This window comes from Eleutherodactylus coqui, chromosome 6, assembly GCF_035609145.1.
Source record: "Eleutherodactylus coqui strain aEleCoq1 chromosome 6, aEleCoq1.hap1, whole genome shotgun sequence".
Taxonomy (NCBI): Eukaryota; Metazoa; Chordata; class Amphibia; order Anura; family Eleutherodactylidae; genus Eleutherodactylus; species Eleutherodactylus coqui.
Genome location: NC_089842.1, coordinates 176,651,979 through 176,718,925, shown reverse-complemented (window position 1 = coordinate 176,718,925; position 66,947 = coordinate 176,651,979). Strand labels below are relative to the sequence as shown.

General features: G+C 44.6%; 2 protein-coding genes across 2 annotated transcripts in view; both read left to right on the top strand.

Annotated features, from left to right (window-relative positions):
* Positions 1-5,113, top strand: part of RACK1 (receptor for activated C kinase 1) — a 7,917-nt gene extending 2,804 nt beyond the window's left edge. The window contains exons 5-8 of the mRNA XM_066608298.1: positions 1,655-1,765; positions 2,979-3,119; positions 3,727-3,837; positions 4,921-5,113. Coding sequence (XP_066464395.1) covers positions 1,655-1,765; positions 2,979-3,119; positions 3,727-3,837; positions 4,921-4,986 — 429 coding nt within the window. The 3' untranslated portion in view covers positions 4,987-5,113. The remainder of the gene's footprint in view (positions 1-1,654; positions 1,766-2,978; positions 3,120-3,726; positions 3,838-4,920) is intronic.
* Positions 5,114-33,992: 28,879 nt separating this feature from the next.
* SNAP23 (synaptosome associated protein 23) lies at positions 33,993-64,749 on the top strand. Its single transcript, XM_066608297.1, has 8 exons — positions 33,993-34,121; positions 46,172-46,261; positions 46,671-46,712; positions 51,544-51,592; positions 53,652-53,769; positions 58,076-58,222; positions 61,135-61,279; positions 63,368-64,749. Exons 2-8 carry the CDS (start codon positions 46,202-46,204, stop codon positions 63,428-63,430), a joined length of 624 nt encoding a protein of 207 aa, XP_066464394.1. The 5' UTR covers positions 33,993-34,121; positions 46,172-46,201; the 3' UTR covers positions 63,431-64,749.
* The last annotated feature ends 2,198 nt before the right edge of the window (positions 64,750-66,947 follow it).

The following is a 66,947-nucleotide window of genomic DNA, read 5'->3' as shown; positions in this document are numbered from 1 at the left end:
GGCTCTGCCGTGGAATTCCACGGCGAAGCCCGTAACGGCGCCCCCCAGAGACCCCCCAAACTTACCTGCGAAGCTGGTGTCCTCTCTCCCGCATGACACTTCGACGTGATGCGGCCGGCCGCATCATGTGACGCGGTAGGCGTGGAAGCGGTTTCACGCTACCTTCTGCTGTGCTACAGCGGAAGATAGCGTGACGGACAGCTTCCATTGACTGCAATGGAAGCCATCCGCGCGTACACCCGCGGCAAATAGAGCATGCCGCGGGTGAAGTCGGGTGATTTCACGGTGCGGAATTCCGCAGTGGAATTCCACACCGTGAGCCCTGAGCTATTAGGTTCAATAGATCCATGAGCTATTAGGTTCATCAGGTCCATGGGAAGGAGGCCTAAATGGGTTGTGGAGAGAATCTTTTTCCTTTTTTTAATTTTGCATCGCTGCATTCAAAGACCCATAACACATTTTTTTGTTGATGAAGCTGTAGTTTTTATTGGCACCATTTTTTTTTTTTCAAATCCCTTTTGTGTTTTTCTTTGGAAGGCAAAATGAACAAATAAGTATTGTCTTTTTTATCTTGCATTTGCTGTGTGGTATAATTCACTACTATGGTATTGCATTATACTGCACCCCTTCTCATTTTCTTTTCCTCCTCACTTTCTCAAAAAAAAACAAAACTTTAACATGGCAACATGAGGGCTTGTTGTTTTTTTTTTGGCATGACTTAAAGGGGTTGTCCCGCGAAAGCAAGTGGGGTTATACACTTCTGTATGGCCATATTAATGCACTTTGTAATATACATCGTGCATTAAATATGAGCCATACAGAAGTTATTCACTTACCTGTTCCGTTGCTAGCGTCCCCGTCGCCATGGTGCCGTCTAGTTTCAGCGTCTGATCTCCCGATTAGACGCGCTTGCGCAGAAGGGTCTTCTCTTCGGTCTCGGCACGAGCGGCGTTCTGGCTCCGCCCCTCTTCTACGCATCATCGCGTAGCTCCACCCCGTCACGTGTGCCGATTCCAGCCACTCAGGAGGCTGGAATCGGCAATGGACCGCACAGAGCCCACAGTGCACCATGGGAGAAGACCCGCGGTGCATCGTGGGTGAAGATCCCGGCGGCCATCTTGGCTGCAAAGAAGAAATAAGCTGCAGAGACGGGATTCAGGTAAGTAAAATTATATATATATTTTTTTATCACGTCCCTTGGGTTTGTCCCGCGCCGAACGGGGGGTCTATGGGGGGGGAAAAAACACGTTTCGGCGCGGGACAACCCCTTTAAGATAAGTTTTCCAATACATTACATGGTATCATACTTTTTTTTTCTAATGATAAAACTTATTACATTTTTCTTTTTCTTTCATCCCCCATTGGGAAATTAAACTTGTTCCTACTATGGAAATGCATCATACCACTTTCTGGCAGGCATTTTATCAAGATGTGCCACAGGCACACCTTCATAGGCAGCCATTTATGGCAGTCCAGGAGTCCTTTAGAAGGCCCCAGACTGCTATGTCAATGGTGCACATTGGGAAGGGGGTAAAATACTGTACAATGTGTTAGTGAATAGTCCAAAGTCCTTGCATGTCTTCTAGATGCTCTCTGCCGTTATATCCGGCTGTGATAGCTTGCTGTATTCTAACTTTGCTTATCTTAATTTCAGGTTTGGAATTTGGCTAACTGCAAATTGAAGACCAACCATATTGGCCATAGTGGCTACCTGAATACTGTCACTGTGTCTCCTGATGGATCACTGTGCGCCTCTGGAGGCAAGGTGAGGGGAAATAGTAGAATGTGTGGATTCTCGTGATTTATGCCAATGCCCATGTCCAATTGACATGTCTGAAACATCTGATGGGACTCTACCACATGATCTGTGACTGGCATCAGATTTATACTGTGGATTTGCATTGGTAGTTGCCATAGATGTGGGCCGATATCCCAATATAGATTTATTCTGTTTATATGCAATACAGTGCAAAGTCCCATTTGTATGAATAAAAGGTAGATTTTGTATATATTCCACAGCAAACATCGAATACTCATCTGAATTCAACTTTAGCAGTTAGGATAAATTGGTCATTCAACATTCCTGTGCTTACATGTGTCTGGAGTTTGTTGATGCTCTTCATGTATGTTGGGTTTGTTCTGGATTATAACTACTGGTAACCTGTGGATATAAATGGTTAAAGGTAACTTCATGCAGAGTTAGTTGATCGGTCAGCACTTCAAAGGCTTACTGTTGCTAAAAAAAATTGTATCTGCTGTGGGCATTGCTGATGCAGTCTTACATAAATCATACACTAGACTTCTGAGTGACGAGACAGTTGGATAAAGTCGGACATACACACTAGGTAGCCAAAAATGTTAAACTACCGTGTCCTGTATACTCCATGTGTATTGCCAGAGTTGTCAGCTGATTATCTAATGTGTTACCAGTCTGACACGGACCAGCACGGTTTATAAAATTGAATACATATAGTAAATTTTTGATTGACCCAAGTCCTCTCCTAGCATGTTGGGGATATCGAATGCATTCAGACGCTGACCGTGCCTTAATTTTCTTACAATAGTACTTGATGCTAGTTTGGTAAAATCAATGACCTGCAGCTCTGACATGTCATTTTCTTCATGGATTGTGATATGTCGCACTTGTAAAACAATGCAGTGAAGCCATGCTTATCAGTAGTTTTTGGAGCGTTGGTGCTTTTGCTTACTGATGCAGAACTGCAGCTCCTGTCCACTGATGGCCAAGCCTGCGGTTAGGTCCTTATGTGTACTTGCAGGAGGGCGGACACGAGATCTCCCTGTTTGCATGGGATTTATTAAGTTAATTGTGTTCTAGTGGGATAATGGATAATATAGTCCCATTGAAAACTGAAAATGAGCGATCTCTGCAGTGCTGTGGAATATGTTGGCGCTCTATAATGTACAAAATACATATATGCTCTTCCCTTCATTTACCTTTTTGCCTTTTCTGTTTCCAGGATGGACAAGCCATGTTGTGGGATTTGAACGAGGGGAAACACTTGTACACCCTGGACAGTGGAGACATCATCAATGCCCTCTGCTTCAGTCCCAACCGCTACTGGCTGTGTGCTGCCACAGGGCCAAGCATCAAGATCTGGGTATGGGGTACAACTCATTGACTAACTTTTGTCTAGTATAAATCTCAACCCTCACGTAGCTCTCCCACCACTCCTTACAATTTAGGTGGGACATACAATCGCATTACTGACTTTATAAGGCCTCGAAGAAAATCAGATCCGCTGCGGATTTGTAACGCTGATTTGGGCTGCGGATGCACTGTAATTGTCTTTTATTTTTCATGCGGGAGATCAATTGAGCTATGTGCTCTGAGCTCCCGCACACGTGATCCGCACCTAAATGGAGCATGTCCATTTTTTTTTATGATCCAGATATTTTTAAATTCACTTTTATTGACCATCCGTGGGTATTTATCTACCCGCGGGTGGTCAATGCATTTCTATGGGGTGCGGATCTGCGTGTGGGAAAAACGATCCAGATTTTAATTCTTAATTTGCCTGTGGACATGAGGCCTAAGAGGGTGCTTTCTCCTTGCCATGATGATTTCTTATGCCAACTGATGCTCCTTGCTGAAAATCAGAGGCTGTTTCTGAGCAATACATGAATTCTCAATGTAACTTCCCCCCCCCCCCCCCCCCCCAAGCACTTCAGATTTTTGCTAACACTTCTGCACTTTTTGTTTTTAAGGATTTGGAGGGCAAGATCATTGTGGATGAACTGAAGCAGGAGGTGATCAGTACAAGCAGTAAAGCAGAGCCCCCACAGTGTACTTCTCTGGCCTGGTCAGCAGATGGACAGGTAATGGCCTTAAATATAATTTACAACCTAGTCTAGCACTGCATATAGCTTTCCTCTGGGGAAATGCTGGACTACATAACGGCAGCCGGACAGAACCATCATGGTCAGTGGATTCTGTCAGCACCATTCAGGGCTAGAAAAGGTCGAGTCTGTTCAGTTCTAAAAACGCTACGAAACAGACCGCACAGTTCAGCACTAGTGATCAAGCACCAAGCTGTAGATATTGACCCATTAAGGACCAAACTCCTTACAATTTAGGTGGGACATGCAAACACATTACTGACTTTATAAGAGGGTGGTTTCTCCTTGCCATGATGATTTCTTATGCCAACTGATGCTCCTTGCTGAAAATCAGAGGCTGTTTCTGAGCAATACATGAATTCTCAATGTAACTTTTTTCCCTCTAAACCCTTCAGATTTTTGCTAACACTCAGCGCTATGTAGCGAATAGAGGAAGCGGATGTACAATTTCCTGTGGGATCGCTGGGAACCCCTGCTTGGCAGAGCTTGCAGGGTCTTGGCCATCCTCAGTCCAGCTCTGCCGGTGACTTATCGCTATATAGGAATGTTTTTTCCCTGTAACGTTGGCTTATATGGATGGTCCAGTTACAGTGGAAATTACCCACCGCCTACACCAACCTAAACTATCACCATCTGTCTTGTAATCAGAAACTATACAGATTATCAAAACGTCCAAAAAAAATTACCCCTTACTGACTTTATAGTGTAGCAATATTTTCCTAGGTATTTTTATAAACTTTTTGTACACATTAATGATTCACAAAATTCTGTGAAAAAAGGTATTAAAAAGCCTTATGTATCACAGGGGGAAAAACTCTCAAAAAATTGGCAGCCTAAGAAAAAATAAAGCCATAAAACCAACACATGCAAAAATTACTTGTGTCTGGTCCTTTTAAAAAAAATGTTCAAAAATTCATGCTTTTCGATTAGCAGCTGGTTGAATGGTACAATAACTTGAGATACAAGTGTCTCTCTCCACCCTCCCAATATAAATGCCTATTTCTTAATAAACCAGTATTGCCATCAGTTTTGTTCCTCACTTCATTTTCTTGCTCTTTGCAGACACTCTTTGCTGGATACACAGACAACTTGATCAGAGTCTGGCAAGTGACCATCGGCACCCGTTAAGATGTTTTCTGGAAACAGGAAAATGGAGACCTTTTGTTTGTAAAGTTGCCACCTAATGCTGCTTGTGCAGTACGGAGTCGTCTTAGAGAACCAGCCTATGACTCTAATAAAAATTGCTATAAAACTATACAGCCCGTGTGCCTGTATTATGTGGCTCTATCGGAGTGATATTAATCTAACGATACTGGAGTAACAGGCCAATCTTCCAAAGGCATGGTGTCTTAGATATGCCATATTTTGCTTTCTGGGGTCTGAAATCTACTGAAACACAGAACAAAGAAGTTTCAACCATTGCTCTGGCTGTGCAGGAAGCTGCAGCGCAGCCCCATTTAAAGGGAACCTGTCATCTTGGAACAGCACCATAAACTAAGTTATGATTCTGTTTGCATTGGTGACGGGTAGCTGGCGGATTTATTTTTTATGCACTCCATTTCTTGCTCTGTCCACCAATAGTCTCTGGGCAGCGCGAAAGTCTGATCCTTTTCAGTTTATGGTGCATGCTGTCCCATAGACTTCCATGGGAGAGTTGTGCACAGTCTGAAGTCATATTTTTGTGCTGAATGGGAAAGTGGGAGAGTATAAATTAGTTCCCCCAACCACCAACATAACTTAGTTTACAGTGCTGCTTGACTGTTTCCCTTTAAGGACCTGTGGACCCACATGCCCAGGGTACACTAAAAATAAGACTTGGCTTGAACCGCACTTGCAGTTTTTAGGTTTTTTTTTCCTTCCCAAAGTGAAGGGTGTATTCTAAAACAATATCTTCCCTTTACACTTTTCTTTTTGGATCTACACTCTCCTTTAGTAAAATACAGCATATTAAAAGGATTTTTCTGGAAAATTTTTAAAGGGTTTTGTATGGGAAGAAAAATTCTAGCTACTGGGCCCCTGCATAAAGTAAAAGTATACTTGCCTCTCCTCCAGGCACAACTGAGCAGCTCCCATGGTGCTGACTTCTGCCTGGCCATGGGAGCTGCTTAGCTGCATCTGGGAGAAGGGGAGTTTGCTTAGTATACTTTTTTTTGCCCTTCCACCATGCCAGTGGCTAGAAAATTAACAAAACTCTTAAGTTTTGCCATTTACTTGACTGGTTATCAGATAATTGGTTGGGGACTTGCCGATCAGTTGATTCCTGGTGCTGCTGTTACTATGGTCAGTAGAGGAAGCCGAAAGAGCTGTCCATAGTGCAGTGGCCTGGGTTGGTACTGCAGCACTGCTTCAACTGAATTCAATGGGAGCTGCGCTTTCTGCTTCCTCCACGGACTATAGGGACAGCGACACCGGGAATCAGGTGATTGGCAGGGATCTGAGCAGCGAGTCCCCACAATCTGGTGACTTGTCCTCAATAGCGAAACTCAACGTTCCAGAATACCCCTTTAATTGCAGCCTAATATTTGTCTTGCCTTCTGTATTTAGTCCAGGTATGGAATTTGCTTCAGTTTCTGTGCATCTTCCACAGAGTTCCTTAAACAATGGGAATGAAGGATTTATACAGAAGTTCACAAGACATGCATGAACAGAAGCACAGCAGCTGGGATCTTTTGGAGGCCATTTGGGTCTTGTGTAGCATATCTGTCACTGTCATGGCTTCAGTTTATTGCAGGTGCCATAAAGTGTGAAGAAATCTCAAGCTAACCTATAGGTGGCATGCAGATGTGATATCTTTACAAAGTTGCAATTCCTCTGTCTAAACCACACCACCTTGACTCAATGAACAAAATGTTTGTTTTTGCATACACTTAATACATTAGTTTATCTAAAATATTACATTTTTTCCCCCTTACAAATGTCAAACAATAGAACTGTTGGACCAATATCTGAAAGAGCAGTCCCTAAATGACATACCATGTACAATATGCTGGTTGACTCTTGGGTGTAAAGAATAAGCCTTTATTTAGAAAAGTCAATAGTAAAGCAAATGTTAGGGCTTTTAGCATTTGTCAATTCCAATCATTGGAGACGATAATGGCACTGCAGTTAGTACTATTGTAGTAACAGCAATTAGTGCAACAGCTCACAATTTTTATTTAAGTGCTCTTAAAGATGTGAACCTAAAACTTGGGTGACTTTTCACAATAGACTGCTATGTGTATATAGTGAATACCCTTAATTCTGGCCATTATGAGTTATTTATTGACTTATCACCAGTTCACCTTGAGTTGCAGTATGTAGACTTGTGATGGCTCCCATTCACAGCACACACAAAAAATGGGTCCTGCTTCCCTATCTCATACACAGAAGCAACATTATACAGCAGTACTGAGCAGTGGAGATGTCATTTCAGATCTAAGATTCAATACTTAAAGGGAACTGATCATTGCCTAGGAGCACCATAAATTTAGGGCTAATGCTCAGACGGATTATCGCTGTGGAAATCGTGGCCAGACACCTGCCACGATTTCCTCAGCAATAACCATCCATAGGCATGCTATGATAAATGATTCTCCCCTGCCCACAAATGGAAATGGCCTGCGATTTTCTGCTTGCAGAGGAAAAAAATCACAGCATGTTCTAATTTGTGTGGAAAACCGCACAGCGGCTTCCATTGAAGTCAATGGAAGCAGTCAATCCCACGATACTTCTGCTTTGAGCACAGCAGGAAGTCGCGTCATGTGCTGCACTGCACGCCAGCAGAAACACTCAGTGTGTCTAGTGTCTCTGGGGGGGGGGGGGGGGGGTGCCGTGTCTGATTCTGCTGCGATATTCCGCAGTAGGAATCTGACCCAGCAGTGGGCATTAAAGGGGTTGTCTCACGCCGAAACGGGTTTTTTTTTATTCAATAGGCCCCCGTTCGGCGCGAGACAAACCCAAAGCATGGGTTAAAAAAAAAAAAAAAGTATTACTTACCCGAATCCCCGCCCTGCGGCGACGACTTTCTTCCTTTACCAAGATGGCCGCCGGGATCTTCACCAACGATGCACCGCAGGTCTTCTCCCATGGTGCACCGTGGGCTCTATGCGGTCCATTGCCGATTCCAGCCTCCTGATTGGCTGGAATCGGCACACGTGATGGGGCGGAGCTACGAGGACCAGCTCTCCGGCACGAGCAGCCCCATTCACCAGGGAGAAGACCCGGACTGCACAAGCGCGTCTAAACGCCAGAAGACAGCGAATTTAGACGGATCCATGGTGACGGGGACGCTAGCAACGGAGCAGGTAAGTGAATAACTTCTGTATGGCTCATAATTAATGCACGATGTATATTACAAAGTGCATTAATATGGCCATACAGAAGTGCTGAACCCCACTTGATTTCACGAGACAACCCCTTTAAGCCTAAAGGTCCTTTTACATGGGACGAATGTCAAGCAAATGATGCCAGACACTTGTCCCTGTGTTTCTGTGCTCCTGTGCCGTGTCATAGGAGATACTGGTGCTGGGTGGGTCATGGAGCGACCAGCAGGGGGAGCAGAGCAGTGCGGGAGATTTCTTTCTTCTCGCTCCCCCGCCCTTCTCCATTGAGGTAACACAGCAGCTGTTCACTACAGAATAGCCACTGTTTAAACTGAATGATGAGCTGATTGCTCAGTTTAAACAGTGGCCATTGTGTTATCTCAATGGAAAACCCCCGTGAACCAGCCAGCTGTGCTAGCTCCTGTGTGACATCACTGAGCGCGGACGCACAGGGACAAGTGTCGGGCATCGTTTGCTTGACGTTCATCCTGTGTAAATGGACCTTAAAGGGGTTGTCCCGCGCCGAAACGTTTTTTTTTTTTTCAATAGCCCCCCCGTTCGGCGCGAGACAAACCTGATGCAGGGGTTTAAAAAAAAAACGGATAGTACTTACCCGAATCCCCGTGCTCCGGTGACTTCTTACTTACCTTGCGAAGATGGCCGCCGGGATCTTCACCCACGGTGGACCGCAGGTCTTCTCCCATGGTGCACCCTGGGCTCTGTGACTTCCATTGCCGATTCCAGCCTCCTGATTGGCTGGAATCGGCACACGTGACGGGGCGGAGCTATGAGGAGCAGCTCTCCGGCACGAACGGCCCCATTCAGAAGGGAGAAGACCGGACTGCGCAAGCGCGTCTAATCGGGCGATTAGACGCTGAAATTAGACGGCACCATGGAGACGAGGACGCTAGCAACGGAGCAGGTAAGTGAATAACTTCTGTATGGCTCATAATTAATGCACGATGTACATTACAAAGTGCATTAATATGGCCATACAGAAGTGCTGAACCCCACTTGCTTTCGCGGGACAACCCCTTTAAGAGTGTTCAAAGGGGCGGGTCCACTTAACATGTGGAAGTGTGTCTACACAGAAGTCCCCTGCTTTGCCTGCATGCTAACTTTTGGAGGAGGGAACAGGAAGCCAGGTAAGTCTAAAAATTACACCCCTGGACTCCTTGGGACTTGACCTATCAGCACAATAACTTTGCTTATGGTGCGTATTGGCAATGGTATGTTCCCTCTATATAAAAATAAATCACACAGGACTGAATTGTCCGCAGGATGCAGCGTAGATGTGGATTTTGGTCAATTGGTGCTGATTTTGTTGAGGTTTTAACTCCTGAATGTGTTCTGTGGAATATCTTGCAGAATGTAACATTGTTACCTGCAGATTTTAATTGCAGAATTAAATCTCCTGCATGCTAGAAATCCGTAAACACAATTCCACAAGACGTCCTTAATTCTGTAGCAGAAAGCTTTTCTTCCGCAGAATTTAAATGTGCAGTTTTGAATTGTGGAATTCAAGCCCCTTAGGGGTAACTGATGCAGAATTGTCTGCGCATCTGAATTCCAGGCCATGTGAAGGGTTGCTCAGAGAAGCTGCAGCTCCATCTCCCTCGTCTCCATATATTTCTATAGGCAGTGTGAAACAGCAAGCAAAGATACCCCCCACCCATACTCTTTCAGTGCAAGTCATTTTAGGTGAAGTGATTTGCACTTTAAGCTAGTTGTGCTTTTGTGATATCCAATATGATTATTGACAGTGCTTTGCCTATTCATTATATATAATTTATATTTGCTAACATGCCCCTTATAGTTTCCCTTTGCACCACTGACAAACATGATGCCCCTTTTATTTCTTCCTCTGCTCAACTGTCATACAAGATGCATGCCTCTTGCCTACCTAACTGCATTGTTTAATACTACGCCTAGGTCCTCCACGCAGCACTGCTCACGCCTTACGTGCCGGACCTAGGAATAGTGTTAAGCAATGCAGTTAAACAGCCTCAGCAAGGCAAGGGGGGGGGCCTCTTGGCCCCCCAGGCTTAGGAGCCAGGTCGTAATGCCAACCCCTATAGTTACACCAGTGATTCTCACCAATCCTATGCGTGTTAGGGAAAGGTACCAATCATTGATGGTTGTAAATCTACTACTGGGGGGGGGGGTGGAAAAATGACATTTCAACTTGGATGTCTGGCAAGACTGTCTACTTTGAGTGTACATAAAATGATAATAGTCCACATGCTGCATGTACTCTTAAATAGCTCACACTGCCCATTCTGTTTATTCTTGGTGGAAGAATACATGACCAGTTGTACAGCGTCCGTTCCACATAATATCCTGCCACTTTTGTAAACTGGATAGGGTAGAATTTAACGCCTAAGCATAACTGATTTACCACTAATGGGTGAGAGCACATACTTAAAGGGGTTGTCCGAGTTATGAAAAGGCAGCCTAAGGGGTCACCCATGGTGTAAAATAACAAAACAGTTGATCCCTGCTTCCCCGCCACCAGTCCCTGCTGTGTGTTTACAGGCTGCAGTCATCCTGTGACGTCCCGTAAACTTGCTGCTGCAGCCAGTAACCGCAATAATCTGTGAGCAGTCATTGGCTGCAGCAGCTTGTTTGTAGAGGGCTCAGAATGACTGCAAGAGGTCAGCAGTGGGAGCAGTGGTGGGGGACAAGTAAAGGGAAGGTGAGTATCAGCTGTTTTGTTATTTTACTCCATGGGGCGACCCCTTAGACTGCCCTTTCATAACCTGGACAACCCCTTTAACTGTCAAGGTATCCTCCTTTCAATATAAATCACAGAGGTTCTGCAGCAGCTGAAGAAGCATTTCTGCGGTGGAGGGGAAACTCTCTGTTCATATATTCACTGCAGTGAAAGGAAAGCTTCAGCTGAGTCAAGACCACAGATTGCTAGAGGGGGAGATGTAGATGTACGTGTTTTTGGTATTACTTCCAGGGTAGCAAAAAATAATCTGTTCCACGGCCTAAGGCCCTTTTCACATGAGCGATAAAATTGCGCAATGCGAGTTAATGAAAATGGAACTTTGAAACCGATGCTTTTCAATGTCTACCTTAACATTTGCGATGTTTTCACTTATGCGATGTTGCGTGAAAAAAAAAATCAGCTTGTCCGCTTTCTGCATTTTGCTTACTTCTTGCGGCCGTCTTTCTCTTGTGAAATGCGCAAGCGGCAGCGATGTTTTTGTGAAAAAAAGCATCGCTGACACTCAGACATCTCGTGAGCAAAACTGCGATTTTGCGATCGCCCATGTGAAACGGTTATATTAAATGTAAACGACTGACTTGTATAAACAGGATCCACAAGCAAACATTGTCATGCGAATGATAAATTGCTCCATGTAAAAAAAAAAAAAAAAAAGTCAATAGAATGTAGGCAAATACGCATGGGGATGCATAAAAAACTGCGTAAAACTATGAAAAGGACACATCTGGACCTCATCAGGCTAAGTAGCCTTTTAACCAACGGAAAGTACAGTACTATGTGCAGACACGCCTGTATATGCACCTTATACAACCTTGATCATGCACAAATACGTTGCACTGGGACAAGTGGTTTTACGCACACGGTTGTGGGAAGCCGTCCTCAGTGTATATGTGAACAGGCCCTATTCATGTCTTTGGGACTCACAATGATGCCAGCAGGTAACAAAAAGGTTTGCATCAGTCTCCATCAGCGAATGATCAAGCTTCTGCTGCCCAGAATCTGGTAAAATATACCCATTCGTACTGTAAAGTGCCCATGGCTGTGCCTTAAGTAGTGCCAGTCTACCATCCACATTTACCGGTTCTCTGCACTGAAAGTCAAGATGTTGGGCTGGATTCACACTTGTATTTTTTTGCAGCCCTATTTTATTTCTATGGGACTCGAGTGAATGCCCTTCTGCATGCGGCTCGGGTGACTGCTGTCCTGGCTTTTGGTCATAATAGAGGTATAACAGCTGTGACCAGTCCTTTTTATAATAGATTTCATTGGCTTGTGATAGTCTTATGTTATGGCCGGGTATGTCTTGCAGCAAGACGGCGCTGATATCGGACCCCCAACAGTGCATAATGTAGATGTAAACGGAGCCTCTTACTTTTTCAATTAGATCATGATTAGTTAAGGCCTATTTACACGCAACGTTTATCGCTCAAAAACCATCGTTTGAGCGATAATGATTGTGTGTAAATGCTCCTGTTACCATGTGGCGCGGGGTCCCGCGGTCGGCGCACGCCGCTTCGGCTCCGGCGTCCCGGAGCTGTGACGTCTGGGCTCTCCCGGCGACGTGGGGCGGTCGGTGTGCGGCGGCGTGGGCGGCTCCGCCCGTAGGGCGCCACCCGCACCCCTTCCTCTCTCTTGTATTGTGAGTGGGGGAGTTGGCTCCTCCCACTCTCCGCCCACGGGCGGAGTTTTGCAGTTATAAGGCTGGCAGTGACCTGAGCTCACTGCCAGTTATTGGTTCAGTCTGCGGCTAGTCTGTCCTGTCTGTTGGTTCCCCTCAGTCAGCTCGCTAGGTTGCTAGTCAGTTCCTTTCTCTAAGCTTTGTCTTTGCTCAGCATTTCTGTTGGTAACTCTATCTGCCTCCTTTGTCGGTACTCTGCCCCATGTTAGGTAGTTCCATCTGTGTAGTCGCCAGGTCCCTAGCCAAGGGTAGGGACCGCCGTCCAGTTGTCCGCCTGGGGTTAGCCAGGGCCGAGGCAAGTAGGCAGGGAAAGTGGGGTGCGGGAAGTTCAGGGCACCCCACCTGGCGCTCAGGGGGTCAGAGTGCCGTAACATAATAACTGGCCCTTTAAACAGTTTTTTTTCATGGAGGCGATCAGCTCCCTGGAGAACCAGCTGCAAGCCCTGGTGCCGGTGGTCCAGGATTTATCCGCTCGCATGGCGGCCCAGGAGCAGCGGGGGTTGTCGCAGGGGCCGGACGCCCCAACCAGTCCAGAACCCAAGTGCCCTCTTCCCAAGGTGTTCTCTGGGGAGAGGAACAAGTTTTTTGTTTTCCAACAGGCGTGTCGCCTGTTTTTTCGGTTGCGTCCCCGTTCTTCCGGGTCGGAGGCTCAAAGGGTCAGGATGATAATATCCCTGCTACGGGGCTTTTTCCATCCCCGAGGGTTCCCCCTGCCTGCAGTCCGGGGACGCATTTTTTCAGGAACTCGGGGGTATCTTCGACGAACCGGACCGAGCGGGGTTGGCGGTTTCCTGGCTGTTGGCTTTGCATCAGGGGTCACTTTGGGTGGACGATTATTGCTCCAACTTCAGACGCTATGCGGGTGATACGGCATGGAACGATAGCGCTCTGAAAGACGTTTTTCTACAGGGCCTCTCGGATGCGGTAAAAGACCTGTTGATTTCCCATTCCGTTCCCGGGTCCTTAAAGGAGGCTATGGAGCTAGCAGTGAAGGCAGATAAGAGGCTCAGGTCTAGGAAGCAAGATAGACAGGCCCGTAGGGTCCGGGAGGTTGTTTGTCCTGTCCCCTCTTCTTCCGTACCTGTCTCTGTCCCCGAGCCTATGGAGGTGGACCCGCTGGACCCCAAAGAGCGACGCCGGATTTGATTGCTGTATCATCTCTGCCTCTACTGCGGGAAAGCTGGACATCGGGTGATAACCTGCCCCCTGAGGCTTCAGCGTTCGCAGCCTGGACCGGCTTTTGGTCATAATAGAGGTATAACAGCTGTGACCAGTCCTTTTTATAATAGATTTCATTGGCTTGTGATAGTCTTATGTTATGGCCGGGTATGTCTTGCAGCAAGACGGCGCTGATATCGGACCCCCAACAGTGCATAATGTAGATGTAAACGGAGCCTCTTACTTTTTCAATTAGATCATGATTAGTTAAGGCCTATTTACACGCAACGTTTATCGCTCAAAAACCATCGTTTGAGCGATAATGATTGTGTGTAAATGCTCCTGTTACCATGTGGCGCGGGGTCCCGCGGTCGGCGCACGCCGCTTCGGCTCCGGCGTCCCGGAGCTGTGACGTCTGGGCTCTCCCGGCGACGTGGGGCGGTCGGTGTGCGGCGGCGTGGGCGGCTCCGCCCGTAGGGCGCCACCCGCACCCCTTCCTCTCTCTTGTATTGTGAGTGGGGGAGTTGGCTCCTCCCACTCTCCGCCCACGGGCGGAGTTTTGCAGTTATAAGGCTGGCAGTGACCTGAGCTCACTGCCAGTTATTGGTTCAGTCTGCGGCTAGTCTCAAAGGGTCAGGATGATAATATCCCTGCTACGGGGCTTTTTCCATCCCCGAGGGTTCCCCCTGCCTGCAGTCCGGGGACGCATTTTTTCAGGAACTCGGGGGTATCTTCGACGAACCGGACCGAGCGGGGTTGGCGGTTTCCTGGCTGTTGGCTTTGCATCAGGGGTCACTTTGGGTGGACGATTATTGCTCCAACTTCAGACGCTATGCGGGTGATACGGCATGGAACGATAGCGCTCTGAAAGACGTTTTTCTACAGGGCCTCTCGGATGCGGTAAAAGACCTGTTGATTTCCCATTCCGTTCCCGGGTCCTTAAAGGAGGCTATGGAGCTAGCAGTGAAGGCAGATAAGAGGCTCAGGTCTAGGAAGCAAGATAGACAGGCCCGTAGGGTCCGGGAGGTTGTTTGTCCTGTCCCCTCTTCTTCCGTACCTGTCTCTGTCCCCGAGCCTATGGAGGTGGACCCGCTGGACCCCAAAGAGCGACGCCGGATTTGATTGCTGTATCATCTCTGCCTCTACTGCGGGAAAGCTGGACATCGGGTGATAACCTGCCCCCTGAGGCTTCAGCGCTCGCAGCCTGGACCGGCGGAAAACTCCGAGTCCTAGGCGATTGTAGGGAGGATCGCCTAGGACTTCAGGTACTTCCTAAGCTTCTGGTACCTTGTCAGGTTAGATTCCGGAATTTTTCCCGATTCGGGGAGGCGTTTATTGATTCCGGAGCAGCCGCTAACCTGATAAGCATGTGTTTCGTTAGACCCCTGATGGCAGAATTTGTGGCGCTGAAGACGCCAATTCATTTTACTAGTATTGATGCTATCCCTCTCTCTACGAGCCTGGTGCGGTGGAGGGACCCCAGTGTTACAGTTCACGGTGGGGATTCTCCACTCGGAAGAAATATCATTCCTGGTGATGGAGAAAATGTTGGTAGACATGGTACTAGGGATGCCGTGGTTGGCGATGCACAACCCCCAATTCAATTTGGCCACCCGGGAACTGACTCACTGGGGACCATCCTGCCATAGCCACCTTGCTCCTCTTCCTCTCTGCACAGTTGATACCGCGCTCATTCCGGAATACTTGTCTGACTTCCGGGATGTGTTTTCTAAATGTCTGTCAGAAACCCTGCCTCCTCATGGAGAGTGGGACTGTAGGATAGACCTGATTCCCAATAAGCCCATCCCTAAGGGAGCCATTTTTAACTTATCCGGGCGGGAGCACGAGGCCCTCAAGAGCTACATTACGGAGTCCCTGGCCAAATGTCATATTAGGCCATCCCGTTCTCCGGCTGGGGCGGGCCTCTTCTTTGTCGAGAAGAAGGATGGGACATTGAGGCCTTGTGTAGATTACCGGGCCTTAAATCAGATCACAGTCAAGAACCAGTGCTCTCTGCCTCTGATTCCCGACCTCCTGAATCAGGTGGTGGGAGCCCACTGGTTTTCTAAACTGGATTTAAGAGGGGCTTATAATTTGATCCATATCCGCGAGGGGGATGAATGGAAGACAGCCTTCAATACCCCGTTGGGACACTTCGAATGTTTGGTGATGCCATTCGGCCTGTGTAATGCCCCTGCTGTCTTCCAGGGATTTATTAATGCGGTCTTTCACGACGTCCTGGGGGTGTTTTTGGTCGTGTACCTCGACGACATCCTGGTATACTCTCCCGACTGGGACGCTCATGTGCAGCATCTTAGGTTGGTACTAACCCGGTTACGTGAATACCAGTTGTTCGTCAAATTGGAGAAATGTCTGTTTGGCACTCAACAAGTGTCCTTTCTGGGGTACGTAATTTCTCCAACGTCCGTGTAAATGGAGTCGGATAAGGTCGCAGCTATCTCCCAGTGGGTCTGACCAGGTAATCTGAAAGCACTCCAACGTTTCTTAGGTTTTGCGAATTTCTATCGCAAGTTCATAGAAACTACTCCGTCATTGCTCAACCGTTGACTGAGCTGACCAGGAAGGGGGCGGACTTGGTAAGATGGTCACCTGAGGCCCTGGAGGCGTTTGATCGTCTCAAAAGGACGTTCTCGGCCGCCCCGGTGCTCGTTCAACCTGACCCGCAACACCTTTTCTTCGTGGAGGTTGATGCATCTGAGGTGGGGGCTGGCTCTGTGTTGTCTCAGCTGGTTAGCGGGAGGGCTGGCTACAGTTCATGTGCAGTCTTTTCACGTAAGTTCAGTGCGGCAGAGCAAAATTACGATGTGGGCAATCGAGAGTTATTGGCAATCAAGTGGTCCTTAGAAGAGTGGCGCCACCACCTTGAGGGCGCTCGGCATCCCATTACAGTGTACACCGATCATAAGAACCTAGTATACCTCGCCAACGCTAAGCGACTCACTGCACGTCAGGCCAGGTGGGCATTGTTTTTCTCTAGGTTTAACCTCGTAGTGACATATCTCCCGGGAGCTAAGAATATAAAGGCTGATGCTCTCTCGCAGAGTTTTGGATTGCCAGACTGTGAGTCGCTACCTCCCGAAAATATCCTGGAACCTGGGGTTGTGGTTGCGGCTGTGGACTCCGGTATCATTCCCTGCCTTCAGAGGGCTCAGCAGGACGCTCCCTCAGGCCTCCCAGAGGCTAGATGGTTTGTGCCCAAATCATTACGCCTCACGATTATTGAAGAGTCCCACGCGTCAGTTTTTGCGGGTCATCCGGGAGGGCAAGGGACCCTAGATCTCTGCTCCAGGCTCTACTGGTGGCCTGGCATGTCTCGTCAGATACGTGACTTCGTAAGGGGGTGCTCTGTTTGCGCGCGCGGCAAGAGTCGCGGGCGGCGTCCAGAGTCATCGGCGCGTCCAGAGGGGCCCCTGAAACCGTTCCCCGTGCCGTCGCGCCCCTGGTCGCACCTTTCGGTAGATTTTGTTACTGACCTGCCAGAATCACAAGGATTCACCACCGTTCTGGTGGTGGTGGTGGTGGTGGACCGTTTTTCGAAGATGGCCCACTTTGTGGCGTTAGAGAAACTTCCTTCGGCGATTGAATTTGCCCAGGTTTTCATTAAAGAAATTGTCCGCCTCCATGGAGTTCCTGAGGACATTGTTTCCGATTGTGGGGTTCAGTTCGTGGCGCAGTTTTGGCAGGCCTTCTGCAGAAACCTTGGGACTTCGCTTTCGTTCTCGTCAGCATTCCACCCGCAGACCAATGGCCAAACGGAGTGGAAAAACCAGGATATGGTACAATATTTGAGACTGTTTGCAAGCGAGAAGGCCCATCGGTGGGTGGAGTTTCTGCCGTTGGCTGAGTTTGCGCTGAACAACCGTACTAGTTCTTCCACTGGCGTTTCTCTGTTTTTTTGTGTTTATGGCCAGCATCCTCGTTTCCTTGCTTCTCTTCCTACCCCGTCTGCCTGTCCTGCAGCTGATGTCGCCACTAATGTGCTGCAGGGGGTATGGAAGGAAGTACAGAAGAATCTGGAGGTAGTGGGGTCTCGCATGCAGTTGCGCAGTGGGAGAAGCCTCTCAGTTTCGGAACCTTACAGGGTGGGTCAGAAGGTGTATCTATCGTCCCGGAACCTAAGATTGAAGGTCCCGTCCTTAAAGCTCGCGCCGTGCTTTGTAGGTCTTTTTACCATCACGCGGGTAATTAACCCGCTCGCTTACGAACTTGAGCTGCCAGCCACGTGGAAAGTGCATAGGGTTTTCCACAAGTTCTTGTTGAAACCCTTCGTCCCTTCGGTGAGGCCCACCTCCGGTCTCCCGCCTCCCACCCTGGTTCGGGGCGAGGTCGAGTACGAGGTTCAGGAGATTCTGGATTCTCGCTTGCGACGGGGGACCTTGCAATATCTGGTGGCGTGGAAGGGTTTTGGTCCTGAAGACCATTCCTGGGTGGCTGCACGGGAGGTCCACGCTCCCATGTTGGTACGGCGCTTTCACCGTCCTTTTCCGGAGAAGCCTGGTAGGGTTTCCGAGGGCCCGGAGGTCCCCCGTCAGAGGGGGGGGTAATGTTACCATACAGCGCGGCGCGGGGTCCCGCGGTCGGCGTGCGCCGCTCCGGCTTCGGCGTCCCGGAGCTGTGACGTCTGGGCTCACCCAGCGACGTGGGGCGGTTGGTGTGCGGCGGCATGGGCGGCTTCGCCCGTAGGGTGCCGCCCGCACCCCTTCCTCTCGTATTGTGAGTGGGGGAGTTGGCTCCTCCCACTCTCCACCCATGGGCAGAGTTTTGCAGTTATAAGGCTGGCAGTGACCTGAGCTCACTGCCAGTTATTGGTTCAGTCTGCGGCTAGTCTGTCCTGTCTGTTGGTTCCCCTCAGTCAGCTCGCTAGGTTGCTAGTCAGTTCCTTTCTCTAAGCTTTGTCTTTGTCAGGGTAATAAAATTCTAAGTACAGCACCAATCAGGCCCACCCCACTTGCCCCGTTGCCGGCGGTAAAGAAGAAAACACCACACAGGGAGGTCTGGTATCATTCCTCACACGGGACATGGCTGCGCTTTGCCGAGCTTTATTACAGATTACATGAGATCTTATACCCTTTGTCCCATCACCAACAAGGGGTGATGGGCTTATAACCATATATGGGCAGTCCGGATTTCCGGCCTGAGACAGTGAAAACAGCCGATATCTTGCTTATGGCGCCTCTGGCTTATGTACAGAAAATCACGTATTCAATTAACTCCAGTGCAAAGAATCACCCACTCAATTCTAAGAAAACGGCCAAGCATGCATTCTCCATATATGGGAAGTCCGGATTTCCGGCCTAAGACAGTGAAAATTATGTACATAGTAGAACATCTTGATATCTTGTTTCTGGGAAAACGGCCAAGTACATGCGTCCTTCATGTCTGGTTCGGTATCATCTCTCTCAGCCTTGCAAAGCCTTGGAATATCTGATGTAAGGCGACATATAAGTTTTTTCTCATTTGGAATTGAATAAAACTTGCATATAGGTATAAAAGTATAAAGAACATATGGCAATATATATATATATATACCCTCACAAACCCCCCTAAAAAACTTAATATGGAGATCAAGCATCAGACTTTGCACTCTTCCTCGGTCGTCTCTCCCTTGCATCAGGGTTTCTCCACTGCCCGTAAGTCCCTACTCCTAAAAGGGAGGGATCCCTACCTCACCTCAGAAGGAGGCCATGGATTCCCTGGGCTTATTTCCGGGCATCCATACCCTCTATCTGTACGAGTTAACACCCCACAGGGTGTGCCCTCGCCGGAACCTAAGGTCTTCTGCACTTTCCCTAGGCAAATGGGAATTCCACTGACAGTCCATCTTATGAGACTGAGGCAGGCGCAGTACTAGTCCATCTCTCCATTCTTCTGGTAACGTATCTGGTTGGCATTATCGGAACTGGCTCTTCATCTTTTTTCAAACAAGGGAAATTTTGGTCACATTAAAGGGATAATACACAAACAGGAAATTACATACCCCACCTCTTCCTGCTAAAATCATATCCAGGGCTACTCTATTTTGGAACGCCATGGATGCCGTGGGCCCTAACTGGTCAACTAACCCTTTCAAAGCATCTCTGGTGTAGTTTACAAACCTCTGCTGATTGTAATAGATATAATTCATCCAATCTACATTATTATTAACAGTGACAAAAGCAAATAAGGACTCAAAACCTGCTTTAACCTGATCTCTAGAATTAAATTCATCTGGCACCCCCCTTGGCACTCCTATTGCATCTATGTATACATGTGGATAAAAGTTACCACCTGGAGCGTCAATGTCTCTCTTAGCACAATGCGGTGTTGGATTCTCACCCTCAGTGTACTCTTGTTGATTGTATTAATTTGTTCTGAAACAGGGGCTAGTGTACAGTAGTCAAAGGTGTGTGTTAGAGGAATTGTACCACATTATAGCATTTAAAGGATATGCAGGATCATTAGTTTTTTCAGTGCGAAGTGTGGATCCAAGTGGGCTTTCCTTCGAGCTTGACTGCAGTTGGGGTGGTGAACAACATCTGGTAGGGACATTCAAACAGGGTTCCTCGCTCAAACTTTTTCACATAGACCCTGTCACCTGGTTTCAGATTGTGACACTCATCTGTAGGACCTGGGAGAAAAGCAGAGACTACAGAATGGATTATTGACAATTCCTTGGAGAGGCCTATGACAATATTAAAAAAGACACTCAATTCAAGATTTGCCCATTTTCTCTATTGCCTTTTGTATCTACTTTCCCCCTACTCCGTGGACGGTAGGGTGTGTGAAAAGCCTGGAATATACCCAAAACAGACATAATGTGTTGCATTATTTCACCTGTGTAGTGTGTACCTTTGTTTGACTCAATCACTTCCGGCACCCCGTATCTGCGGATTACCTCATTCATGAGCTTCTGTGCGATTACCTGCTTATTTACTTTGGTAACAGAGTAGGCCTCCAACCTGAAAAACATCAACAACAACAAGCACATATTCATGCTTCCCAACAAGTAGGAGCTGAGTGTAGCCAATTTGCAATCCCTGAAATGGGTAGAGTGGTCCCGGCAAGTGTTATGTGGCAAATTTACTTCTGCCCTGTTGCTTACGGCAAAGATCATGCAAAATTGGACAAATGATGCAGCAGCTACAGAAAACCAAGGAGCCACCCGTCCTCGTTCAAGCGTCGACATCATTACTGCTTTAAGAGGTGCGTCTTTCCGTGCGTCAGCTGGGCCATCATGGGGCACAGGGACTATGGTAAGCAAGTTCTGTTGACTGTTCACCATGCGACGTCCCTTTTTAGTCCATTTGTCTTTTCTTCCTTGCTGGCTCGTAACTGTAAAGTCTTTAGCATATCAAAGTCCAAGTCCAAATCAAAGTCCAAGTCCAAATCAAAGTCCAAGTCCAAATCAAAGTCCAAGTTTTTATCAAAGTCCAAGTTTTTATCAAAGTCCAAGTTTTTATCAAAGTCCAAGTTTTTATCAAAGTCCAAATTTATTGTCAAATTCTTCTTTTCTTCTTTCTTCCACGGCTTGAGGGCCGCTGCTTTTGCTGTGTGGCCTGTGATGGCGTTGCCTCTTGCTTCTCTGGTGTAGGAATTGGTGTGAGCTTTCCACCTTGTCAGGTAGAAGTAGGGCCTCCATGAGACTGCACCGCTGCAACATTCTTAATTGGCTGTCCTGCTGAGGTAAAAAACTGTCTGGCCTTCCATGTTGGGCCGTAATCATGAGCTATGCCAAATGCATACCGGGAGTCAGTGCAAATGTTTACCGTCTTACCTGTGGCCACTCTACACGCCTCCGTGAGTGCTTTTAATTCCGCTTCTTGTACTGCGACATGCGGAGACATTCTGCTTTTTAGGACATCTTGTTGTGCGACCACTGTATATCCAGTGTGGAGTCGTCAATCACCCTGGTTACCATCTATAAAAAACAACTCAAAATATGCATTATAAACAAGGGCTTCAGTAACTTTTTAAAACTTAAATTTTCTTGTTGCATCACTGCTAGACAATCAGGCTGGTATTCTATTTCAAAAAGATCAGAATCTTGTTGCAAAAAAAAAAAAATTAAAAATGTAAAAATGACTTGCAAAAAATTTAAAAATGGCTGAATTTAAAAATGGCTGACTTGCAATACCTAGATCACCTATGCCTTCTCCTCCCCCCCCTTTAAACCAGGGTACTCAATTGGAAGAATAGTACCCGGTTTAAGGTAGTACAACATTGTAAAAAGATTTGATGGATGCAGATAAGGCCTGTAAGATGTTAGCACCTATAACAGAAACATGAGTTACACCGGGGAAGAATAACCTACAAAACATCTATTCATATTTGAAATGTGATATCCCTTTAAGTGAATTCATTATTAGTCTGTTCCTGCATGCAATGTCTTATCAGGAGGAAAAAAAAACAAAACAAAAACTTTTACTAGCTGCTCACGCTCCTCACCCCTCCCTTGTGGACAAGAGGGATGAAACATTACCACGTACTATTACATCATCTAGCTCCACCCCTTCGATATTGGCTCCGTGCGTCCGTCTTCTCAGCTCATTTCAGCTTAACCATCTACACGTCCACATCTCAACCAAGCAAAGTCCCATGCATGGGGAGGACTTTTATCCCCAGTCACTATCTGCATCACAGCCTAAACACGGGTCACTAACTCTCATCCATCCATGCTCTCAAGTCTGCTCCGTCACCCCCCTTGGAGGTGTACCAGTACACACAGATGCACGGACAAAAAAGTTTGACAAACATACATACATCAGTTGAAAAACATTGAGGTGAGTGCTATAAATGTTATAAAGTACATGATTCTATTGAGATGAGATTGTGAATGAGTGCTATCTTTGACAAATTATGTGAAAAAAAGTTTGCTGATACATTCTATATTTCTTATCTACTGAAGCTATTATATGCTGTATTAAACGCTGAAGTATTTTAGAATCTGTGACCCTGAGTTTGGAGTGAATTCTGAAAGCCCCCACCTTTTTAAAACAAACTGTTATCTCTCTACGAATATGTAACACAGACTGAATAAGTTTTAGCTTAAACTATTGCCTGCATTTTGAAATCATAATTAACACATATGCTGGGACCTTGCAACATTCATTTTCAACCCCTGTATAAGTAAGAATATATGTTTTAGAAATTGCTATATTTCCTGTCTACTAAGACAGTATAATTAATTAAATTCATTTCAAGCCTTCATTCCTTTACAGCAAGCAGAGATATTATCCAGGGTTATTATTGCATTCTTTCTCTCGCTTCGTTATCTCTTGACCTTGAAAAGCTTACACAGACTCGCAGCTACATGTCAACAAAACTCTTCTACCCTAAAAGCAAGCTCAGTTAACTATTTGCACATACAGTATATACATATATATACACACACATATATATCTATATATATTATCTATCTTGTATTATACACATTTTCATCTCTTTGCCAACAAATCACATGCATTGTAACTTTCTTATCGACTTGCTTGTTCCTCATACTTCTCTCCCCTACCTAACTGCCAATATAACCTTTAATAGACACTCTCCTGACGCCCTCTTGATCACTTACTGTACTTTTCAACATTTCACTTACGGACACTTTCTTAAACAAATAATGTGTATATACTTAACTTTCTCTGACTGTCTCTCTCTCTCTCCTCCTCCTCCAGCACTGTCTAGCAAACCTTGATCTTCCAAGGCACCTATCGGTCCTAAAGACCTCCTCCCAGACACCATTTTGTAATCTGCCGTGCGGGTCGGTGTCACACATTTTCATAAGTTTTCTTACATTCTACAAATTCATCCACACGGCGGCAGCCCTTGAGGGGCTCTGTCTTCTTTAATAAGATCTTACGCATATTAGAACATCAACAACAATAATAATAACACGCTCCATAGAATGCATCCCTCTTAATTTTTAAATTGTCAGCCCCTTATATACCGGCAAGACAACCGAGGGTCCCTTCTCCTATGGAACCAGCCTCATAAAATGCATCCCTCTGAAATCAAATCGTTAGCCTCATATATAAGGCAAAACGACCGAGAGTCCCTTCTCTTATGAAGCCTGTCTCACAAAATGCATCCCTCTCTGCTAAACCATTAACAACTAACTAAACTAAACTGAGGGTCCCTTCTCTTGTGAGACTAAATGAAAAGAAAGAGAAAAAAAAATTCTGCAGATACAACAATCTCCACTATTATTAAAACGTTAAAACTTCAAAGTACAAATAGACTACAGACTAGTTTCCGGGTGACCTATTGGTGCGCATATCACGGTCAGTGGTTCATGACGGCAAACCCGGAGCCCACACGAGTTACCGTGTAGAACTCTTAACCCAACCCGTCCGGTCACAAACCACAGATAGTCAGTCCTGCTGCAAGACTTCGCAGTGTAAAACACAACATAAATATATGCCGGTCTTACCTGGAGTTCTTGTAAGTTGATCAGGCTCGGTTTGCAGCAGGACGGCTTCTCTGCGGCGTGGATCCGGGTGAATTGCGCTGTAAGCTCCTGGTTTTACCGCCCCAGTTGGTTGCGCCATTTGTCAGGGTAATAAAATTCTAAGTACAGCACCAATTGGGCCCACCCCACTTGCCCCGTTGCCGGCGGTAAGAAGAGACACCACACAGGGAGGTCTGGTATAATTCCTCACACGGGGCATGGCTGCGCTTTGCCCACGCTTTATTACAGATTACATGAGATCTTATACCCTTTGTCCCATCACCAACAAGGGGTGATGGGCTTATAACCATATATGGGCAGTCCGGATTTCCAGCCTGAGACAGTGAAAACAGCCGATATCTTGCTTATGGCGCCTCTGGCTTATGTACAGAAAATCACGTATTCAATTAACTCCAGTGCAAAGAATCACCCACTCAATTCTAAGAAAACGGCCAAGCATGCATTCTCCATATATGGGAAGTCCGGGTTTCCGGCCTAAGACAGTGAAAATTATGTACATAGTGGAACATCTTGATATCTTGTTTCTGGGAAAACGGCCAAGTACATGCGTCCTTCATGTCTGGTTCGGTATCATCTCTCTCAGCCTTGCAAAGCCTTGGAATATCTGATGTAAGGCGACATATAAGTTTTTTCTCATTTGGAATTGAATAAAACTTGCATATAGGTATAAAAGTATAAAGAACATATGGCAATATATATATATATATACCCTCACACTTTGCTCAGCTTTTTTGTTGGTAACTCTATCTGACTCCTTTGTCGGCACTCTGCCCCCTGTTAGGTAGTTCCATCTGTGTAGTCGCCAGGTCCCTAGCCAAGGGTAGGGACCGCCATCCAGTTGTCCGCCTGGGGTTAGCCAGGGCCGAGGCAAGTAGGCAGGGACAGTGGGGTACGGGAAGTTCAGGGCACCCAACCTGGCGCTCAGGGAGTCAGAGTGCCGTAACAGCTCCTATCTTTCACTCTTCAGCTGAGCAATGATTTTTAGGTGAGCATATAATCCATTGTCCAGCCCACAGACCACATGCTGTTTTTGCTGTCCATGGTGCTGTATTCTCCAAGGGGAGCGTTGATTACATTGTATTCATCTTGCAGCCCCATAGCAGAACAACAGAGCTGAATGCTGAGAACAGACCACCTGCTGTTCTCTGCATACAGATCCTGGAGGCTCATTTGCATGCAAATGAAGGTGATAAGCTGCTAATGGTCATTAGTGTCCATTAGCAGTTTATGCAAATCTTTTGAACGATTATCTTTGCATGTAAATGGGCTTTTAGAGTATATGCACAAGAACGGTATTTCCATTCAATTTTCGGATGGACATGGACTACTGTTTTACTCGGACTGATGGTCTTAAGTAATTAAAAAATAAATAAATATTGCAACATGTCCTATTCTTGTCCAATTTTCGGACAAGAGTAGCACGTCAGTGTGGTGTGTTCAGCACATCAGACATTCCAATGCAGGTTGTGCCCGTGATTCTCTCAGCTTTTAAACCACCCGTGTGCATGTACCCTTAGTGGTGATTGGAAAAAAAATGGCAAACTGATTATATATATATATATATATATATATATTACACACACACAAAAATCTACAAGAAAACCACCCAGTTCTATATTTGAGATACCATATGACATTATCATGGGGCCCTTTCACATGGGGTGGAATTAGGACGCAGCTAAACCTGCAGGTCTAACTGTGCATTTTGATGCAGAATTGCAGGCAGGTTAAAAGCCATTTTCAATTCCGCATCGAAATCCGTCGGTCACCTGCAGATTTTTGAGTGGAATGTAGGGCAGCTTGCGTTGCTTTGTGCTGCTTCTTCCATTTATGTGCTTGTTTATTTTGTTTTCCCAATTCTTTTAAGCAGGCTACCTTCACTATGCAGTGTTCTTTACGTACATAAGTGGAATATTTTCTAATGACTAGGAAATACGCAAAATGGAAAGTTGTGTACAATCTGGTTTTCATTTTCCCATTCTAATTACTACAAATGATATAAAGATGAAATAATGCATTCTGGAATTAAATCACACACATTTCCTGTTGGCCGATGAGTAACTAATAAACTACTGCATAATAACTACCCATGACCTAAGCGGATATGTTCTATCACATAAATATCTTAAGGAACCTTTCAACTTCTTCATACTGGCCTGTCCGAGAGCAGCACATTGAAGTGACCGGGATGCTGATTCCAACAGTGTATCCGCTATGAATGAATATGCTTTAGTTTGACATAACTTAAAGAGGTCCTGTCATAAAAAAAAAAAAAATCTATACTCCCCTATTCTTCCCCATCAGTCTACTTACCACATCTTCTCCCCACCGATCTTCTGTCTCCTACGGTCCCCGGGGTCACCTTACCTCCATTTGGCTGATTATTCTGCTTCCTGTGACGAAGCGTCCATTCACTTCAGTCTCCTTCCTGCAGAGCAATGTACCCGGTCACTAGTGACATAGCATTCATAGCCTAGCAGGGAGTGCGGAGCTATCGCAGAGACTGCGCATATCTCGCTGCCACAGTATATGAAGTCACAGCGCGCATGCGCAGTTCCAGATATAGATTGGCTTTCCTTCCTAGGCAGTGAATATTACATTACTAGTGACGTAACCTACACTGACCTGTCGGAATAAGAATTTAGAGAATGGACGCATCATAACCAAAAAAAGATGATACGGCCGGCTTGCCATGAGTTGACCTGGGGGACTGGAGAAGATCGGTAGGGAGAAGATGCGGTAAGGAGTCTGCCTGGGGAGGAATAGGTGAGTATTTTTTTTTACTTATGGGGTTGTCTGGAGAAAAATCCCTGAATCTGGTCCAACACTGCCGGCATCTCTACTTCTGACCCAATTCCAGCACCAGTTAATGTGATATAGAACTCCCCGTTGGTGGAGATGAATTTTAGGCTCAGTTCAATAGCTAAGCCAGCCCCCAAATTTTTGTGGCACACACTTTAATTTGTAATGACATCATTTTAGGCTACATATAATGTATTGTATAACTTTTATTACTTTTTTTAGGGGGATTTGGCAAGAACCTCCGCCATTGCTTTTTGGATTTCATTTTTACAATGTTCAGCATGCAAAATAAATAATGTGATAAGATTTTCTACGTCAATGCGATTCTGCAGATACCAAGTTTATACATGTGTTTGTTTTGCTATTTTTGTGCACTAAAAACTTTTTTTTTGTAGATTTGCTTTTCTCCTGCCGCATTCCAACAGCCATAGTATTTGTATTTTTTAATTTTATGCTGCGATATTTCAGAATAAACATACCTTGAGGTTTAACTCAGAACAACGCTCTAAGGCCCAATGTCCACAGGCGGACTTGAATTGCGGAATCCGCAACTCAAGCTGCCCATAGAGAAACATGGGCGTCTGCAGCTGAATTAAAGCAAAGCAGACTTGTTTTGTGGACCTTTTGCCCCAAATTGCAGCTCGGTCCATTTCAGAACGGTTCACGCACAGACGGCTTCCAGTGAGGTCAATGGAAGCCGTCTGATCTGTGGCCTATCCGCAATTCAATTGTGGATGGGCTGCGGATTCCGCGGGAGTTTAAAACAAAAACAAACCTCCACTGCGCATGTGCGGGGGCATGCCAGCACACATCAACAGGGAAGAAAATAGAAGACCGCACGGGTAAGCAAAAGACCTGCAGTGTCCTTGGCCGCAGGCAGGGTCAGATTCCGCTGCGGGCTCCCGCATGCGGAATCCGATCCGCCCGTGGACATGAGGCCAAAGTCACAGGGGCAAGCTGTGCTCTCCCTGCTCCATCATCTAGAGTGGCAGCTGCTCTCCCTGCTTCAATATGCTGCAGGCAACAAGAAGCCAGTGTGGCCCACCTCTTAATGACAGTTTTCTGACTATTACTATGTGTATGGAGAAAGTTTGGCCAAAAGGTGGCATAGTCATACTGTGCGTGTCTGTCACAATTACATGCTGCTCTCAGAGAGGACAGCATGAAGGAAGCAACAGGTTCCCTTTAAACTTTAACTCTTTCCAATCCACTTTCCCTACCACCTACACACTCCCCAGCTCTTAATTTTGGGTGGGAAAGCGCTTTGTAGACTTTTTAGAATTACTTAATGGAAACACATAGAAAGGAATTATCATGATGATTTTATTAGCAATTTTTTGAAAATTAAACGTGATACACTATATGTATATTTCATATGTATAATATTGTATGCAGTTCAGAGCTCCATTATCGGAGCTCTCTTCTGCATATGTATATTAAGGCCCATTTACACAGGATGAGTTTCGCCCAAATGATGCCTGCCACTCGTCCCTACAAATGCTCGCTCCCGTGCCGCTGCTGTACAGGAACGAGTATCACTGGCTCTCTGACAGAGTGGCCAGCAGGGGGCTGGGGTGTCTGGAAGAGATTTCACTCCCCCGCCCCTCTCCATGCACTTAACACAGCGGCTGTTTACACTGAACGATCATCATACAGGATTTTATGCCTAAACAATGATCTGATCGCTCAGTGTAAACAGCAGCCGTCAGTACTGAACGGCCACTGTGACAAGTTAATGGAGAGGGGCAGAAATCTCCTGCAGCCACCCTGCCTTGCCTCCTTGCTGGCCAATCTGTGAGCGAGCCAGTGATACTTGCTCCCGTGTAACAGCCCGACATTCGTCCCGTGTAAATTGGCCTTTGCATTATGCAGAGGAGAGGTCCGATGTCCGATCCTCTGCATACTTTTTATACATATGCAGAAGAGAGCTCTGACGTCAGACCTCTCTTCTGCATAGTGTTAGAAGCATGTGTCGAACCTCGCCCGACATGGGAGCTATGAAGGGAATTTCACCGCTGAACGAGGATTGACACTGGATTGGAAAGGGTTAATAGCTCTCCACGTCACACAGTGTTGAGAAATCTTGCTTTTGTTTGTAAGACTTTCCTTAATTTTTTCTTATCCAATTAAAATTGCAGAACTGCCCATTCAAATCCTAACATTTTTGTGAAAAGTGTTAAGAGCACATGTTTTTCAATACAAGGCCGCACGCACGCACGCACGCGTTTTAAAAGTTGTGCCTGAGATTCTAAACCGCAACTTGCATCTGACAGTACACAAACAACCCATTCATGTGCTGTCTGTGTGTACTATGTAAATCTGAAAATTGGATGAGAATATTAAATGTTTTTGTACTCAGACTATTCACACAAACACCCATTCAAATGACTAAATTCTATTTCATTCTGATTTTCAAATTGAAGAATTGGTCCAAAAATCTAAAGAAAAAAATGTTCATATGCATGTAGCCTTAAAGACAAATATGATAAAAGTTGTATATTTCGGAACTTTGGAAAAGTTAAGAGAAAAACAATTGGAATTCAAATTTTAACCCCTTAGTCACCTTAGTCTTTTTACATCCTGGCTTTCTGGGCTTTAATCCCTAGGGCCGTAAAAATATGCCAGCCCCAGGGATTAAAGCCAGACATAGCCAAAAGTCTGAAGCTGTCATTGGGGGGGGCTGTGAGATGTGACCCCCGGTCACGTGATCACCGTTATCCAGAGTACGTGGTCCCTGGTCACATGATCATCGTTATCCAATGGATAACGGCAATCGTGTAAAAGTAACACTAAGGTCTCTGGCGATGTCCCCAGACGGGATCTTTATCTGTGAACCTTTCCCAAGCTTCGGCACATGTGCCCATTAGCAAGTTGGGGAGGGCCCAATGAGCGGTCTCCGGTCACATGATCACCGTTATCCAATAGATAGTAGTGATCATGTTAAAGTTAAAAAACAGTTGAAGTGTAATGCTCCTTTTGGTGCATCAAAAAAAATAAAAAAAATTATACTAATACATCACCTATCAGGCGCTGTCAGCTCCAGCACGAGTCTCCTCTGCAGCTCCCCGACTCACTTTTCTGTAGTCTTCAGGCAGCCATTCCTGGTTTGGAGGTGTAAAATCCCTGCCTCCAGGGCTTGCTGGCTGTGATTGGCTGAGCCACAGCGCTCGAGAACCAATCAGAGCCAGCGCTTGATGTACCAATCACAGCCATTCATTTTTACCATTTAGGTGTTAAAAATTCTATCGGTCTATTTTCACCACCTAAATGAAGTACAACATGTGGCGAAAAAACAATGTCAGAATCACTTGGATATACAAAACCTTTGCGGAGTTATTTTATGTTATAGTGACACGTGTCAGATTTTCAAAATTTGGCCTGGTCGTTAAAGCGCAAACAGGCTTGGTCACTAAGGGGTTAAAATGGCATGTACCAGGGGATATAACATAGCTAAAGGGGTAATCTTGGACTTTAACTATTGATGACCTATCTTCAGGGATCACTGCCAGTCAGCTAATCAATCCTGAGCGATCAACTATTGATGACCTGTTCCCAGGATAGGTTATCAATAAAGTCTCAGTACTCCTCTAATGGTGCTTTTTAGACAAGATGTTAGATGCTGCTGGGAGGCGTCGTGGGTAGTCCGTGCCGGAAGTGAAATAGCTGGCTTCACTCCCATTGAAATGAATGGAAGTGCTGCTTCTTATTACACTTCCATCATCGCAGTCGGGGGTCAGATGTTCAGTCCTTACTGCGATGAGGAGCCGCAAATGTAAAGGCATGGCTCCCATTGATTTTAATGGAAGCGAAACCAACTATTACTGCATACGACCCACTGCACTGACAGCAGGCCAAACGATCAGCTGATCGGCGGGGATCCCAAGCAGTGGACCCTGGCCAACAAACTATTCATGACCAATCCTGAGAATAAGTCATCATTAAAGTCCCAGAATACTCCTTTAATGGTCCTTTTTAGACAAGATGTTACACGCTCCTGGCAGGCTGTGCGGGCACGTTCATTTGAGGCAGACAACACCATCATAAGTCTACAGGTATCTCCCTTGCCAATTGCGCCTTCCATATGCGCTTCCAATGGCAGAATTGCTGCAAAAGTAAAATCTGACATTTCTGCACCCTGCCATCCATGATGTGATTCTCCGACCGTCAGGTCTTCACCAATGCTTTATTTGTAATGAGTCTGCATCGGCTGCAGTCTCCATAGAGTCCATCGACAGATCCTTAAGGCTCATTTAGGCACAACAATTATCGTTCAAAAACCATCTTTTGAGTGATAATCGTTGCGTGTAAATGTGCCCATTTCAAGTTTTCTACTGAACAGTGAATTTCATTTCTGCATGAAATCCATTGTTTGGCAGAACAGCTGATAAGCAGGACCACACACTGTGCTTTGCCAACAGACTGCTAACAGTCGATTGCATTGTCTCAGCTGTCAGCCCCGCAGCAGATCAAAGGGAACGTAAATCAGGGAACAGTGGGTGGTCTGTCCTCTGAATACAGCTCGCAGTGGCTCACACTCTACTAATTGGTACTAATAGGCATTAGTACCACGTAGTAGTTTATGCAAAATGATCGCTCAAAAGCCATCTTTGAGCGATCATCTTTGTGGTGTAAATGCACCTTTAGGGCTTATTCACTCCCATAGGAGTCAATGGCATTGGCCGTAGTCCGGCCAGGAAGATAGTTTCCTGCCCGGCTGAGCGCTTTTACGCCGCGGGAATACGCCTGTGTGATGTGATGCATTGAAATCCAATGCATTAAATGGTAGCGTCTATCGGCAGTCCATAAAAACGCTGGCCGATATACGCTCATGTGAATAAATCCTTAGGCTGTGTTCACACATAACAGAATCTCCCACAACTGATAGTGGCATTTAAAGTGTTAACAGCTGCAATCAGCATTCACACTAATCATAGCTGTTGCAGGCAGGGTTTCCACAGGCTCATGGATGACCCCTCTTTAGGGTGCGTTCACACGAACGTATATCGGCTCGGTTTTCACGCCGAGCCGATATACGTTGTCCTCGTGTGCAGGGGGGGGGGGGGGGAGGATAGAAGAGCCAGGGCCAGGAACTGAGGCTCCCGCCCCTCTGCACTATTTGCAATGGAGAGAGGCGGGACGGGGGCGGGGCTAATTCCCGGCCTTTAGCCCCGCCCCTGTCCCGCCTCCTCTCATTGCAAATAGTGCAGAGGGGCGGAGAGGGGGCGGGAGCCTCAGTTCCTGGCCCTGGCTCTTCTATCCCCCCTCCCCCCCCTGCACCCGAGGACAACGTATATCGGCTCAGCGTGAAAACCGAGCCGATATACGTTCGTGTGAACGCACCCTTAACATGCGGTTTTCCAGTCCTGTAGAGAAGTCTACTGAAAAATGAATGGGAAAAAAAAACATACCCAGGGCAAAGCATATTTTAGGGAAAAAAATGACAAAATGGCCCAAAAAAATGGCCTAGGGCAGTATTCACATTGGATTCTTGGGCGCAACTTACATCGGACAGCTTCTATGTGCGGGGGTCACACCTGTGTTAATTATGCCTAAAAGTGAGAAAAAAAAATCAATAGAATAGATGGTCATACACATTAGATGTATATCAGCCATAAGTGCCATTTGCAATTGTGATTTTAACCCCTTCCTGATATGCACCGTATATGTAATGTGCACGTCAGGCATGTGCATATGGAGCGGGCACAGGACTGGGCCCATTCATATACAGAGGGTGTTGGGAGTCTTTGACAGCCGGCATCTGCCTGCAATAGCAGCAATCATGTTGATCATGAGGCCGTTAACCATTTAAACACTGATCGGGGTCCTTAATGGCCCCCCTTCAATGAGATTGCAAGGGGATGTCTGGGTGCCATGGTAGCCTGGCATCTTCCGAAGGCCCCTAGGGTTGCAATAAGCGAGTGCCTATTAAGAGGAGCCTGTGGCTAGTTTAAAAATAAACTCCTGTCATAATACAGTATAATGTACTGTAGTATAGTACTGCATTATGCTGTATAAGTGATCATACGACTGCAAGTTCAAGTCCCCTAAGACTAAACAAAAAGTGAGAGTAAGATAAAAATGTTAATTTTAATTACTGTACAAAAGTAACAAAACACACCTTTTCCCAGTCATTACACTGTCATCTGTGTCCATAAACCTCCAGTTTATTAAAAGATCACATAAATAATAATAAAAGGCAAAAACTGTCAGATAAAACTGTTCGCAAAGTCAGAATTACACATTTTGGTCACCTTGAATCCAAGAAAATATTGAATAAAAAGTGATTAAAAAGTTGTATGTACCCCAGAATGGTACCAATCAAAAAACAAAATACAGCTCACCTCCCAAAAGTAAGACCCAACAGAAAGCCAAAAAAAACCTGTATAAAATCATGAGGGTGCAAGAAGAAAAAAAAGAATTGGTAGCGCTGTAACCGTTCTGACTCAGAATAAAATAACGACATTTTTACACCACTGCGAATGTCATAAAAGCAAACCCCCCAAAATGTGCACAAATGCAAATATTCCATTTATTCCAACTTAGAAAGTTTTCCCAATAAAGTATATGGTGCATTACCATCAAAAACAACAACTCGCCCCAAGAAACAGGTCCTCATATTAAAATAAAAGAGGAAAAATAAGAGTTACGATTTTTTTTATCTGGGGGTAGGTGTGTGGGGGGTCTGAAAACAAGAAGATGAAAAGTGTTTGCAGCCCTCCTGGGGTCATACATGGCATTGTGGAAGTGTTAGCTCCGCCATTCTGAAGTCCATCTTCAGCTCCCACTTCCTGAATGACCTGAGCAGGGAGGAATGAGATTCCTTCAGTCCAGGAATGATCGCTGAGTGACGAGGAAACTCCCCAACAGGAAGGCGCAGCAAGAGCTTCTACATCACAACCACTTGTTACAGAGCTGTCACTCAAACACACAGCCTCGCTGCCATTGGTCGCCGCGGGAGTGCGCTCAATGCCCATTGGTTAGAAGTAGCGGTGTGGGCGTGCCTTAGGAGGGACCGGAGAAGAGTGTGGCAGAAGTTTCCTCCCGGTTTCCGGTGCTCATAGCACTGAGGATAGAGCGGGGTGCGGAGCTGTGGACTGTGGGGCCGGGATTCCGTCAGGTCTTCATCAGGTAACCGCCTGTCTCCGGTCATTCCAGCACATGCCAAGCCTATTGTTTACATATAGCAGCTGTGGAGCACTACAAGGCGCAGTATGCTACTAGGAGTGTAGGATAGGGACACTTTACTGTCAGCGTGCGGCATTTATACTATATATGGTACACATAGAGTTGATGTGATTGCCTCTAGTATTCGTCCCCTTGTCGGGGCAGTGTGTAAGGGGAAGCACACAGTGTGACATGATGGAGCTGTCTGCAGTGACCATGGATGGTGGACTTAGTGCTGTCATGTGACTGTCCCCTGGGATATCCCGGGTGGTCTGTGGGAGGGGCTGTCATGAAAAACCTTTAAAAAGTTTAAGTGGAACTTAAACTGTAGACAAAACTGACATGATAGCTTTATTCTGTGGTCAGTACAGCTGCTAGGAGTCCAAATTATAATATAATTTTTACTATTTTTGGCTGTACTTCTGGTACTTTTCAAAAAATAAAATAACTTTTTGTTTTTATTGTTAACATTTTGGAGTATGGATGTATGACTCCATCATTTTTTTCTTCTTGGAGATGGGGTGAGTGAAAAAGAACAGTTCTGAAATCGCACAGTCAAAGTTGTCAGAAACAGAAAAATACACAATTTCAGAACTGTTCTTTCTGCATTATTTTGATATCTGAGGCTCTTATGAACGCATCAATACCATGTTTGTGTGCTTTTTGTTTGTTTGTTTTCTTGTTTTTACTTTTTTTTATTTATTAAAACTTTTACAGTGATATATATTATTTTTTTTTTTTTAACTCCCCATAGGGGACAAGAACTTGCGCTGGTCTGATCGCTCCTGCAGTACCATTGTATTACATTATACCGCTGTCTGAAAGGCAATCTATCAAGCCACATCACAGGCATGGCTTGATAGGTAATCTGCTATGATAGCCCTGGGGGGCTTTCAAAAGATCCCCGGTTGCTATGGCAACCGAAGGCACCATGTCATTTAATCGTGGAGGCGGTCAGGATCGCAGTATCCCGCTCCACCTGCATTAACTCTTAAGTAGCTACTTAGTTATGCAAAGATGATCGCTCAAAACTGTCACTCATACTGTCGTTTTAGCAATTATCTTTCAGTGTAAATGGGGTCTAACTAGCAGGTCTCCCCTGCGGCTATTGTACGGAGGAGACCCCTCTACACCGCGTCCATGGGCTATTCCAGAAAGTTTTTGTGATAGCCTCTCGTCTTTATGACTCGTTGGGGTACTTTCACGTGGACAGAATATTTCCGCGATGACCAGGTAAATCTTCTGCTGCGGATCTCCATTCCGATTACCTGTGGATTTTGGAGTGGGACTTGGGTGTTTTTAAGCCGTGGAATATGTAAATATTCCCCCCTGTGGTAGGGGCCTTTATGTTCCTTTTTTTTTTTTTTTTTTTTGTCAAAACTCCCTAACAAAATTGAGTGTTTCGTCCTCGTTGATGATGATCTCTGACTTTCCACCGGCTGGGGAAGTCCATTCTCTTGTACTTTATGGTGTGAGGAAACTCGCCATCTCCACCCGGGGACTTTGTATTCTGAGGAATTCAATCTTCCCTTTGTTATAAGAGGCTCAATAGTCTCTGATGATGTCATCATATAAGGGTACAGATCAGTGTAGGGGATGCGGATGAGGAGGGGGTCTCATGATCAGCGCTATGTAGCACCTTTGATTATTGTTATTCTATGCTCATCCATTATTAACCCCTTCCTAAAATGGGGTGTAATAGTCTGCTTCATCAGTAGTAGGAGATGGCTGCAGTATAGAACTGGGATCTATGTTGTCTCTGATCCTGGTCCTTTAACCCCTCAGATGCCAAAGCCGATAGTGACCGAAGCATCTAATGAGTGTGACGGAAGAAAGGAGTGCTTTCTTTTTCAGCCCATTGCCGACATGACCACAGGGTACCGTTGGGTTATCATGGAAGCCCGGGTACTAACAAAGACCCCCAGATCTAAGAGGAATATTAGTTTAGTAGATTACTTGTCAGTATAAAGTTTGGTCATGCATCGTATATAGTTGTTGGACGACTGCTCATTTGACCAACGACTATTATTTCTGACCCGCACCCATACACTTGGCTGAGCGTATGTAGATTCTCAATAGGGAAAGGGGAATAAACCGCCACCAGACATCTCTAATTGTAGCTTCTTTCTCTCCTCCCAATATCTGTCAGTCGAGGGAGAGTTGGGACACCACCTCATATTCGATGTACATGGTCACTCTAAAATTAAAGCGGATATACAGGACTTATTATTGATGACTTCTCCTCAGGATAGGTCATCAGTAGTTGATCAGCGGGGATCTGTCGCTCAGGATCCCTGCCAGTCAGCTGATCCCCAGGCCCATTGTCAGTGGGGACAGTGCTGGAGACATAGTGCTGTCCATATTGCAGCAGCCAAGGGTGGTACTGCAAGCACTGCTTCCATTGAATTCAATGGGCCGGAATCCTGAGCGGCATTTTCCCGCCAATTAACTATTGATGATCTATATGGAAGATGGGTCATCAATCATAAAAGTCCAGGGGAACCCCTTTAAGTATTCCAAAATACTATAGCTTCAGCTCCCTTACAAAAACAACTAAAAGTTTAAAAACGCTGCCTCCTTATAAATAAAAAAAAAAATTAAACTTATTTTTCTTTAAAATAGTAAAGCAAAGTATAGAGAGACGCACAGAATAAAGGTCACGTAATATATAAACCCTTAAGGACATGACCTCTTTTGGGCTTAAGAACACAATGATTTTTTTTTTAGGCATTTTCTTCTCCACTTTTGAAAAGCCATAACTGTTTTTTTCCTTCAACATACAGCAAACTGTGTTTTTTTTTATCGGTACCATTTTGGGATAGATAAGGCTTTTTTTTATCACTTTTTTTTGCGTCTTGTAGTGTTGTTTGTTTTTTTTTACAGAATTTGGCGACAGAGGTGTCAAACGGAAGCTTTGGCACTGATATGAACAGGCCCTAATGTAATTTCTTATGACTTGATAATTAATTTGACACTTAGCCAATTGGTTAATAAACATCAGCACTACTGTGACCTGCGTGATACTTTCAGCCCGGTATCATGATTTTCCTTTCATTTTCTAAATCACACTGAGAAAATGAAGGGCGTTTTCTGGGCAATTTTTATTCATGACCTATTCTGAGGATAGGTCATGGATGATTACCTGGTTGGGGTCTGCTTCTTGGGACCCTGACACCTTGTGTCACAGGGAAAACACACAGGGTATGGAGCAGAGGTGGACAGCTCTGACCCACACGTGGTGGTAATTGCAGGCACAGTACTCATTGCTTTAATGAGAGCTGCATTACCAGCACTGGCCACTACACGGGAGTCAGAGCTGTCTGCTTCTACTCCGTACCCTGTGTGTTTTGCCAGTGACAGCAGGTGTCGGGTCAGCTGATTGGTCAGAGATCCTGAGTGGCGGACCGGCGTCGATCAACAAAATGCTGCATGTGAACACAGCCTAACAGTGGACGCTGACCTCTGAGGACAATGTGGCCACAGTTTGTGCCAGTATAAGTACGGTAATCTGATATATTTAGAGATAGTCAGTGCCTGATATCTTCGCTTCTGTTATCCTCCGAGATAACTGGTTTGATATGCAATCCTGAGCATGTGAGGCTACAGACATTAGTCCTCGCTGTAGTCCGATGTAGAAAGGGGTACTAGAAATCTCAGCAGTATAAGCGATAAATGACTGCTGGGTGGGGGTCTCTCCTCTGGGACCCTCAGAATAATGGGACTCCCTGTTTGACAAACTGGGATGATCAATGATGCCTACATTCAGCTGTGTCCGTTAGAGCTCATTCACATATGTGTATTCACATGCACCCATGTGAACGAGCCCTTATAGAAACACAGACTGTAGATAAGATGGGCAATAAAATCTGGAAGCAAGACTGACCGCCAAAGCTGCTGACAACTTTGATTGTCGCCAACAACAACTTGTCATCTGTAGGCACACAGAGGAGGCTAGAGGGGGACTGTAGAGCGCTAGTTCGGGGGGCTGTAGAGCGGATACTCTATACCCATAAAGTGCTGCTTTAATGACCTGCCAAGCTGTATTGTATGACGCTGGTAGCTGAATAATTTACTGTGTCTCGTTCCCCATGGTAAAGCGCTATCCTCTTGTGCTCTGATACTAAGATCCGTGATGGCGGCCGCACAGACGGTCTGCTTGAATGAATTAACAATCACATCTCCGTTTTGTACTACTGTTATTGGGAACTATGGATAGGCCTTTTTAAGAAGGACCATTTCCCATTATAAGCCTACCGGTTTGAGGCGTAAATTCCTTGGCAGATTAGCACCCAAACGTAGATGCAATTTAGGCTCGGGCTGCATGGTGATATGGGGGTCGCTGTATGGCATTGTGACCACGCGCTACCATTAACCCTTTCCAATCCAATTTGTATCCTGGTTTTCCTAGGGGGCTTACTCTTTTTCTGCTGTTATACAACGGCGCTATATGCTGGCTAAAGCCAGTACTGCATGAGGTGACACGTTGGATAGGCTCCGACAGCAGAGAGGCTGGCAATATACAGCAAGAGAACCCTGACGGACGTCTTCCAACATCGGAGCTGTACAGCCTTAAATCATAATGTCTTTAGACGTCAGACAGTGGATTAGAAAGGGTTAAAATCGATGGAAACACAATGCACGTTACAGGTTACAGTGATGTAGCAGTCATCAAACCCCATCAACCTGCGCCTCTCACTGCAACTCCATTGAGTTCAATGGCAAGTAGAAGTCACGGTGCTACACAGATCTGTGGTCATGTGACTCAGCCAAAGTTGCCATATAGCCCTAGCATTATGGAAGGGGTGATCTAGATACCTCTTAGAATATTGGAACCTCTGTGAACAGTTGGATTACAGAATGCAGGCTGCTATTAATGACCTCTGCATGTTTTTTCTCTAACAGAGCCCGCTAAAAACTTTCTTCCCTGACATTTACATTCCTACAGGCTAAAGATGTCTTACATAAGATGACTATTTCTTCCGTGCTATCACACAGAAGTGATTAGTTGATCAGTGAATGAAGGCCAAGTGCACCGAAGATCTCTTCTGGCTACTAATTTGCCGTTGTCATTGTCAGTCATGCGCAGTACAGATTTTTTTTTTTTACATTTGTTTTCCTTGCGCCTTCATTAGGCGATGATGCGGGTACCTGCAGCCCAGCCACTTCAATGAAGGCTGTCCGCATGGAGTTCACAGCAAAATAGAGCATTTTGCGATTTTTCCCATTACCCCCCCCCCCCCCCCCCCCCCTTGGCACGTGGAATATGCAATTCGTTTTTGCAAGTGTGAAGGAAAAAGCGCCTGTTAGGTGATGTATTGTTTGTTTTGTTTTTTGTTTAATGAAACCAGGGCTTATTTTTGTGGCAGTGGCCAATCGTGGCCAAAGAGTGCTACAAAGTCACACGACTTTGTAGCGACACAAAATCTCGATATCCCCATGAGAAAACGCTGCAATATCGCACAGAACACAGATTTTCTTGCGGCAATATCGCTGTCACCCATCTGAAAAAGGCCTGAAACTCACGTTTTTTAGTTTAAAAAAAAAAGTTAAAAAGCTGGTATGAAGAAACCCCATAAAGGAGTTACTTGAATTAATATAGTCCCTTTAAATCTCTGGGCATGTGGAGCAAGCAGTGGAGAGGGGTGAAATTTGCAGAAGATTCCATTTACTTGTGGATTTTTCTGCTGTTAGTTGTCTCGGCCTTAATAATATGATAAGTTATTTCAAATAATTAGAGGATCTTTTTATCAACCACTCCATAAAGCAGGGGTGTAGCTAAAGGGAGTGTAGAAGCCCCCCGTCTGAGGGGGTGCAAGAGTCCCTTTGCTACATAAGACCCCAGTATTGTAGGTGGGGGTTGTGTTACATAGTTTGCCCAGCAGCTTCAGGTTCTGACTACAGGCATCAGCATGGTCCCGGACCCCTGTATGCCTAGAGCTCCCTCTGTTGGAGGATGGTATACCCGTAGCACTGTGTATTTGGTGATGTAATGAAGAACTGGCCCTCCAGCCTGAAACTACATCTGAGAAGAGTAAACAGTGACAGCAGTGAGCGTCCCAGTAGGGTGGCAATACTAACCTCTGTAGAACGCTAAGCACGGGTAGCTCCATTATACACTGCAGTAGCTTCAGTATTTACCCTTTTTATACTAGTTTTAAATTGTCTTTACTCTGGTCTATGTAGTTTGCTGTTTGCTCAAGACCAGGGCACAGTCTGCTGGTTTTTTTTTTTCCTGTTTTGTTTTTCCTTTGCCTTTTTCCTGTATATTGTGGCAAAATTTGCCCTCCATGATTGGGATTATGTTTGTATCCACTTGAGGAAGTCCCCTTTGTGGCCACTGCCTTGTGTAAACTTGTGTCTACCGTTTTTTAAAGTTATGAGTAAGAAGGCTCTTGCGTGAAGGGATTCTAGTTGCAGAATCTGCAATCGCCGGGCTAAAATAGTACATGCTGCTTTCATTTTTTGTGTGCGTATTATATGCGATGAATACTCGCAGGTTGTGAATGACTTTCATTGACTCCTATCACCGTGTCATATGCAGTGAAATTACGCTTGTGTGACCCCGGCCTAGCTTGTAGTATTGTAGTATAATGCTTCTTGAGGTTTAGGAGCAGACAGATATTGAAAAATGCAAAAATGTTTTTACGTACACCAACGCTACTACTTTATTTCTAGTTGAAGAGCTCACATACGTTCTGCTTAGTCCTCCGTGCTCTGTGCTATGTCAGAGTTCTGGAGTTTTGTTGGTTTCCCCCATTTTTGCAGGTGCAAAACAAATCTCATGCTTCGTAATTTCTCAATATGCACTTTTGTACTAATTATAAAGTTCTAGAACTATCTTTACACCTTTTGTGACCCCCAGGGAGTTGTTGGTGGCTGTACAGATTATATTTAAAGGGAACATGTCATAAATGTAATTAATGAAGCAGAGGAGAAATGCAAGTATTAAGATGTTAAATGATGTAAATGTATACGAGCAGCAGGCACCACCCTGTAACATATGGTCACGCACTGGGAAGCATGATGAGAAACAAAAAAGGAAGGTAGTATGCTGCCTGATCAGAGATAAAGCCAAAATATATACCATACAAAAACCTAACTACCAAAAATAGACAAATTAGTTAAACCATGTAAAACCACAGAAAGCACAAATCTTCGCAAGGTGTTAAACCAATATGTACAATTAAGTAAAATTCCCCTCGTAAATGTACATCAATTCTGTCCAAAACAATACCTGTGTAAATATAAAGGTGGTGTTTGCCTATAAAGTAGTATTTTATTGGACAGAGTTTGTCTGTTTCTGGGGGGATATTTTAGCTGATTGGTGTAACACCTTGTGACCGTCGACCTGGTTCACAGACTCGTGTATCTGCTAGTTTTACAGTACTTGTTGGGGATGTGACTGCGCAGAGAAATGGCGATGAGGCAGGCCTGGGCTTCACAGTCCATATATCTGCCCATACAGAACTGAAGATGATTTTAAGATGCAGTATAATAGTGCCGGTGATTGCTATTTACTTACTCTGGGAGGATCTCTAATACTCACATGTTGTTTGACTAGAGCAGACTTTATATATAACTCTTGGTTGGCAGGCCTAGTGTTTGTGTAGCACGTCTTACCTTCATGAGGAACAGCTTCACTACAGATGTGTGTCATGGTGAATCTGCCCCGACTACAAACTGCGACCCTCAGCTGTGGCACATGACAACACTCTTCTCGGGCACTTCCTGAACTTTCCATTGTTTCGAGACTTTCCGCTATCAACATGCAAAATATTCAAGCGTAAAGGCCCATTTACAAGTAACGATTATTATTCAAAATTCGTTAAAATGAGCGATAATCGTTACATGTTAACGCGGGCATCGTGTAGTTTTCGCATGAACGATGATTTTAAGGTGAACTTAAAATCCATCGTTTAGCTAGTGAGAGCTGAAGTATCTCTCAACAGACCAGACGCTGTTATCTCCACTGGATTCGGCAGATAACATTGTAGTCTGCCAGCAGCCAAGAAGAGAACAATGCAGCTGTGTGTACAGCTGGGTGTGTGATTAATCACACACTGAGCTCTGCAAACAGCTCCTGGAGGCCCTTTTACACGCAAGTGAAGATGATAAAGTGTTAATGGCCACTTTTATGCAAATAGATCGCAAAATCTTTCAGTCATTTGAAATATTATCTTTGCGTCTAAATCGGCCCTAATGGAGGATTTGCAACTTTCCATGATGAGCAAATGGACTGTACAAGATAAATATCAAAGCCATCAATTTTTAAAAGCTAGTTGTCGCTTTACTGGTGTGTGTGTAATAAATAAATAAATTATATATTTTGTGTGTGTGTGTGTGTGTGTGTGTATGTATGTATGTATGTATATATGTATGTGTGTGTGTGTATATGTGTATATATATATATATATATATATGTATGTATATAATATATATATATATAATATATGTGTGTGTATGTATGTGTATGTGTATATAATATATATATATATATATGCGCCAAGCTACTTAAGCATTACAAAAACTACATAGACTTGGTGTACTCATAACTGTATATGGGATAAATAGTATATAGTTATAAAATATGGCAGTGGAGTACTGACTACTGATTATCATGACCTTAAACGTGATTGGCTAATTCTGAACAAAATCACATCCCCAAATATAATAGGGTGACCATATTATTTTAGATTTGTTGTCTTTATTTTTCCACCCTAAATAATTTCAGTTTGTTTTCAATGGAATTGTACAGATAACGGGTCACATTGCGGGCTTATTTAGACGACCGTATATCGGCTCGGTTTTCACGCTGAGCCGATATACAGTGTCCTTGTCTGCAGGGGGGGGGGGAAATGGAAGAGCCAGGAGCAGGAACTGAGCTCCCCCGCCCTCTCCGCCACTTGCCACGATTTGCAACAGGAGGGGGCGAGATGGGGCGGAGCTAAGTCCCGCCGCTTAGCTCCGCCCCTCCCATTGCAAATAGTGGCGACGGGCGGGGAAGGGGCGGGAGCTCAGTTCCTGCTCCTGGCTCTTCCATCCTCCCCCCCCCCCCCTGCAGACAAGGACACTGTATATCGGCTCAGCGTGAAAACCCAGCCGATATACGGCCGTCTAAATAAGCCCTGAAGGTGGAAATTAATTCTAAAAAACTATTAATCCGTTGGATTTTTAACATGACAAAACCTGGCATTTCAACAGGGTTGTGTAGACGTCTTATAACCACTGTATTTTATTGTTTCAACTAACTTAGATCTAATTTTAAAAAAGTCAGTTTGTAACTAGACAGCTGTATATTACATACAGCTGTCTAGTTACAAACTGACTTTTTAAAAATTGTACCTCTGATTTGTAGTGCTGTGAACTATTTTACTACTATATAAGGACATGTTTTCTTTTAAATAAATGCATTTTTTATTTAATTGAGATTCTTTTGTTCCTATTTTTTTATATTCTAATGTTTTCAGCCATTTGTATTTGGCCAAAACTGTATTGATGTGTTCCTCCTGTTCTAGCGCAGGATATTCAGCAGGGGCGTTAGAGAAAGACCCAAAGTAGAGACAAAACTATTTTTTGCAATTTTCAGAATTTGTTTTCATCAAAATTAAAAAAAAAAAAAGGGGGAGGGAAAAAAAAGGTCCATTATGTGTCTGTCTAGGGAGATGTCCATTTTGTTCTCCTTTTTGGAAGAGCTGGTGCCTTTGAAGAAGAATGCTTAGTAAGAGGTGAAGTTTGAAGGGGTTTTCCAGGATTATTGAAAATGGGAGAGTATAACACAAAGCAACTATTACTCGCCCCAAAAAATGTCCCATTGATGATGTCATCGCTGCTCCTGCTACAATGTCCCATAAATCAATTATGTGACCATTGTCACTAGTTACTGGCCTTATGAGTGATGTATGTGCCGTCATGCTGGACGGATCAAAGTGAGCATGGGAGGGTTGACATTCAAGGGGTGAGTTATGGTAGTTTTACATTTTTGACAGCATATTTAAACAAATCCAGAGAGAATCTCTAGAAATTGATTTATTTACAGTAAAATTCTAATAAGAACAAAAAAACCCCCTTAGGCTGGGTTCACACAGGGCGGATTTGCCGCGGAAATTCCGCGCTGAATTTCGCCGCGGCAAATCCGCCTGCGGCCGCTAATCTCGGGATTAGCCAGCCATGTGGACGAGATTTCTGAGAACGGGACGGCCAAATCCGCTGTGGTAAGTCAGGCTTTAGAATATGCAGCATGTCTATTTATTTTTTCCTTCCGCTGCGGCTGTGCTCTCCTCTATGGGAGCGCCGGCCGCAGCGGGAATCCGCCCTGTGTGAACCCAGCCTTCGGGCTACCCCCTGCGACAGATGGACCCCAGTTCTCTACTAGACAGTGTTTCACATAAGGGAAACACATACTATAGAATGAAGGAACATAAGGAGATCAGACGTAGAGTGCCTGTTATCTTGTGTATTGGTGGGCTGTGCTCGTTAGTTGAGCTACTTGTACATGTTCTTATTTATCATAGTTCACAAGTTACATCCTCTTTTGCTTCCGTTTGTAATCTAATCTTGATAGATGTTTTACATATAACTCTTATTTCAAAGGAACATGCAGCTGGCCAGTCAGTAGGCCTGAGGGTTCTTTTCACATCGGCGTCAGAACCTCCATTATGGACAATAGTCTGCCTGGCGCTGTTTGGTCACGGGGATTGCCCTTTCCTGCTCCCCAGAATGTACTTTCACAAACTAGAATCAGATGTGCAAATGTCTACCGCCCTCCGGTATTGGGCAGCACACGGATGGGGTGTCTGTGTCCTCTCCAATGCAAGTTACACCTGAAAATCTCAGGTGTAACTTGCAAACACCCATGTGAATAAGCACTTACTGTAGAAGTACAACTTCTGCCATCTGCAACACTGTAATGGCATTTGACTTCTGTCATGTTAACACAGTAATCCTATAGTTACCTTGTGCCATGTACTGCACTAACGTGGGTTTTACACAGTGCAGTCTTGTGACCCTCTGGTTTCACGACAAAGTTCTGTCCCGAGAGCAGAAGCATAGGGAGGTACATTGCCTACCGTCCGTCCAATCCATCAGTTTTGGACCCAACGGCACAGAAGAAGTGCGGGTGATATACCCAGTCCGATTCTGGGACGCAGTTTTGTCCCAAAGTCGGAGGGTTGGTTTTTAAGTTCACATGCTGCAGAAAAGAATTGCCCACCTATTTTAGCACATGCTGTAAATGTTCAAATCCAGTGTGCTATATTTGTTGCAAATTTTGCTATTTGGAATGCTGACGATTACAGCGATATTTTTTGTTTTGTTTTGTTTTTTTTTTTTTGTTTTTTTTTTGCACTGCAGATCTGTGACAACTTCCAGCACTGTTCATGTAGCGGAAGGGGGGTTAAAATTCCATCCATAGGTAGCAGAAATAGGAACATGTTGCAAACTTTCATACTCTAATGGTAAAAAAAGAAAAGAAAACACCAATACTCACCCCTTCCAGCTCCCCACAACTCTCCCATTAGCAACTTCTTCAGGTCGCCTCCCTGAGATAGTTTACTAGTTGCAGCAGCTGTGTACCGGACGTGACTGGCTACTGCAGCTGATCATGGGGTCTGTCATTCTCTGCAGCAGCCTGTGACTTCCCGTACACAGCTGGTGTCAGTTCCTGCAGTGTGCCGGTACTCTAACATTTTCAGTCCTTGTTCCCTAGTGTTACGGCTAATGACGCTGGGCAATATATAAAATATCTGTTGAATGGTTAAGTCTATAGAGATGCGCTGTGAACAGGAAGTTTTGGTTATTTAGTACTTTGACCTTCTTGAAGTTCCTCCTTCTGCACTATTGCTTACTAACCACACAATTGCACCATGCACTGTACACATGTCATTTCTGCTCTTTACAAAGAGGCCCGCCGTAGAGTTCACTGCAATGACCCAGCTAGTACAGGAAGCTAAGGCTCGTATACATGAATATTAACAAGATATTAGCATCTTCTGAAAGGGCATTTATTCTTTTGACAGCATTCGGAGAAGTTATCCATATAAGCCACCATGGATAACGATATGTCGCTAGACGACATCCAGCTACGAGGAAATCAGGTCACCGATGAGGTAAGTCCTCTCCTCTGTCCATGGACTGTACCTCTCCTTTTTGGTCCAGCATGAACTGCTTTCCTTTGGTATATATGATGACTTTGCAGTCAGTTTGCTCTCTAAATCTGTCTATACAGTAGTGCGAGGTTTGGTATCCGTTCTTGGACCCAACACATTGATTTTAGTGGGTGGCATACATCACTTTGTGGTGGTGCTGTAGAGGAATGGCACTCTTGCTGTACAGATTACCACCCAAACGGAGGCCATATTGTTCTCTATCGGGTGAATGAGGGTCTATGGATCCATGTACTGTATGCTCCAGGAGCTTTCCCGATACAATAAATGCGCCTGTAGACTAAGTCTGAAAGAAGCCTTATTATCCAGTGTTTTGTGTATTTGATAATTGTTTATCGTCTTCTTTTTGCAGTCTCTAGAAAGTACACGTCGGATGCTGACCCTTGTAGAGCAGGTAAGATATGTAAAGTATGGCCCAGTAACTCAGTCTAATAAAACAATTAAAGGAGTTGTCTCATAACAGACTTATCATCTAGCCATGGGATACGTGATATAACTCTGATCAATGGTGGTCTCTATGCTGAAACACCCACTTATCCTGAGAATGGGGATCCTTAGTACCCCTCTCCTTTCACTGCAGGATCACTGAACTGACCCGCAATCACATAGTATTGAATGGTGCCGTGGAAGCCACGTGTGCAGTGGCCCTCCATTTATTTTAATGGGGCTGACTGAAAAAGCCAACTGTCAATCCCATTGAAATAAATGGAGTGGCGCCATTTAACCCCTTAGTGACAAAGCCTGTTTGCGCCTTAGTGACGGAGCCAAATTTTGGAAATCTGACATGCATCGTTCAATGTAGCATAACTCCGTAAAAGCTTTACATATCCAAGTGATTCTGACATTGTTTTTTTCGCCACATGTTGTACTTCATTTTGGTTGTAAAAAGAGACCGATATAATTTGTGTATATTTATGAAAAGTACCAATATTGGAAAAATTTTGAAAAAATTGTCATTTTTTTCAAATTTTCAACTGTAATATCTCAAATATGTCCAAACATACTGTACAAATTTTTGATAAGATATATATTTCCATCTGTTTACTTTATTCTGAATGCACACTTGAAAAACTTTTTTTTTTTTTTTTTTTAACCATTTTTATAGGACGTACAAATTTAACATTACTTTTCAGCATTTTGAGGAACACTTTGTTTTCCTGCACCAAGCCAAGTTTGTAAAGGCTCATGAGTGTCAGAATAATAGATACCCCCCCCAAATGACCCGATTTAAAAAAACTACACCCCTTAATGTATTCACTGAGGGGTGTCATGAGTATTTTGACCCTACCAGTTTTTTTCAGGAATTAATTCAATTTAGAGGAGAAAAAGATTTACACCCCAAAATGGATACCCCCGTTTCTCCCGTGTTCAGAAACATACCCATTGTGGCCCTAATCTTATGTCTGGATGCACAACGGGGCCCAAAATGAAAGGAGTAGTCGGTGTCTTTCAGAACATAGTTTCCTTGAAGGCGTTTTAGGCCCCATAGCACTTTTGTAGAGCTCTTGAGCGGCCAAAACCAAAGAGAACCCCCACAAGTGACCCCATTTTGAAAACTAGACCCCTTAACAAATTTATCTAGGGGTGTACTGCCCATTTTGACCCCACAGTTTTTGAATGAATTCAAGCAAAGCAAAAGGAAAAAAATGTGATTTTTGTTTTTTTGGCAATTCTGTCGTTTTAAAAACTGCTTTTTTGGTACAGCACACATATGAATGAAGACTTGCACCCCAAAATGGATACCCCTGTTTGGGTATGTCTCTGAACACGGGACATTGTGGCCCTAATCTTTTGTCTGGATGCACAACGGGGCCCAAAATGAAAGAAGTAGTCGGTGGCTTTCAGAACATAAATTTGTATTTCCCGCACAGTCGCTTAGCGATGACCTGGGTACCCGCAGCCCGTATACAACGTGTTGCGTAAGGGCTGCGGGTATATCCGTGACCATGGAGCACAATGGGCTTTATGTTGCGGATATCCGCGGTAAAATAGAACCTGCTGCGTTCTCTTTTCTGCGAGTGGATTACGCAATTCCGACCAGCTAATGTGAGCGGAATTGTGTAATCCAATGCGCTTCATCTGCGTATTACCGCGGATCAGACGCATGCGGAATCCGTAATTCGTATCCGGTCATGTGAGACTGACCTAAGGTAGATCGCTACCTTTTTATCACGTGACCGGGGACCGCTCAACGAGGCCACCCGTCACTGCTCCAGGCTCACGGTGACCATTGGTCGCTGGGAGCAAGGAGATTTTAAATTTCCTGTGCTCCCCGACTCCTGCGCATGTGTTCGCTGTTTTGCCGGCGGTCGCATGTGCAGAATCCGGGTAAGTTCACGGAGGAAGATCGCATCGGGGTGCAAATACGGAGGCATCCGGTAAAAAGTTTCATCTCCTCTCACCGATCGCATCGGTGAAGGGAGATGAAGCTTCACCTTTTTTTTACTTTTACGTGATCGCCATTATCCATTGGATAACGGCGAACACGTGATGAGGAACGCCATTTTGGCGACGGGCGCGTGCGCAGAAGCTGGGGTAAGGACCGCGGATAAATCCGCGGGCCTTAGGTACGTCATTTCATCCTCCCTCACGGATATGATCCGTGGTGGGAGATGAAACGCAAGCTTTTTTTAACTTTTTTTCAACTTTTTAAAAGTTTTTTTAAAACTTTTTTTTTTTTTTTTACTTTTACACTTTTTTTTTCACTTTTTCGCGATCGCCGCTATCCAATGGTTAGCAGCGATCGCGTGCCCGGGTAACACCTTCTGGTTCCCAGCTACCTTCAGGAGCCGGGAGCCAGGAGATTTCAAATTTGCCGGGGGCTCCCGTGCTTCTGCACATGCGCCTGACGTCATCGTCTGGCGCGCATGCGCAGAAGACCGCCGGCGGGTCCGGGAGGACCCAATCTCCGGGGGACACCGCCGACAAGCCAGGTACGAATTTTCAGCTGCTCTGATGGATCCGATCCATCAGGGCAGCTGAATATCTAACTTTTTAGGCACTTTTCTTTACTTTTTAGCGATCTGCGCTATCCATTGGATATCGCCGATCGCAATACCGGGGAGGACTGCCCACATCCTGGGATGACAGCTCCATGCTGTCGGCTACCTGCGGGCACCGACAGCATGGAGCTGTGACGTCCTCAGGCCAGTGGGCATTAATCCAAAGAGGATGCATAAAACTACGTCCTCTAGGATTAAAGCCCACTTACTGAGGACGTAGTTTCCCGATGGGGCAGTCGTTCAGGGGTTAATGTGATGTCACTGTGAGTCTGTTCAGAGATCTCGCAGCGACTAGAAGAGAGGGACTAGGGACCCCCTTGCTCAGAATTAGTGGGGGGTCTGAAACCCCACTAATCAGACTTTTTATTACCTATCCTATGGATGGAGAAAGTCTGTTGTGAGGCAACCCCTTTAAGAGGATAGTGGGAATTGTTGTCTAGCAGAACCCTGTGCACAATTTGTGTACATTGCTTGTTCATTCTGGACGCGGTTATCTCATTGTTGGAATATAGTGTGTATTTTCAGGGTTTTCATGTTAAGGAGTATTCCAGTTGTGAAGTGAACGTTAAGAAATTCCAGATGTGAAAGGTGTTTGTGCCATGTTTATTCACAGCTGGTTATGGATATATATCACACAGCAATAATCACATTTATCCTGTCCCCCATTTCTGATGTTTCCTGGCTTTGCTATTTTTCAAGATGGCCGCTACATCCCTGCCAATATGCTGCTTGAAATACATTTCGCACAGTTGCCCACTCTGTACTTCCTCCTTGTCCTTGTCCCTGCTAAGCACTGCCCTGCTCTTGGCCAGCAATCCGGTCCTGAGAACTGAAGAAGGGAAAAGGCTGTGGCCTGGTCATTCCTACTGAGTAAGCCTGACCTGTAGCGCTGGAATGTCTGCAGGACGTATCCAGGGGCAACCTGGGGATAAACACTTGTGAAGTGCCAGGGGAAGGTGATGGTTTATAAGCGCTACAGGACACAAAATCCAAACCACTCTGCGAACTTTCCTAACTCTTGACAAGCATTTAGTTGTCAGCAATTTTGTTTAACTGGAATACCCCTTTAATGTTCCAATGACTGCAAGATATTTTGATGACCTTTTTTTTTAGGTTCATGGCTAATGAAACTAATATTCTTGGGTTTTTAACACCTGATGATATAGTTAATAACATGGCATGAAGGGGTTACATGGTGTCACTACCAAAGTGCAGTTCTGGACATTTCAGTTAATAATATGCGGATCGGGCTTCATACTCTGCTGACAAGTCCACTTCAAGGCCTCATGTCCACTAGCTAAATGGAATTGCGGATTCCGTGGTGGATTTCTACCGCGGAATCCGCAGCGGATTTTGCCCATAGGGAATCATTGGCCATCCGCGGTCCATTAAATTGATTTTTGCAACATTGCTATCACATTGATAGCAATGTGAGCGGATATCTGCATGCAAAAAAAATACCATTTAAAGCAAATCCGCGGCAGATTCTGCGCGGATTGTATTTTTCTAGTGGACATGAGGCCTAAGTCCCAGGAAAAAACTTTTTAAAAGACCACTGCATTATTATTATTATTATTTTTTTTTGTTGTAATCCTTCTTTATGTAGCTGTCCCAGTATATATAAGTGAGCTAGTGTTACTTTGGCTAGTTGTTTCTTTCTGTCTGAAACTGCCAGCCTCTTTCTCCTCAGATGGTCATGGGATCTCAGTTCTAATCAGCTCAGATTTACTTGAGGATATGGATTCATTTTCTAGTCCGTCTCTGTCTGTGTGATGCTATATAATAGAGTAGATCACCGCTCATCCTTTTGTATGTTTCTGCTCTGTAGCTTTATTTAGGTGAATATAGAAGGTAATAAAAATGTATAATGTCCCATCCCAAAAGCAAAAATAGCTGATGCATCATAGGATTGATTGAAAGTAAAAAATCTTACCATCAAATTGGTGCCTGATAAGCATCAGATAGGGGGCTGCACTGCAGAGAATAGACCAGAATGCACAAAGGAGACCTCGAGACTATGACAGGCAATCAGGTGAGAGGGGCAGGGATGGAAAAAAATGGTCATATGATTTTGCTGGAGTGCCCCTTGAAAGTGGCTGCAGCCCATAAATGAAGTTTGTTAATCACAATGCGTGTAATTACTTGGCACGCAGTAAGTTTGATTGTCTTGCCCCTAATGATGTCTGCTGTTCTTACATGTTGCTCATAACATCTGTGTTCCAGAGCCAAGATGCTGGAGTGAAAACAATAACCATGCTGGATGAACAAGGAGGTGAGTTTTAGGTTCCCCATCAACTTTTTTAATTTTTAAACATGACAGTCTGCAAGAAAAAGACTCTGACGGAACTCGCTGGTGATAAATGCATGGTGAATGGAATATTAGCCATGTCCCACAATATAGCAGCCCAGAGATCGCTGTAATGTCGCAGGAGTCATTGACGTTTCTAAAGACATTTTCATGCTTTAAAGATACCCTAAGACCGAAGGTTGTGCTGAAGAGGTACAGCCATAATCCATACTTATAGGAGGAGTTCCAGCCGATGAAAAGCTTTCTAATCGCATCCACTCGGCAATGGTTACGGTTATACAAGCAGTCCATTGGTCGTTTTGAGTGTTGTCAGTGACTACCACGATGCCCCCTGCATCATTTCTCCAGAACAGCAGCCTCCAGTTCATAGGCTAGGATCCTCCTTATGGGAGTTCTATTCCTCAGAAGGATACGGTTGGAACATGGAGCATTTTTTCCCATGCGCAGATAGCCAAGGGGGCATCAAAAGAGGGTAAGAGATCTGAGCATGTTGTGTGCTGTCTGCTCCATGCCACCACATATATTCTAAACTAGATGATATACCTGGCTTCGCCCGAGTTAATTTGGTACAGATGTTTATGTTGTGTTCGCACAGAAAATTTTATGAAGTTCTGGTTACTTCAGAGGAACCGAGGAATAAAATCTGTATACACATAGAGGAGCGTTAGATTCTCCTCAGACTGCATGTACCGATTTCCCTCGGCAAAATGTGCGATCCCTCCCACTCTCCTCATTTTTTACCCTTAAGGGTAATGCCCCTTTTTATTCAAATTTAACCTCAGACTGGAGATTGCAGCCCCTTCTTAGCCTTAAAGGCATGCTCCATCCCTGCAGTCCATGGCAGCTGCCTTATGTACTTTACAGCCTTTCAGTATATACACAGAGGTCAGTTAAATTGTTCTCAGTATATACACATATTTAGCACCTAAAGAATGATTGTGTCAAATGTCACGTTTGTATGACACAGGCAAATTTGCATAACATAGGGTTTACTTTCTTTTGCACTTAGCATTAAATAATCAAGTTGTGACCCCTTTACTTTTCCTATGTAGCACCTAAAGAATGGTCGTGCCAAATTTCAGGTTTGTACCATACCGGGAGGCTAGAGATTTAGATTAGGTACATTACATAGGGGTGCACTTACTTTTGCACTTAGCATTAAATAATTAGGTTGTGACCCCTTGACTTTTTTCTATTTAGGACCTAAAGAATGCTTGTGCCAAACTTCATGTTTGTACGACATCGGGAAGTTACAGAATTAGAGATGTCTATTTACTGAACATGTTTCCTTCACCACGGCATTCATCCATACTACCGTAATTAACCTGGTTTAAATACACTAGCCTAAAAATGACATGATAAAACCAACCAATCGCAGAGCAACATTATTGGGGATTTAAATACCAGGCAAAAATGGCTTAAAGGGATTGTCTGGCCTCCTTTAAACTGATGATCTATCTTCTGGATAGGTCATGATTACTTGGACGGGGTTCCACTGCTTGGGAGCCCCATCCTTCAGCTGATCGTGCAGCTGGCTGGACGTTGTCATTAGCGGACTGCTTCACTTAGTTACTTCCTGAGCCTCCTGACTAGTGGCGCTGCGCTCGGTACAGGTCGCTGGGTACCGGGTGAAGGAAGCGCTGACACCCGAGAACTTCAGCGGGGAGCACTGTATCTTCTGAAATAAGCTGCGGGTGCACAGTAGTTTTCAAGTCAAAATCATTGCGGATTTTGATTCTGTTTTGGATACGGGAATGCTGCAGAATTTGCCGTGAAATTTCTACTGTGGGAACCCTGCAGCATTTCTGCCCCATGCAAACCTACACTTAAGCATGTGCCATGCAGCCAAGATGCTGCACTGCCCAGACAATTTTAAATTGTAATTTGTTGACTTTTTTGTATTTAATGCACATTTAGGGAAGTATTGGAAGAGATTGAAAATATAATGGAAACCACGTGTGGCCATTACACTTGTCTGTAGCGCAGTCGGTCAACTCTTCTATATGATTTGTTATTTTTGCAGAACAACTAAAACGCGTGGAAGAAGGACTGGACCAGATCAACAAAGACATGCGGGAGGCAGAGAGGAACCTAACGGAGCTGAACAAGTGCTGTGGCCTTTGTGTCTGTCCAGGAAGGAGGTTGGTACCCGCCCTTCCGTGGATCACATCCGTAGACTCTCATTCATATTCTCTTCCCCCTCCACAATATCCGTTCCATCCTTCCCCATTAAGAGAAAAGTAGACTGTAAGCTCAGTTGTGGGGTTGTCTCCTATTGAAGGGATAATCTGTAGTCTCAGACTCGACTGTAGGACCCTGTAGTTCTTGTTTTTCAGCTCCAATTTCTGCTTGGCTATCATGAGAGGGAGAGGTACATTCTAACTTCTGGTATTGGAAAAGATCCAGACCAATATGGAAATTGTTCAATTTATGTAAAACCCCTCCTTGTGCATCCTGGCAATGTAAATAATACACCATTTCATATCAAGGAGTTGCGGTACTTTAATGGTATCTAACATTTCCATAAAGAGAATATTCTCACACAGCAGTTCATCTGCATGGGGATGCTGCATGGGCATGGAATTCGGCAACTGCATTCAAGTCAATAGAACGGTTACAGAGATTTTTGCAACAAATCTGCCGCATGTGAATACGGCCCAAGTCATCCTTCATCTACAGATATTGCTATTTAATATGTTAAATGCAAAACATTAATTCCCTATTATAACTATTATCATTATTTCCCTTAAAGCGGAACTAACTTTTCAGGCAACTTCTGCTTATTTACTAGCTTGTTTTAGTCTCATCATTTCTGTAATATAATTGCATTAAAAATGTTGCTCTACCACTCTCTAGACGCTCCTGCTGTTACAGAGTGTGTCTACACACACTCACACTAGGCGATTTACTAACTTACTTGGCTAGAATGTCTGTCTCTAAATGCCTGATCGTCCTTGGAAAGCAGAGGATCCTACCTCCTTGCTGATTGTACCAAAGACAGTGCAATGCAGCATGGGAAGTAAGGGCAAGGAAGTGCAGATCAGTAAACTACTGGCAGAATGCTAGGCTTACTACACACCCCTCCCTGAAAGTGAATTGAAAGCAGCAGAACAACAGAAAAATGGGGAAGAACACCTGAAAACCAGAACGTAGACATGAAACTGGGTGCAAACAGCATCAAATGAGAGGATAAGGAGAACCTGGTGTATCTTAGAAAACTCGGGTACACTTTAAAATCAAGATCAATGTGATTAACCTATACACTGCTCATGAAGTCTGGGTGTCATCAGTGGTAAATTTCAGTTTCCAGGCTGCTCCATAAGTCGCTTGTGTGATCGTTCTCTTTCAAAAGGACCAGTTGTGATTCCAATACTAGGGAATTACTTGTTCTACAATTTCCCAACTTCATAAATGGGAAGTTCATTCCTACAATTAACATTTTTCCTTCTCTCTGTCTTGGTTTGCCTTGCTACTAACCAATCACAACTTGACTGCATTGTTTATTCGTGTCTTGTGTTTTCGTCTCTCCTTTGCTTACTAACACGAAGAAGATTTCTTAGGACGCTGAAGCGCCAGCTCAGGTTGGTGAACAAACATTGTAGCAGGATGTTTTCTGGGCGGTTGTCCTGCATGTCGCTCCTCCAGCCCTCTGACACTGCATGCTTACAGTTGTGTGGTGTAACTATGTTGCAGCCTTTGGAGACCTTTTTGAAGACTAGCAGTGGTGCTGACTAGAATTAGGGGATCTCTCCGGGTTCTCTGATAGATCCTATTTGTTTTCCCTGTGCATTAGTTTTCATACATATCCAGCTTTTTTTGTTCCTGGTGTGCAAAAAAAAAAATTAAAATACCTGCTCATCTAATTTTGACCCTTCCATAGACAAACTTGGTATACAACTTTGTCCTTGCAGTTTTAAGATGGATATGGTTGTTACATAATTGTAGTCAGAGTAGGGTTTATTCTTTCACATGGCCGGTATTTAAGGTGCATCTATTAACTAGAGCTCCCGGTCTAAACCAGTGCCATCAGTGAGGTTACGAAAACTCCATTAACTTCTAATTAAAGTTTATGCTCATGGAATCTGCTCTTGCCACTGGGTTTAGACTTTATGTGTAATTCCTGAATATAAGTGTGAAGAGTCCACTGTGTAATTCATTGGTCTCACATAAACACTTGTTTGTTTTAGGGTGTGCACAGAACAGATCATACATTGCAACTATTGTATACACTTGTGTGATAGTTCAGAAGAATCCTTAAAGGGACACTGCCACCAAAAATGTTTTTATATGAACATGCAATGTTTGCTTCATTTTCTGGATATGATTTTCAATACAATACAACCAATACATGTAAACTAGTTGTTGTATCAGAGTAGTTCACTTAAAGGTGACTATACATATTAAGTAAAAGTAGCTTAATGAGTGAAGAAACCATCATCTAGGTAACAATTTGTTTCGGAGACTTGGCTGTACACCTTTTTGGCTCATATGGACCAACTAGAACATCATCTGCCACCATTTATCCTGGACACCTACCATATGTTACTGCTGGAAGAGACAATGGCCAGGAAGCGGAGGCTGGAAATATCAGACCGCACCCTTTCACTACACCTCTGGGAACAACCCCCTCTTCTCCACCCCACAAACGCCACCACCACCTCCTTCCCCAGTGGCGCACTTGTCTGCTGTTTGCTATTACCGTGCATTGGGGCTGCATGTGATTTAAATACACTCCTGTGCTTTTAAAATGCACCAATTGGCCACTCCCCTTGCTGAATATCTTGAGGGGTATAATATGCACAACTGGGTCACTTCTTGGTGATATTCACTGTACTGGCTCCTCAGGGACTTTGCAAGTGTGACTTGGTTCCCGAAAATGATTACAGAAATGCCCAATATCTCCTTTAGGGCGCATTCAGACGACCGTATATCGGCCGCGTATTCACGCCGGCTGATATACGGCATCCCTCTCTGCAGGGGGAGGAGGCTGGAAGAGCCGGGAGCAGTGCTCTTAGCTCCCGCCTCCTCTCCGCCCCTCTGCACTATTTGCAATGGGAGGCGGAATAGGGCAGAGCTAATTCCTGGAACTTAGCCCCGCCCCTGTCCTGCCTCCTTTCATTGCAAATAGTGCAGAGGGGGCGGGAGCTCAGTTCCTGCCCCCGGCTCTTCCAGCCTCCTCCCCCTGCAGAGAGACGCCGTATATCGGCCGGCATGAATACCCGGCTGATATACGGTTGTCTGAATGCGCCCTGAATGTTAAAAAACCTTTTTTTTCAACTTTTTAGCTAAAACTACAAGTTATTTCAAGTTGTTGTTTGTTTTTTTTTTGTTTTTTTTTTTCTTCACAGCCATGAATGAGAGTCTTTTGGGGGTGTTTCTTAATTTATGAAGCCTAATATTTGAGTCAAGTAGTGCACTAGGGCCACATATGGGATATTTCTAAAAACTGGGTAGTATTGCTCCTGTTTTTTTTTTTTTTTTTATTAAAGGGTTTGTCCAGTTGTAAACTACTGATGGCCTATCACCAGGATAGGAAATCAATAATAAATTGGCAGACCTCTGCCGATCAGTTGTTTGCTGAGTCAGTGTGCTTATACAATGGGCTGATTTTCTGCAGGAAGCGAACTACTCTATTCCCACTGCAGTGGCCAGGCTTGGTATTGCATGCCATGTTCCCATTCATTTCAGTTGGATCTTTGCCTGCGATACCAAGCCTGACCACTGTAGTAAGAATGGAGTTTTCTGCTTCCTGCAGAAATAAGCCTGGTGCACAGGCCCAGTGAACAGCTGACTGGCGGGGGACTCTGGCAGCAGATTCCTATAGATATACTATCGATGAGCTAGCCTACTACTAGGCCATTAATAGTTTACGACTGGACAACCCCTTTAAAATCTGCTGTTAGAGGAAAAAAAATATTAAAATGTTATGTCCACTTTGCTTTAATTTCTGCCCCACACTTAGAGTTAACAAGTTTATCACATGCCTTTTTCGATCCTTTGAGGTGTGTAGTTTTTAAAATCTGTTATGCGTGTGATTGCTAATACACATATGCCCTCACAGCCACTTCGGAACTGGATTGGTCTCTCAAAAAAATAAATAAATAAACTTTGGAAGTTTATTTATTTTTTTTAAAGGACTTAAGTTTTGCAGCAATTTTTTCTAAGGACACTAAACAAAACACCAAGAAGAAATATGGTCAATGTTAATAACTCTCTAATGTGGTATGACTATATCTTGCAAGCATAACAAAAAATGACTTGCGTATTACAAAAAAATGCTTATGCATTGTTTGAGCAATAAATTGTCACTAAGGATAAACTATTCTCTGCAGTTGATTTTTGCACGTTTTAATCCAGGTAGTTGTGAAATGAGAATTGTTTCATATAAATGGGCCTCTTAACAAAAGACAATGCAAATTGTAATAACCTTTTAAATTCAATTAAAAGGGCCAAGAATTTTGAAGCTGGAGATGTGTACAAGAAGGCATGGGGGAGCAAAGATCAAGGTTCAGAAGATGTGATCGCCAAGCAGCCCGGACAAGTGAATGGACAGCAGCAGGGTGGGGTTGGCCAAAGCGGTGGCTACATAAAGAGGTAATCATCGCTATAATGTTTTGCAGTCACTGTTGATGGAAAAGGCTTGATAGATTGTACGTATGGAAGTTGACCCATAACAATTCTCTCCCCTTAAATGACTTCACTCATAAAGTTAACGCCTGTAATGAAAATATAAACCATAGAAAACGTAACATAATTGGCACAGTCGTATGTACCTCGAAATAGTACTAATAAAAATTAGTGCTCAACCTACAATAAAACGAGCCCCCACAGCTCCATCATAGGGAGAATAAAAAAGGTTTTGGGTGTCAGAATATGGAACACAGTATATTTGATAGCATTTATTCTAACAGTAGTAAAAAAAACGAAAGACAAAGGTGAAGAATTTTGGAAGGGGAGGAGTTAAAAACAAAAACTAGCTGTGCCCTTAATTGTTTATGGGAATTTGTCGCTTTGTATGTTTTTTATTCCTACTTATGGGCAGCATGGTATAGAAGAAGCGGAGCAGCAGTGATGCCGGTCAGTCACTGCATAGAATGAGCAGGGATTTACAACTCTATAACACGCCAGATGATATGTTCAGCCTGACTGTCCTTTTGTGGTCTTTCAGGATCCACCAGTAATCCACAGCAAAATTTGTTACAATTGTTGACTGTTGCTTTTCTTCCCCCATTCAACTCAAAGATTCCACAACATAAGTTTTCCCACAAAGTACACTTCTTATCAACTGGTAGGTTACAAATGTTGCTGGGGGTCTGACTGATGACATGAAAACCGCAGTTCCAGAGTCTTCTGTATGAATGGAGCAGTAGTACGAAAGCATGACCAGTTTTATACATCAACCTTGGAGATTGCAGAGTATTTGGCTATCTGTCAGTTCTATAGAAGTAAATGCACAATACTGGTCCATTCACACAGGAAACTTGTGGACCACTGTACATCTAATTGTTGTCTAGTAGTTTATTCTGTGGATACGTTATAAAGGTATTGAAGATTGCCAGAGTGAATTGTGCCAAAATAACCCCTTAAGGACCAGATGCAGTTAATATATGGCGCTTGTTCCTGGGCTTTAACCCTTTCCAATCCAATGTCGGGCCTGCCCCGACATCATCATTTTCCTCCACAGCTCCAATGTCGGGGCAGGCCCGACACTGCAGTGCAGGAGTGCATCTGTACCCGATCAGCAGACACATCGGGTGCAGATACACTTGTACACCGGTCCCCATCGAGGACCCCCCTAGGAGAAGGCAGAAACGGTTTTTAACCCTTTCTGCCTTCTCCTTTACACATTACATAGCGCTCAATTAGCGCTATGTAATGCATAGAGATTCCGGCCGGCCGGCGATCATGTGACCGCCGGTGTTACCTGACCCCCGGCGGTCACATGAACTCCGAGCCGGGAGCCTGCACTGTGGGACCTGCTCACCTGACCGGCGTCTTGCGCTTTCTCCTTCTGTCTCCCGGCCCGGCGATCATGTGACCGCCATGTGCCACCTGACCACAGCGGTCACATGATCGCCGAGCCGGGAGGCAGAAGGAGAATGCGGAAGACGCCGGACAGGTAAGCAGGTCCCTCCATGGTGCAGTGAGCACCTGCACCCTCCTGAACTATGTCAGTTCAGGAGGGTGCAGGGAAAATGTATTTTTTCTCACCCATTTTCCCCAGCTCCAATTTATTTGGAGCTGGGGAGAATGGGTGAGAAAAAATAAATGGATTGGAAAGGGTTAATCCCTGCCAATGGCAGATGTACAGCGTGGGATTAAATCCTCTGCTACTGCAATCAAGCAGGAGCAGGTCAGGTTCTCCGCTGTTAGTCACAGCTGAGGACCCGGAGGAGAACAGTTTTAAACCACTTCTGCCTTCTCCTTTCCCGGGTACATAGCACTCAATAAATGGAAGTGTTACTTCTACTATGCGACCCAGCGATCGTGTGACCACTAGGCGTTCACTGTTACGACAGAGCTGCAGGGTCCTAGCAAACTCCTCTTTATTAGTGAATATTGTCACTACAGGGGAATGTTTCCCCTGTAACTGGGGCTTCTATGGCTGCTACACTGGAAAAGTGTGAATTGTAATAATAAAAAAGACAATGTGAATGACCCTCCAGACATCTTATGTATGTCCCCCCAGGATGCCCTATAACAAAAATAAGTTAAAAAAAAATTAACAGAATAAAATAAGAATGTATATACATAAAAATAATAATAAATTCCCTACCCCCCGATACCAAATAGACGCCACATGCACCCTGTAATCCAAAATTATACATATTATACATCAAAACGTCTGAAGCAAATTGAGGAACCCGTTCCTATATGTTTTTTAGCATAAATATAATCATTTTTAAAAACTATAATTTAAAAACCTAAAAAAACAAATTGGGGTGTTTAGAAAAAGTCAGTGAAAAAAAGATATAAAAATAATAGTCCTATAGCTCACTGAAAAAATACACAGCAAAAATCATTTTGGTAGCTCAGGGATGGGGTGGGGGTGGGGGGGGGGGGATAGGGCAGTAAAATTACCGCATGGATAAAATCCCTAAAAAGTGTTTGGTCTTTATAGGACCAAAACAGCCTGGTCCTTCAGGGGTTAAGAAGAGACCAACTCAGAAGAACGGCCCAAATGCACCACACTTATTGAGTATGGCATGGCTTTGGGCTGTAATTTTATACCATTTCTGGTGCAAATGTTGGTAAATCAGTTGCCCTGTGGGAGACCTGCCGCCTCTCCTACTTTTCTTGCCACTTTTCAGAAATGCATGTAAAGGTGCAAACGATAGCATAAACGATGTGTTGTAATTCACTGCTTCTGCATGCTGTAAGTGGTGTAACGCCTTCGATATGTTTCCCACCTATTGATGGCTTCATATTATAGCATTGGTCACTAAATAAACCCCTGTACAGGATCTATGTAAATGTGAGTTGATTAATCTTGTGTTTTTTGGTAGGATTACCAATGATGCCAGGGAAGATGAGATGGATGAAAATCTGCAGCAGGTTGGCAGCATGCTAGGAAACTTGAAGAACATGGCTTTAGACATGGGCAATGAAATAGACAGCCAGAATAAAACGATTGACAGGATTAACGAAAAGGTGAGTTCAGCTTGTGTGACTATTAGCAGGGATCATCCTCTGCATACTATTTCACTACTTTGTATATGGGCCCAAGTATGTGTGAGGATATACATGTTACAGATGGATAACCCCTTTCCATCTGTCCTATTAGGTCTTTGCTCTCTGATTTGGAGCAGAGAGTCTAGCCCATCCTGACTTTTTAGGGTGCGCCACTGCACTCCACCTAAACAGGAGGGACCCTCTTCTTATCCAGTGTCCGCTTCTGGAAAGGGTTAAATTCCTTTAACACACTCTCATTGGCTGCAGTCTGAGTGCCTGAGTGATCTCCGCATGGCGCACAGTAGCTTTTTTTTACTCCTCCCTATGACCAAGCTGCAGTGCGTAGCGTTCAGTGAGTGCTAGGAGGAAGAGTGAAGAAGCTATCCTGTGCTATGTGGAGATCGCACAGGGACTCTGACTGCAGCCAGCAGGTGAGTGTATTGAGAAATTTAACCCTTTCCAGCAGCTGGAGTTTTATAACCTGGGTCAGGCAGCTCTAAACATGCATGGGGATAGCCAGGGGGTCTGATTTACTAAGTTGGTCCACCCAAGGGATCCTACTATTAAGTGGGAGTACAGAGGGGAGAAATTTAATACTTAGTAATATCACCCCCTCTGTAGTCCTAAGTGGGGGCACTCGGGGGATTTTATAATTTAGTACTACAGAGGTGGTGCTTTAACTAAATGGGGGCACCAAAGAGGTCTCTTTACTTGGAGCCACAAAGAGGGGTCCTTTCACTAAATGTGGATGCCTTTACTAAGTGGGGTCACATAAGGGGTCCTATTACTAAGTGGGAACACAGCAGGCAAATTATTATGGCTGAGCACTGAAAAGTTGGTTAGGGGTTGCAGCAGCTAGAATGGGAGAGCGTGCAGAGGTGAGTCGTGGCTGGAAGTACTCTCAATGGCAGTCTGGGCCCAGAAAGAAGAAACCCACATACGAACAACTCCAAAAAGAGACATTACCTGTGATCACTGGAGATGACTGCACTGTAATCACTATCAGTTTGTAGAGCCACTATATCTAAGCCTGCCCGCATTATAAAGGTTGGGAGGTTCTTGTACTGTATTTATGAGCTTGGTTCTGGTGCTGTATTCACGGATATTGGTTCTGGTACTGTATTTTTGTACCGAGGTTATCAGGTGTCATAGTCATATACAGGTTAAAGGGGTTCTGTCATTAAAAAAGAAAATTTACTTACCTATTCCTCCCCAGGGAGTCTTCTTACAGCATCTTCACCTTCCCGATCTTCTCCTGGGTTCTCCATTCCCCCGGGTCACCTTGCCTCCAGCTGGCCAGATGCTCCTCTTCCTGTGAAGCGTACATTGCTGGCATTCTGCTTCCTGCAGGTGTGTACCCGGTCACTAGTGACTGCCTGGCAGGGAATGCCAAATACTTGGCAGCCTGCTTTAGCGCTACTGCGCGATGACTCACCGCTAGTGTTTCATATACTATATAAATGCTAGCAGCGAGATATCGCGCTAAAGCAGGCTGCTGAGGATTCAGCATTCTCTGCTAGGCAGTGAACGGTATGTCACTAGTGACTGGGTACACTGACCTGCAGGAAGTGAATTGCAACTCATGGACACTTTCTAACAGGATGGAAAGGATCTGGCTGGCTGGAGGTGATGTGACCCTTTTTTTTTTTTAAATAGCCCCCCTAGGGAGACTTCACCTATCAAGACTTCTAACGATTGCAAGTTTAACAATTATGGTAGCCTTTGAAGACCCACGGCTGACATAACAATCAAATGGCACTTTGTGATCTCCTCTTGAAGTGGCCATTTGGGAACCCTTTAAATGCCCATATCTGTGCTCAGGGGTAACAGCAGTGATCAGCATGACCTCTGATCATGGCTGTTGTGGGTAGGTGTCAAACACAGCCGACACCCACCGTGTATAGAGCGGGGATTGGCCTCCGCTTTATACAAAGCCTGCACGTAAATGTACATCCTGGGTTGCTAAGAAGTTAAAGAAATGTTCATTATACAAAGATTATTTTGAAAGTAAGCAAGGGAAAGGAATTATCAATTTGGAAATCTGTCTTTAATCTTCTTCTTCTTTAGGCTATAACTAATAAAGACCGCATTGATGAAGCCAACCTGAGAGCTAAGAAACTTATCGAATGAAGAAAGCAACAAGATCTTCTCTTCAGTCCTTGTTTAAGCTGTTAAGTCCTTTCACTATGACGGCACAATATCATATAAGAGGTTTTAGGGAATGAATCCGCTTATGAAGTTGCGCTGTTGTGTTGTGCCTTGTGTATTATATAGTCACAAAGATCCCGTCTTATCCACATCAACTCATCTCAGCCTTGGAAACCTATGGATCCTTCCATCCTATGTTGTATGGTAAAACTCCTCAGAGCAGCAGTAGACCTTCTGTGGAGGTCCATCTCACAACCCTACTCTTCTCACTGGTTGTGGTTCCTACCATGCAGGATACTTGGAGTTTTGGTCAATATTCAGAATTTTTCTCCAAAGACATTGAACATATTTTGCTTTTTAGTCTTTCATGATAAGAGAAATAATGATGTTGTATCTGATAGTATATAATAGATAAAACACACTGCATATGATGTTAGTCTTCTGTACCTGAATGCTAATTGAGCACCAATAGATCCAGTAACATGCTCCAGTTCTTCCACCCCTCCCCTACGTGCCTCAGTCTAATCCTAGATTACATAAAGTAACCAAAGACTTTGCCCACTTCCTTACCCATCAGGTACTCTTCTCTCTAGCATTCAGGTCGGGTAAGAATCCTGCTGTTCCTAGAGAAAGGGTCCTGTTGGGAGTCTCTCTCAAATTTGGGGAGTGGGATTGCTCCATGGTGGGTGATGGTTATCAATGATTCCCCCCCCCCCCTAAAGTCTATATGCCAAATTACAGCCATCAGTCTAAAATATACAAACATATCAACATTTTAATATTTATTCCTGGTTGGTTTTATGAGGAAAGGACTCTTTTTTAGTAAGAATTTTGTTATCACAGTTTAAGATTTTTATCTGGCCCCTTAAGTGAGAGGAGCTTCCAATTTCCAGCCTCTGGTTTGCTATCCAGTACAGAAGTCCTTCCTTTGTGTCCAGTCACTTGTATGGGCATAAAATATATATAATATACAGTACATGTTTGTATAGACTGGTAATTGAGTGAATCGCTGTCTGTTTGTACATTTAAGATGCATTAGGTGCCATCAGTGTGTTTCTCGATTATATGCAGGCGTTGGCGCCCTATGCTGCCTAAATGTAAAAAAATAGCCAAATGCACCCTGTATCTAATGAGGATGCATTTACACATGCTGTTTTATAATGGACCCATTATTTGCAATTGGTCTATTTAAATGGGTGATTTTTCGCTCACGGCAATGTTACGAGAGAGAAAAATCAGAGCATGTCATATCGCCCAGTATTTTCTATGTGAATTAAAAATAAATAATCATCGCACCCCTATGCAGATGCAATTTTTATATTTCGGATTGATATGACAAGCGTGTTTTAAAATGTGATACAATGCGTTGTACAGTGTAGGGAAAATTGCATGTGTGATATCTGTCCCGAGTTTCTCGAACCAATATATTGCAGTGGCCTATGTAAATGGAGCTTCGCTAAGATCCTAGCCTGTTGAATTCCAATGTGAATCCTGTAGTCCCAGACCAAATGTGACTTCACCACTGAAGGCTCCTTCACACTAGCGCTTTGGGTTCCGTTTTTGTGCTCTATTATGGGAACTGAACCCACCGGCTGAACAGACCCCATTGTCTATAAATAATGGGGTGCATTTGGTTTCCGTCCGGATTTTGCACGATGCAATAGTATGCAGTGCTAGTTCATTCTGTATTTTAACAGCAAACGGTGATTGAGGCTTAGTAAATTCTGCGCCGCACCTGGCTATGGGTTGTATATGGTATTGCAACCCAGCTCCATGTCAGTGGGGCTGATTGGCAGATCACACATGCCCAGTGAACTGGTGTAGTGCTATTTTTGGAAGAAAGTAGCCATGCTTTGTAATTCTGTACAACTGTTTTAATGGTGTTGTCTGACAAGTTTTTTTTAAAAAGGGGTTCACCAGTGTGGAAATATGATGATAGGGCTCATAGCATGCATATGCTCTCCTCTCTGTGCTCCCCGCCCGCCTCCAGTCTCCCTGGTAAGGTCATCCTTGCAGGCTGCAGCCGGCCTGACCTGTCTCTGTACGAGCTGCTGCAGTCAGCCTGACCCGTCTCTGTACGAGCTGCTGCAGCCAATGACCACACTCGATGATTGTTGCCGAGCGCTGTCGTTGGTTGCAGTGGCAGATTTACAGGACATCACAGTCTGACTTTAGCCTGTAAATATTAGTGGAGACGGAAGTGGGCTGTGGGGAAAGAGTAGTAAGCGGAGAGAGGCGAGTATCCGCTGTATGAGCTCATTAATATACAGGGAGAGCATAAAAACGGTCCTTGATTTCCAGCTGATAGAGTATAACTTAATTGGAATATTATTTCTTTGAGTTGAGGTAACTGTATCCACCAATGTGATATTGGTCGGTATCGCATGCTCGATGTGCGCCCCATCCACAGCAGCTAGTTCTGGAATCAACTAGTTGGTTAGTATTTACATGATTTGTCCCTCCAAATAAACAGGCAGTACACAGTCTGCTCTGATACAGCACAAAACATTCGTTTTTGGAGACTCCTATTCAACCTCCAGGGCAGCATGTGGATTCTCACATCCCCATATCCTCATATTGAGCCTGTTGACCTTTCCACTTATGTGGAAGGTCGACTGATCACTGAAAATGATCTTTGACCGCAGGTTATCATTTTCTATTAATGCCTAGAGATTTCTGCAAAATTTAAGTCGTGCTTGATTGTCTTGCGGGTGTAACATCTAGACTAGAGATGAGCGAGCATACTCGATAAGGCAAACTACTCGATCGAGTAGTGCCTTATTCGAGTACCTGCCCGCTCGTGTCTAAAGATTCGGCTGCCGGCAGGGAGGAATGGAGGGTAGATCTCTCACCCACCCCCCACCCCCCCCCCCCCCCGCTCACCGCCGCAATTCACCTGTCACCCGCGCCGTCAGACGAATATTTAGAGACGAGCGGGCAGGTACTCGAATAAGGTACTACTTGCTCGAGTAGTTTGCCTTATCGAGTATGCTCGCTTATCTCTAATGTAGACCAATTGCAGCTTGTAAGGGTAAAACCACAAGGGTTTACGTAAGATCTTGCCTATCATGCTTTTTGGGACCTGTAACTCTCGGTTAACTCTGCACAGCATGGAGGCATCATCTACGTCCAGAGGAAAGAAGGTTTCTACAGCAACATAGAAGGGGGTTGGTTCTTTACTGTTAGAGCAGTGAGACTATAGAACTCTCTGCCTGAGGATGTGGTGATGACAAATTCGATAAGCATCCAAGAAGGGCCTAGATGCCTTTCTTGAGTGATACAATATTATATGTTCTAATCATTAATAACTTAAAAAGGGTCCATGTTCCAGGGATTATTACAATTTCGAGATTGGAGTCAGGAAGAAGTTTTCCTTCCCTTGAATGGTGAAAATTGGCTTTTACCTCATTGTTTCTTTTTACCTTGCTCTGGATCAACATTGGGGGGGTAATAGGCTGAACTGGATGGACATATGTGGTTTTTTTTCGGCCTTACATAG

What these genes read in the sequence shown, in the direction of transcription:
- SNAP23 (XM_066608297.1), top strand. Translation starts at nt 46,202, where the DNA reads ATGGATAACGATATGTCGCTAGACGACATCCAGCTACGAGGAAATCAG. An exon ending in TGTGTCTGTCCAGGAAGGAG is followed by an intron (nt 53,770 to 58,075) that starts GTTGGTACCCGC and finishes TTCAATTAAAAG; the next exon opens with GGCCAAGAATTTTGAAGCTG. An exon ending in TTGACAGGATTAACGAAAAG is followed by an intron (nt 61,280 to 63,367) that starts GTGAGTTCAGCT and finishes CTTCTTCTTTAG; the next exon opens with GCTATAACTAATAAAGACCG.